Source organism: Cebidichthys violaceus, unplaced genomic scaffold (genome assembly GCF_023349555.1).
Source record: "Cebidichthys violaceus isolate CVI_PGR_0920_01 unplaced genomic scaffold, fCebVio1.0.p SCAF_16, whole genome shotgun sequence".
NCBI classification, from domain to species: Eukaryota; Metazoa; Chordata; class Actinopteri; order Perciformes; family Stichaeidae; genus Cebidichthys; species Cebidichthys violaceus.
The window spans coordinates 10,374,046-10,446,134 of record NW_027176329.1 but is presented as its reverse complement, the minus strand read 5'-3'; the positions used below and the strand labels follow the sequence as shown (position 1 = coordinate 10,446,134).

Sequence of the window (72,089 nt, the reverse complement as noted above, 5' to 3'; positions counted from 1 at the left end):
TTGAGTATTTGTATTTCTCCACTACATTTCAGGGGGGAATATTATGCTTTTATATTCTCTACATTTGATTGATAGCTCTGGTTACTAGTTACTTTTCCTATTAAGATTTTACATTAAAAAAAACACATTGGATGAAATAGAATTTTGTCACAGTTGGTGAGTATGAGGCAACAGGGATACGACCCAAATGCAGACAAAGCACATTAATGTATGAAATCCGGTCAAAAACCTGGAAAGGCAGTCTAAACAGGCAAACAATTCCAAAAGGGCTATAAGAAAATCTAAAGTTCATACAGATCAGGCAAGGTTCAAAAGTATATAATATATATATATATATATATATATATATATATATATATATGTGTACCAATAAATAAAATGTCTTATATATATATATATATATATATATATATATATATATATATATATATATATATATATATATATATATAATACATGTCAGTCACAAGGGCCATTTTGCAGAACGAGTATTTTTTTCGTTTGATAATTTAGGTGCATTTTGCTGCTAGTACTTTTGTGATTTTGCTTAAGTAGGATGTTGAATGCAGGACTTTTACTTGTCTTGGAGTATTTTTACATTGATGTATTGGTACTTATATTTAAGTAAAGAAACTGAACATTTTCATTGTCACTGTATGTATAACAGATAAAAGTAAATAAGCAGTTTAACATAAGTGGATGACTCATCCATAATAATTGTTTTCAAACTGCACTCTCTCTCCAGCTACGACCCGGACAGTGGTCATGACAGCGGAGCAGAGGATGCTCTGGACTCCGCCCCACCATTCTGCTTCCTCACTATGGGGATGGGTAAGATCTACCTGCCCCAGCACAACTACCACCACCACAGTAGCCATGGGAACGGTATCCGAGACCCCATCACTAACGGCAACGGCCCCTCCTCGTCCGCGGGCCTCACCTACCCGCTGCCCCCTCGGCTCGGCGTGTGCCTTGACTTTGAGAAGGGTCGCGTCACCTTCTATGATGCCCACTCCCTTCGGCCTCTGTGGGAAGGTCACGTGGATTGCTCCGGCCCCGTGTGCCCGGCTTTCTGTTTCATTGGTGGGGGGGCTCTGCAGCTGCAGGAGCTGGTAGCCAATCGCAATGCGGACCAGACTCCGGTCAGAAGGGTAACCATCCAACCCCGGGTCTCTAATTCAAAGAACAACTGACGGCTGATCTGAGGTCATATGGTTATTTGGAATGTAATTGGTAATTGTGAAGTATTTACTCAGCTAGAGCGAAAAGTTAGAAATCTCAGCGATTTTGTTTTGTATTTAATTTTCTTTGTACAAGAAAATGTTTCTATAGCAACAAATATGCAATGTAATTAAGTTTCTAACATTTTTGTTATATGCAGTTTTGCAAGAGGTATTGCTTAAGTAGTGTCTGGTATATCCAGCACTTAATATTATGTTATATCTTTGATGCTTGCACTTGTAGCCAGGCTATATTGCATACATTTATAAAGCTAATGTAGATACAGCGCCACACAATGTCGTCCTCCCTGTAGAAGCTTTTACTCTGTTATTTCATGCCCTTAATGTTTAAAGCTTAAGAACTTATATGTTTTAGAGATACGAGAGAAAAAAAAGGCCTTGACTATTGAATCTATAACTAAACTTGTGTTTAACCACACAGATTTCACCCGTTATGATCCCCAACCAAAGTTATTGTTTTTCTGGGATGTAAATGTGGTAAATTAGAGATAGAGAGGAACAATGAGGCAATACTGTAATTAGAAGCTCCAATTATACCTCTGCTGCACAGCTAATCACTAGTTCCCGCGATTCTGTTTGTGCATTGCTGTTTTGTGTTTCAAAGACATGAGTCTGATGTGTGTGTGTGTGTGTGTGTGTGTGTGTGTGTGTGTGTGTGTGTGTGTGTGTGTGTGTGTGTGTGTGTGTGTTGCTTGCCTATGCGCATGGGTGCGTGTGGTTTGACTGATAACAGCATTGATTCATTGGCTGACGGTAAAAAGTTGTTTTCTTGCAAACAATACTTTTTTTGGTGTTTTTGTTCAACCTTGCTTGATTGTAAGTTAATGAGCAGTGCTTCTTATGAAACAATTAGTAGATTAAATCCATGTGAACTTCACCTGCTGGCAGAATATTTGCAAAATAAAAATGGATTAAGTACATAAACACTGAATAAAAGCAAATTTGAATTACTAAAACACCTTTTGTTTTCTTTTTTGATGTTGTTTTTGTCTGACTTGAATTCTGCTCCATCCACATTTTCATAGTTGCAATCTTCTCTGAAAGGATGACGATCTCCTGTTTCACCACTAGAGTGCAGCAAGTCATTGTAGAAGACAGATATCGCCAACCTCATCTGAACACACTGCAGCTATTGTAATGGTCAGAATATTTATATTTGGAAAGAAAAATAATTGGACCCATTTTCCATACAAATGGTCCTTCTTTATAGGATTTTGGCAGGCTCACACTTTGAAATGTGCTGTTAAAAATTGGAAACTGGAAAAATTGGCATCGTTTTCCAAATCTCCTCCTAAAACTCTACATTTGCTTTTATGGATCTCTTACTTTTGTGGGAGTATATACTACCTGCCTTTTTTTGTTACGTTCTCATTTAACAGCACCGTTTCTGGCTTTACTTACAGTTCATTTGTTATTTATTCTTTCGAAAGGTACTGTGTATAATACAAGGTGCAATATGAGACAATGGTATGAAGAAAAGAGGGAGAATTTAAAGTCATTGACAAAATAAATATGTTTAACTATTACCATATATGCATTGCCACACTTTGATTGATTGTCACTGATAGCCATAATAATAAATGACTCTATACCAGCACACAAACCTTTACATTTGTTGGCCGATCTGGACAACCATCATAAAGTAAAACTAGACGATTCATGCCAAGTTTTGATATATACAGAATAGCATTTCCTCCCAAAAGGTATCTTGTATGAATGTACGAGTTCATGTGTAGGAATTACCATGAATCAAACTTTATTGTTTACACACATGCAATAAACAGCACTCAACAGCAGACGTAAAATACATGTCCTTGAGTCCTGCATGGCGTCTGATCTACTGAATATAACATCAGTTTAGTTTTGTAAATTGAAAAAGACGCCACCTATTGGCTAATCACAGTTTAAAACAGGAAACGGACTTGACGGAGAGATTCTGGCTCAATGAAACACCTTGGATAAGAATAATGAATAGTGATGACCATCTGCTTTTGATAGAGATATTAACACCTCACATGTGTAGGTACTTAGCATTCCTTATGTAAATGTAATGTAAATCGCTGGCGTTTACCTTTTATGAGCTTCAATATGAAAATCCACATGTGTGTTTAATTGGACCAACATTAAAGGGGAAACTGTTGGGGGATTTGGGTTTGCTTCGACCACAAAGGGAAAATAAAAACGTAGAAGAAGAAAAAAAAAAAAAAAAAAGAGTTGAATCGAGAAAAAATATATCTAAAGCGCACAGCCTTGACACAAGCCGAGGTTCTTTTTTAACGTCCTAATACACACAGATAAAAGTACTGCCTCCAAAGGGAGGTTTAGCTCTGATCCCCCATGATATAGAAGAAGTGGAATGTACAGTAAAGCATGAATACAGCACGGCACAGCCCTCCACCCACCCCCTTGAGCTTGCTGCACCTCTCTTCTTTAGTCCAAATCTGTAACAGATTGGGTTTAGTCTGACTGGAGGTATGCAGCCACAACACCACATGTAGGGGTCTGCATAATCCCTCCACTAAGTATTAAGCACACAGCATGGGCATTCTTTTAAAGAGCTGGCAGGACTTACCAATACATAATCTCCATGATCATCATTTAACATAGTTCAGTGGGAGAGCATGGGGGGAGGGAATCGTCGGAATATATGAAGGATCTAAGAGCTGTATGCAATCTGTGAGAGACAGTGTGCGGTGCCATCTGGAGAACACGTAGACAAAGTCTGTCGGAATCCTCTAACCCAACTGTTTTAAACAACATGAAGCTACACCACATGTTCAAGACCTGATTTGTTTGTTGAATCCGCTGTGTGGTTTCTATAGCCTGAAGAGGAATACATCGTTTATGGGGAACCTGCTTGAAACTATTCTGCTGAGTCGAGACCATTAACGTGGATCTCTGCGGTGGAGGGCTGCAGTAGGAATTAAGTAGGCAGGGGGTGAAATAAAATTTGGAAATGTGTTTCCGCTGCAAGCTCAGTTCATGACAGCTGCTCCCTGCACTTTATAGCCATGGAGTTTTCATTCCATTGAAGATTAATTATTCATCTTCATAAGCACAAACCTCCACATTACAATCACAAGAGGTGGCGTCTCTTAATTTCTGCCTCTCCATATGAAACAGGTTATTTCTGGAGCAATTTAATCACACTCACATCATTCATTTCTCTTACTCGGTTTTCTCTGCCTTAAAACTCAATAACGTTGCCTCGATATTATTCTTCCAGACGTGGCCACAGCTGAAACATTTATGTTTCTCTTTCTCATCCATCCATCCACCCATGAGACGGAGCGGCATGAATAATATACTACTTCCTGCTTTTATCTCATTGATAATCTGAATAGAGGTAGAAGGGGAAAAAAAAAATCAATCAGCTAAATGTTGGCTAAGAGGATTTGAGGAGCATGGCTGGGCCGTCTTCCCTCACTATAATAAATGAAGGGTGACAGTAATGCTACACTGAGCCCATATGGCCACATACTGTAACCTAGTGCACTGCAATTGTGAGAGAAGACACAGGGCTAATTCAGTTTAACATTTACGCTTCAGTGGCATATCCTCCTGTATTGGATTGCACTTGGTTTTTCTCTGCTTAATGATGCAATGAGTATTATGCAATGCTTGGTAGTTTACTGCATAAATCAAACTGCACACAGTGCACAATTGGACAATTAGAGTGCCCTCTGACATCAAAGGCTACATTACAGGAATAGTTCGACATCTCAGGAAATTCGCTTATTCGCCCGCTTGCTCAGAGTTAGATGAGAAGATCGATGCCACTCTTGTGTTTGTTCATTAAATATAAGTCGTTTGGCCTGCAGCTGGGTAGCTTAGCTTAGCATGAAGCCGTTGTGAAGCTCAAAGTGGGCGGACAAGAGAGAGACCTTTTTGGAAAGGACCTTACAGAGAAATAAAATGTGTTTCTTTACCTTTACCTTTTGCTTGATCCGGTCTGTTTGTTTTTGTATCTAACAAAGTCTCCTTTGGAGAGGTCTCGCTGTCGAAATCACCTAAATATTCAACCATGACATTGAAAATCTTTCAGATGAGACTAAGCTACGCTTTCTGTACTCCAACACAACAAATCCCGACAACACTTCTCTCTTCAACTCTCACTTTCCACTGTTCACATGACACAATAACAAACAGACCGGATCAAGCGAAACGTAATAGAAAAACTTTTTAGTTTGTTTTACTTTCCTTTCCATAACAGGGTCCAGGTTGAAAAATACCAAAGTTACCTTTTAAAAAGGTCATGATATGTTGAGGTTATGTTCCCGCTGCTTCCAAGTGACTAAAATTAAAGCTATCTCAGTTTTAATATGGTCTAAAATGTGGGGATGTTATCCTTTAGAAACGATTTCATTCTGAACCCAAAATAATGGTTCACTGGTTTGAACCATTAAAATCTGTCTTTTGGATCACGAGTGTGAAGTGGACCAAACTATATTACACAGCTTTTGGCCCTAAAGTGTAACTTTAAGGCTGGCGTAACTTCAGATATATATCCCTACAGTCTGCCTGTACCTAGGATATTATTGTTTCCATAAAACCAAGGTGTGGAATAACATTTTAGCGAGACTAATGGCTCAAAATTCTTTGTAAGAAATGGCGTGAGCAGGTGTGGGACCATTGCACGTGTGGTTAGAAACCATGATTTCTGGTTGAGCTTTACGTACTATGTGACAGATCCATTCAGGGAGTAAGTAAGTCAGGACGCAGCATATTTTGTGTGGCTCTCCACCGTGGTCAAAAACATGCTGAGTCGGACCTCAATAGCCCATGCACTGTTAAAATTCCAGGTCTCTGAAAAGTGAAAGGCAAGTCAAATCAGTGTGTCAACAGGGGATCTGTAAACCACACGTTTCCTGGACGGCTCTGTCAAGACCAGCTGTGCATACATCATAGCCTGCATGATCCATGTGTACAAAAAGAAAGAAATAAAAGACAGACAGGGGGGGAGAGACAGAAACAAAGACAGAAACAGACGTGAAACAACACATACCGACAGACGTACACAAAACATGAAGCGGAGGAGGGGGAGTTGGTACTTGATCTGTGAGAAAAGAAAAACAGTCTAACCATGCCTCTGAAGTCTGACAACTCCATAGTCCTCTCTGTTACCATGTCAATACTTCACAACAGCCCACCCCGGCCGCCTCGTCTGTCCCTCCTCACCTTCCAGATGCTCACGCAGTGAAGGGGTGAAAGGTTGGCAGGTGCCTGGGGGAGCAGCAAGGAGCCTCAGGGGTCAGATTTCTGAGAGGTCAAGCAGTCGCAGTCCTTGGAGTTGAACGAGCGGGGGGGGGGGGGGGGGGGGGGGTGGACAACAATATGGCTAGTGTCCAGAGCAGGAGATAGACGAGACCACAGAGCAATAGTCTCACCAAACCAACTTCATTTACGGGCATCGACAGACAGCCACGCCTGCCTGAGGCAGCCACAATCAGCTTTCAGGGTATTACCCACTGCCCACCACAAATCCATAATCCCTGACCTTTTGCATTCCCAACATAAAGTCGATGACAGTCACGAGGGCATCGACAAATGTACAGTGAATTTGTGTGATTCCGATTGCAAAACTGACCTGTAATCCTTTCAGTGGCGGTTATTGACATACTTCGCAATCATTAAACTCTGTGGCTTATTTAAATGCAAATTGCATTGTAATTAGTCTGTAGAATCAATCAACAGCATATCGATGTGTGCCCGGATCACTGAACCCCCATGATTCCTCTGATCATGCAAAGCAACATGACTTCAGCCCTGAACGCCAGGCCTCGTCTAGTGGAGCAGCAAAGGACATCGTCTGCATAATGAGAGACCAAAGGCAATTTATTGAATGCAGGCAGTGATGCTGACTGGACTTAATGAGTTTTTGTATGTAACTTCATGTTTAGCTTGCCGTGTTTGGCTATCTAACGCGTGGCCCATTTTCTCCAGAGCCCCTTCATTACATCAGTGAAATGAGGCGATAAAGTTCGCAATGTCTGCCCTGAAATCAATGTGGTATTGGCAAGAGATGTGTTACCCTGCTGATGGTATACAGCTGCATACGGCGAGCAGTCAGATTCACCCATACAGTAGCTACTTCTCCCCAACACCTGTGTGCAACGCATCTATCAAAGGAAAACAATATAGTGAGCAGATAAAACTACCAGACATCATTCCCCTCTTTCTCCCATTACCATCCGTTATGTAAACACAAGATAAAGTCAGTTTGTTCTAGTCTAGACATGCAGCCCTACATCATCCGCCCCCATGCCGAGCACACAGCACTGACCCACATTAATACATTTATAATCAATACCTCCCCAGGTCTCGTGCACAGACTCGCCCATCAGACGTCGAAGGAAATTGTGCAGTCCAATTTAAAATGGCCCAGGGGTAACTTCCATAACCATGTGCCAATTAGTTCCACTGTCAATAATGGTAATGCTAAAGGACATTGTGTTCCAGGGTGAGAGGGGAGGATGGATGGAGGGAGGAGGGAGACATCATCAAGCTTATGCCCGTTGTTCATTGTTAATGGCTGTTACACTGACAAGAAGCATTTGATCACACACACACTCATTGTGGTCCGTGGACGTGGTTGAGGGGGTTGTGTTAAGGGGCAGAATTACACAACCCATGAAGATAATAAGTAATGACGTCTTATAAAGGTCAACAAACAAAGCACTAGTAGGACAAACACAGGCCGTGTGATGTGATTCATTAGGACAGCGTGGAGAGAGAGAGAGAGAGAGAGAGAGAGAGAGAGAGAGGGTAGGGTAGGTGGGGGGGGGGGGGGGGGGGGGGCATTCCTCTGTTGTTTCACTGCGGCCGTCACAGCAGCAGCTGAAACAGGTGCGTGTCTTTACTCGGGGGGCACCGAGGGCAAGACAAGTGCTATTCTCACATGGTTCAGACTGGTCACACTTGACCACACTCTGACCTCGCACCCACTTGTGTAGCCCAGGACTTCATTAAGTAGGCCCTAAGTAGCGCAGGGGTCTCACAACTATTATCTCGGCAATTTAATACAGACTCTCCCTGTCCATAATATGAACTTGGCTCAAGGATATTCATGAGCGGTGTGCTTATCAACGTCAAGACTTTCGGCAGCCCTGTTTCAAATTTGGGACCCCTGATGAGCTGTATCACGGGGCCGCTCCAGGCCGATGCTTCTAGTTTGATTTGTGGTCACCTCACCTGTCTGAGGAGCCTCTTGTAAAGTCATCCCACAAACTCTGCTTCACTCAACATGGTCCATCCAGGCACAAAAGGAATCCACGAGGGCCAGGTGTTGTTTCAAGTTGGACGCACAAAAGAGTGTTGAGAAGTACTCTCGTTCAATGAGACAACACAAACCTAACCTTTGATTGGGAGAACAAAGGACTTGCTGGGCTATCAATAGTCAAAGCTTGAGACATGAGACTGTCAAGTTTTTGCATTCTAAGTTTGACAATCAAGTCTGAAGTTTTGATGTCATGAAAGGAAACTTTTAACACAGCTTTGAAGGGAAAATCTTCAAATGCTGTGTTTAGCATTGACAGACCTGATAATCGTTTGCATGATATTGGTATTTAATATCAGTGTTATAGCTGTTTTGTCTTTATTTGTTGGGCATTTCATTATGTGATGGAATCATGTTTATTTCTGGTGTATTTTCTATTAAAGAAGTACTTTATTAATCCCTCATTGGGGAAATTCATTTTTTACACTTTGTTATAATTCATTACACAATAGGTCTGAAATACACACAGGCACACACATGACCTAAAGACGTGCATTACTAAGGGAGCCGGCCACTAGTTGAGTTTTGGTCTTCGTAAAGAATTATGCCCGACAAAATAATGGCTATTAACATTACTTTTCTCTTTTCTCAGCCCAAGACCGACTGAAAAAGATTTTGCTAACTTGAGACTTTTGGCCCCAAAAGACTTAAAAAGAGCTACATGTATATTACTGCTCAATTCTTCTGATTATGGGATTTCTTGGGTTGCATTGTAAAGTTTAGAACTTTACAACCAGGAACTGGTTCAGGAACTTGAACCAGTTCCTGATCAAGTTTGAGATGAGAAATGCGGTTGTAAAATAATGCTTTTCTAATGTCTAGTTTAAACTAATTTTGTAAAGGTCTAAGAAGCCGAGAGGTTGCCTATTCACTTTAATCAGCCCTCATAGTTCACCGATTGGACTGACATTTAGCTGCCAGGCTCAGTCTGTTTAATTTCGTCCCAGACCAAAATTTCCCAGAAGAACCTTTTAAAGAGTTCGGCTGGTTTTGCCAGGCTCACGTCTCCTTCCTGTGCTTTGGGCACCAGACGAGTATCAATTCTCTCTCTTCCACCAGCGACAAAACCCCTGGAACGTGGACATTGTGACGCACTTTTAGTCACTCTTTCCTTTTCCCAAACACATCCACACACACACATCTAATGACAACACAACACACAGCTATGGTCTCCAGCTCAGGAAACAGAGGGTTCCTGTTTTTGAGTCCAAGCTCCATTGTTATCTTAAACAGCGTTTTGACAGCACATGTTCTCTCTCGCTCTCTCCTTCTGTTGGGTTTTCTCTGCCTCCCCAGCTCTTGCTTCACACCCTTAAGATATTACCCAGTTATTATCCAGCTAAATCTTGATCCCCATACAGCCCTTTAGTAGCACACATTCTTATCTGGACCTTTCACTCTACTAATATTGACAAAGCCATGAGATAGAGTCAACACAACCCTCCATTACCACTTTTCCTGTTTTATCTATGCGCCTTATCTTTGCTCTGTGGATGGAGTCACACAGTCACACAGTCACTCGTATTTCTGCGCTTGAGTATCTCCTCGGCCACCGCTCCATCGCTGCCGATCCCTCACTGTCTTCATGCTCTTTTCTCATTCCTTCAGCCTTCGCTGCCATACTCGCTCCCCATTGTGGGAACCGAAGTGCTGCAAACAGTCTATTGCGCAGTCGAAGGTGTTAGGGGGATTGAGGAAAAGTCTGGATAAGCAACAGCTGGATTTAATGCACCATTAAGGTCATTGGTTGTTCAAGCTGCACCTGCAAATCCCCTGATCCCCCCCCCCCCACCCCCCCCCCCCCCCCCCCCCCCCCCCCCCCCCCCCCCCCCCCACCCCCCCCCCCCACCCCCTGTCTAAACCTCTCTCCCCTGTCTGCTCCCTCCTCTCCTCTTTTCTCTGTTGCCCTCTCCTCTTTCGTCCAAATACTCAGCTCTCCCTTTCTTTTTCATTTCTGGCCCTCTCAGCTTTCTCGCTCTTGCCCTGTCAACTATGAAATCCCCCCCTCCTTTGGTTCTTTATCGGGAGTAACCGCTGCCTCTGCTTCACCTCTCTCTCTCATTCTGCCTCCCTACATCCCGGTCTCCTTTTCTGTCTCACTCTGCATGTCCCCCTGTCTGTCTCTCCCTTCTTCTCTATCTGTATGTCTCTCTCTCTCTCATTCTCTCTGTTTCAATGCCCCTCCCGCTCGCAGGCTGTTGTGTTGTGTCTGCCAGGCCTTCTCGGCTGGAGCGCAGGTTTCCTGAGTACTGGAACGGAACAGGAGCTGGCAGGGAGATACACTGAGAAACGCCAGCTCGACTGTTCCCACTGAGCGTCTCATAGCAATGCAACACAGGCAGGACACAGCACACGCAATGATGTATGTCATGATGCAGCATGTCATGGTAATCCCACCTGAACTCAGTTTATTCTATCGATGCAGTGGAGTAACCTGACCTTCACAGGATGATATGTATCATATCACTTCATATCAACTTATTAAGTCTCCACCTTTTAATTTACCAATATATTTCTAATCAACACAAATTAGCATTTATGCATTAGGTTATTATAGAATTCACAAAAGAAGTGACCACAATTCTAATAATTAATTAATAATTAATTAATAATTTATGTCATTTATCCAGCAAAAGTACAACGTTGATAACGTCAATATGAGACGTTGAACATTTATTGAGTTCAACGTCTCATATTTTGGGAACTCTTTTCCCAGGTTTAATTTCTTTCAGTGTTGGATTTTTAGGAATGATGTTTCCTTCCTTATTTTCTGAAATGTTACTGATTAAATGGGGAAGTTATTGAAAGCTTACTAAACACTTGCAACATATCGATCAATAATGGAAGTAATCATTAGCTGCAGCTTCTTGTGTCGCAGCTGCTTGTGAGGAATATCAAACGCAGTAAACGAGGGCAAACATTTTGGCCGCAGCATATATCATGGCTGTTACACAAAGCCACAAAGCCATTCACAAGATAAAGCATCTTAGAACAACATTGCAGACTTGGAAAGATAATTGTTGATTTCGGGATTTCAAGATTTATGTTTCAGCAAATAGACATAAACCCTGACTATCTTCCAGTCTTGCATATAACAGTGTCCATAAACAGAAGCAACAGGCTTCACCCCTCTGGCAGACGCACAAATCGTCACTCACACCATTAACACTGGTGCAGACAAACATAAACACCACCGTCCTAAGAATAACTCTCCATTTTTCCCCAAAGAATGATGTTTATTTCTCAGTGGCTCTTTAGTGCGTCCCTGTCCCCAGCTAACTGAATGATGTTTACGTCTCCCGCTCCTCTTGATTTCACCCTGGAGAGGTCTGTACCCTCTGCACCTGGACAGTTCACCTCCCTGAATGGACGGACGTGGCCCATAGCACCTAAAGAGACACAGAGATCAAACAACAGCGTGCTCCCCGAGGCCCCTAATGAAATTGTTGTTGGATTCCTCGCTTTGGAATAACATTAGTATTTATGGATAGCTTTCAGCAAGCGCTAATGGTAAACTCATTTCCAAAATGGCTTTTCTAAATTAAGAGGATGGCACAGAGAAACAGTTAAAGGTCTAATGTGAGTTAAAAGCCTGACTGGGGGCCTCATTATAGACTCAGTTGAAACAAATTGTTTTCTGTCTCTCAGCTGACAGGGTGCTAGTGTTGTTTATACATCCGCCAACAGTCTAGGGCAGCGTTTTAATGAAAAACATAAACAGCGACAACATTGAGATTTACCGAGAAGTATAATGAGGGAATGTAGTGATTTATTTTTTTGACCACTGTCTTCTCACTCCACTTACAGAGAGGACAATAATATCTAACAAAACAGGACACATTCAATGAAGTATGAATTTAGTAGTACAATAGTAACAGAAACACAGTAATATATATGTATATAGATAGATAAAAAAAAGTTCAGGCTTTACATGTAAACATTATTATCGAAACATTTAAAAACTTTAAAAAAATATCTTTATTTATGTTTTTATTAGATCTCATAGATTGTATTTGAGGTCTACAAATTAATATTTATAACCATTTAAGCTTCAAATAAAATTATTGTGAATAATGACTTTTGCGAAAGGTATGACCTTCATTAATCAAAATTCAGTCGAATTGTTCGAATATCTGGAGCAACACAGCACTGACTACATTTCCCATAAGGCGTCACGGCTTACGTCATAAAACTGCGCTGAGCTGAGGTGGCTTTAGAGAGGTAAACACATCGGATACCTTCTTCTGAATGCATCTATCGAACGAAATGCTGTTTAAACGAATGAATCGTTCCCTTTAGTATCCGTCGTACGACTTTTTATTCCTGCCGCCTCATGTTATTCCGTTTGTCTTTCTCGTGTGTTGTATCCAACGATGACGCTCAACAGCTAACACGGTGCTACCTTGGTGTGCTAAAGCTAAGCTAATTGAGTTTACAGCTTTTATAACCGGTCGTTTCCGTTTCAGGTTGTTTTGCGGACGCTCACCTGAAATCCCCGCGGCAGCTCTCATCATGACCAAACTTCTGGAGTGGCTGTTCGGTGTGTCGGTGGTGGGCGCAGTCTGGGCTTTGGTCTCCTTCGACCTGTTGGACCTGAGCCTGCCTCAGACCTACAGAGAGGTCGCCTGGCCGATGCCTCTGTACCTGCTGGTTTCATTCGGCTGCTACTCCCTGGCCACGGTGGGATACAGGGTGGCCACCTTCAATGACTGTGAGGACGCGGCAAAGGAGCTGCAGGGTCAGATAAAGGAAGCCAAAGAGGACTTGAGGAAAAGGGGCCTAAAGATGTAGAACTTGAGAGAAGGATGTAGAAACTTATGAGAGACTGAACGGGATGCACGGACTAGTTTTACACACAACCAAGTGTCCAATAGTTCTTGTTTGGTATGTGTGAAATGTGTTGGGTGAAACACTTCTCAGAACTGGCACCTTTTTTGTTTTCTTTTGTTTCCAGCAGACATGATCAGAACATCAATCATAATGACCCATTGAGCAGCAGTGTTATCCAGTGTCACCTCTTTCGGATTAGATATTGATCAAATGTGCTTCAGGAAATTAGAAATGAACGGCCTGATGGATGTTCTCTGGGCTACTTATAAGTGACAACACAGCAGTTTGCACCATGAAGATAAATATTTAATATTCTTGCCATTGAAAGACCTTTTATGAAGTGAAAGAGTTTGTTCGAATCAGTTTATAGCACGTTTTTTTTTTACTGATTAACCCCAAACCAGATTCTGTAAAAATAATGAAAACTGTTAACACTCACACGGTGATGTCTTTTGTTGCTAACTGCACACAGTTAAATACCCCAGAGAGTCACTGGTCAGCTAAAATATCATCTGTAACAAGTTGTCGATCAATGAAATGCCAACAAATGAAACCAAAAGGTCACACTGGAACAATCTCACTAAATACTGTCTGGAGGCTGCTGCTCGTCTGTATGGACTAGATTTTATCTGTAGAAAAGTGTACGTTACATTGTCCAATGTCATACTTGTGCCCTGCGGCTATTGCTGGAACTTAATTAAATTGGACTATTTTTCTTCAGTTTTTCTGCTTACAGATGTGGGTTGGGGGTTCGCAAAGGCCCAGGAGGTATGCGAGTATGTGCATGAGTGCTTGCATATATGATGCATTCCTTCTCCGAGCATAACCCACTTGACCCGAGGGCTTTATATCAACTTCTCAATGCCTCCTTCTGTGCAAGAGACAGATCTCTCTTGTCCCATTTTGTAGTTGACGACATGAGATATACTTTATACAGCATTTCTGTTGCTTCCCTCGCAGAGGTTTGCTCCAATCAGACAATGTAAGCTAAGTGTGTAGTCCTGAACTAATCTGATGTTGGCGAGTACAGTTCTTTTGTGTGCGCTTTAAAATGCTGCCTATGCTCATTTTCAGTGAGTTCCCGCTGAGCATAAACAAAGCGTAGCCTGGCCAAAGGCATCATTACAGGGTTTCAAAAGCTCCCATAACTTAAGAACAAATGCAAAAGAGTTGGCGATTCTCTGTGTGCAAGCGCTGCCTGTTGTGTCGTTTGGCTGCAGCCCCATCATTCCTCGTAACGTCAGCCCCCCCCGTGAACGTCTGCAAGCTGTTGCAAGAACTGACTGGATGAAAGGCAACCTGTTATTTACCAGCAAATCTTCTACTTTTGGCAATTACACCAAAGGCTTCCCTTGGTAGGCAGTTATGTTCTCACTCATAACCACATGTGAAGTAGTCAAATCGCCTTTCTTTGTCATCATTCTGCCCATATCGAACTTTGAAGACATCCATCTGTTTATATCCTGCAGGCTATCAGACAAAAGTATAAATGAGAATGGGCCAAACATTTTACAAAGCATATACAGTGCGTGTGTATCTGTAGCTACGGCATAAGTAGTTTTGTGTCTTTTCCTCTTAATCCTTTGTTTCAAACATACAGTAAGCTTCATTCCAGACTTATCTCTTTACATGCTAGCAAATGTAATTTAGTATAATCTGATGCACAGACAGAGATGTATCAAAAGCCATCTCATCAGAAACAACCTCAAATGCTCAAGCTTTTGTTTCTTTTTCTTCTTTTTTTTTAAATCTCCATGCATTTCATTTGCAGCAAATGTGAGACGACGAGCATCACCACTGCTGTTTTTGCGAGTGAGCGGCAGTATTTACAAGAGAGACTGCACCTTATAGAGTACAGTGACTTGAAGCACTGAGCAAAATCCATAATAATTGCATAGCCATTTTGAATCTTTTTTTCTTTTCATGACGATAATGATCTTTCATATGTTCCTGTAGGAATCAAACCTTCACACAGTCCTTCATACTTTATATCATTACTTTTATCACTTTGAGCTAAAAGCTTACCTAAACCTGACCTGAAATAATAGAGATTTAATTTTTTTTTCCTATTGAAAATATGAAGCTTTGTTATGAATGACATACATTATTTATCCGTTCTTGTACCCCAAAGTGGTAAGTTCTGTCGACTTGACTCATGTCAAAGTCATCTAAAATCTCTTGGTGATGTAACATGTCTAAGTGGCAACTTCGAAATCCTCTCGCTTCAATTTTCCTTTTTTTTCTGGTTTTGGAGTATGAGAGCCACTTAGCCACACTATTTTTTTTTCATAATTGCTCTGTCTGCCTTCGACTGGCTGAGAAAGATGGCAAACGTGCACAGAATGTTTTTTGTGTTCTGTTGCGAAGTGGTGAGGTGAGAGGCATCAGATAAATTGTGAGAGGAGCTGAAAAACAGGAGGAAACCTAATGCTGATAGAGTCAGTGAGAGCGGCAGTCCATGGGGTTGTGCCCGCAGGATGGCCTCACTGAGACCTTAAGACACTATAAAAAACATTTGGAGAGACACTCAGTGACACTGCTAGGAGCAAATCCATCTCGACAGGCTGAGAACCAAAAACTGAAAAATGATAACCTATCATTTTTCTGCACAGAAAAGACTTCTTTTTTTTCCCCCACCCACACATTTCACAGCAAAACCTCAAACCCATCTAGAGACGCACAGAAAGAGAGATGGAGTTAGTAATCGAGGCCCAGAGCTGAAAGAGATGGAGATTTGATACAGAAAAGGGTGAGCAGTAATGACAAGATGAGAGAGTGACAAAAGAGGGGGGGAAATCAAAACAGGAGACGGATACAGAGAGAGTGAATGGTTTAAAAGGGGCAGAACAAAAGAAGTGTGGAAGTGAGAATAAATGTAAAAAAAAGAAAAGGAAAGTGACCGAGTGACACGGACAGGAAACCAAATCATGAGCTGGAACAAGACAAATGACCGTAGCAGAGAGTGTGTGACAGGACTTTTTCGGGAAGAACAGACCACACCCTGACCGCCAGAGATGGCATGGGTCCAAAATGTGTTCTGATTGGCCCAGAGGCTGAGTCCTACTCTGTGTAACCAAGGTGTTTCCTTCCAATGAGCCCCGTCTGACCCGTCTGTCATCTAAAGCTTTTACAGGCTCAAGCAAAAGAGGGAATAAAAGGAGCTTCCAAATATGCTGCTATAATAAAAACGGCATGTAATCCGAGCATGCATCATCGCTGAATAAAAATGTGAACGAGGTTAGAAAGTCACTCATGGGTTAGTCTATTCTTCTTTTGCTGCCCATAGACAGCTGCTTTGATACTTACAGGACACCGGGTTCCTGTTGTAGGGCAGCATGGAGGCTTATAAATGCTACAAATAGCTACAATAACATTAGGTAATGTCCCAGAGGCCCTGTGAGGCAGATAGTCCTAGCTCTTCCGAGTAGTAACACATGCTAGCAGGCAGACAGGGGCTGCCCATCAGAATTAGAAACTATTTATTGCCAAGTACGTTACACATACAAGGAACTTGGCTAGGTGATTGGCGCGTAACAATAAACACAGTGCAATAGTAAAAGACATTTAAAAAAAGAAAATATGAAAAATTAAAATAATATATGGTAAATAAACAAACAAATACGAGTACAAAACAAGTATATTATTAAAGTGGCAAGTGTATATTAATAGATAAAATATGGGTGTGTAACTGTAAGAAATTGCCCTGGAGATTTAAATGTATGAGTCAGTGGGGGTCCCAGGCTTTATTGATGAACCAAACTGCAAATGGGAAAAAAACTGTTTTTGTGGCACGAGGTCTTGGTCCTGATGGACCTCAGCCTCCTTCCAGAGGGATGTGACTCAAACAGTTTGTGTCCAGGGTGAGAGCGGATGGCTACAATCTTTCTTGCCCGCTTCAGGGTCCTTGAGGCGAACAAGTTGTGGTTGCAGCCAATCACCTTCTCAGCAGGGTGAATGATATGTTGCAGTCTGCCCTTGTCCTTGGCAGTGGCTGCAGCATACCAGACGGTGATGAAGGAGCAGAGGATGGACTCAATGATGGCAGTGTTGAAGTCATTGTCTTTGGCAGGTTGAACTTCTTCAGCTGCCTCAGGAAGTAAATCCTCTGCTGATTCTTCTATGTGATGGAGCTGATGTTAAGCGCCCACTGGGTTATGGTGGAGCCCAGGAAGCGGAAGGACTCCACAGCGTCGACAGGGGAGTCACACAGGGTGATGGGAGCAGGTGGGGCTGCGTTCTTCTGGAAATCCACAACCATCTCCGCTGTCTTTAGAATTGTTAAGTCCGCAGCAGTTCACCAGATGGTCAACCTCCCACCTGTAGGCGGATTCATCCCCACCAGAGATGAGTCTAATGAGGGCGGTGTCATCCGCGAACTTCAGGAGCTTGATGGACTGGAGGTGCAGCTGTTGGTGTACAGGGAGAAGAGCAGAGGGGAAAGAACGCAGCCTTGGGGGGAACCGGTGCTGATGGTCAGAGAGACTGGCTCAATCCCAATGTGCCCCCTAAAGCCATGGTTGAGTATGAGAGACTGTGAGGGCTTGAAATGGTGTAAATACGGACAGCACTTTGCTGCAACATATCACATTACCATGACAACGTAAAAAAATATGATGTACAATTGTGTGTATTTATTTTATACTCCCTGATTTGAACGTCTTCCAGGCTCTTTCCTCACAAGATGAGAGGTAATTTTAGATAATCTATTTACTTGTTTTTGTCAAAACAGCTTAAATGCCAAAATTAAATATTTAATGAATAAATAAATACATATACTCTGATTTCCGTTTCAGTTTTTTTTGTTCCATCTTTAATCCGTAATGTTTCTGTGTAAATTTAATATGACAGGCCATCCTCTTTGTTTGCCTTTTTTTTTACGTCTCCATGCTTCCACTGGTTACCCCGTGTTTAACGTCCCACTGCAATGAATTGAGGGTAATTTCCTTGGGAAAAGTCTGCATCTCATGCTGACTTACAAAAAGGGTTCATAAAGGGCTGAAAATGTCTGCGAGAGAGCCCTCAAACACTCGACGATTTGACAGTGGGACAGCTCTAAACCCTCATCCACACCTCACCTGATCCTGATCCACTTGCAGGTGGAGTCGGGTTAACCTGCAGCTGAGAGAGCTTGTCCTGCAGCAGAGACGGGATGATGGTATTGCAGGCAGAGCTGAAGTCTACAAACAGCATTCTGGCGTAGGGTCCTGAGGAGTCCAGATGCTGGAGGATGAAGTGAAGGGCCATGTTGACTGCATCGCCTTCAGACCTGTTGGCTCTGTAGGCAAACTGCAGGGGGTCCAGGAGTGGGTCGACACTCAAAAGACTTCATAACCTCAGAGGTCAGGTAAGGAAGTCTTTTGAGCGCCTTGTCCTGTGGCTCATTGATCATGTGTCCTGCTGATAGTGAGGCATGAACCAGTCCAGAGATGCAGAGATAGACCAGCTGGTCATGCCAAACATAAACTCTGAATTATGAATTTTCTTGCTGCGCCTCCTCACACTATTTAGTTACACATAATGTTGGCGCAGCTCTCGCTCGATTAAACGCTGATGTGCAATAAATTGATAAAAGCCTTGTTTGTCTGCTTGGTGGGAAATGTTTAATTTTATACAGCCCCAATTTGTGCCGCTCATGTTTTGTTATTATATTCAAGTCCCATGGCAAAGCATTCCTTCTACAGAAACTTTGATACTGTGGTCTTTGATCAAGACTACGAATTGACAGCCAGTCTAGCGGCTATGTGAGGCTTTATTTAGGCACAGTAGTGCTTTTCACTAAATGCTAACATCCGCATACAAACATTTAATAACATGCTGATGTTTAGCAGGTATGTTTACCATGTACACAATCTTAATGAACATCATAAGTTGTGGAGGGATTTGGTTTTACCAAAATATTGGTCACATTTATTGCAATTCATCCTCAGGAGTGTATGAATGTCTGCACAAAATTTCATAGCAATGCACCCAACACATTCCACTCAAAAACACTAATGTCAAACTCACAGTAGCCCTAGAAGAAGAGTCATAGAATTTATCTTCTGGTGACCATGAATTTGGCACCAATCCATCCAGTGGATGTTACGCTCACATGCCCTAACAATACACACAGAGGGAGAACAACTTAATTCTCTGCTCAGGTAGACATTACTCCACTATATCTTTACATAGAACATAGTTGTTTGCTGCTATATTAATGTTCACAATGTTAAATACAGCTCTGAAAGACAGCGTCTGCTGCACGATAAAACTTTTGTTTTTTACTCGTTTCTCAAGTTGGCCTGCTGTTTATTAAGGGACATTGTTTGTAACGATCACTGGTACTTGCAGACTAGAACCCAAAAGCAAGACAATGAAACAGTCTGAGTTGCAAGGAAAGTTCAGCTTACCATCAGTTCAGGAAAGGTCAAAATCAGAAGATCAGTCTCTCAGGCTAACAGATCCAAAAGAGCCAAGAGGAAAATCCAAGGTCCAAGAAACGGGAATGTAGGGTCAGAACAGGCAGATCAAATTAAATGGTCCAGGAAATGCTGGAGAGATTGGAAGACACCCGCAAGACAATCTGACCAGGTGGAAGTGGACTGGTTTAAATTCTGAGGGATTAATGACAGAACGAGCTGCAGGTGAGGAAGACCAAGTGAGGGAAAGGAGTTGATGGCATGGTCTGAGAAAGTGGCAAGACCTGAAATTACAGGAGAGTTAGTGATAGAGCAGAAGCAAATCACAACAAACTAAGAGGTGGTGGAGCTTGTGACAGTGTTTAGGATCTAGTGGTGAGCTTGCAGATTGCAACCAACTGAATACCCCTCCGCTCACTATTCCCTTTCCAAGTGCAAAACTGTGGTAACATCGTTCGGCTCGCTCAGAGGCCATCCATACCATATTGACACTACTTCAGGAGCAACAGAAGTCCGATGGCAGCTGCCAGTACCACGGTTTTGCGCTCTGCGGCTCACATTTTACTGCAATTTCACAAGCATATTGGAGAACTACGGTGGCCTTCAGGTGCCGTAAAAACGCAAAAGGCCCTCTCTAGAGCCAGTGTTTGGTTTGTCCGTTCTGGGCTACTGTAGAAACAACACGGCTGACTCCATGGAGAGGACCCCTATGTAGATATAAGTTGCTCATTGTTAGCTGACAAAAACACAACGATTCCTAGTTTCAGGTGTTGATACACTTGTGAAAACATAGTTATGAATATTACATTCCATTTCTGCTAATAAATCCAGTCAAAGGCAGCTGGAAATTATATACTTTAACACCATGCTCAAATTGTACAGAGTGAAATAATCACAGTTATATTTCTTAATATTGATGTTACACTGTATCATTGTATACTTTAATGCAAAACATGTTTATGTTTTTCTTTTATTGTACAAAGGGAGAAGAAAGCAAAGAGATAAGTCATTTCTGGCTACCTGAATTGGAAATATAACAACAGCTAGAGCAATGACAGAACAATATTTTCCATGATGCTGCCGGTGTAATTTCCTTTTCATTAAGATGATTGAAAGAGTCTTTGAGGATTCTAGAAATACTTTCTGAACAGCTCTTCTATGCATGAATATAATGTAATGGTAATACATGAGAGGCAAAAAGGGAGGCTTGGTTTAATATACATTAAACTAAGTACACAGTACTATACTCAAAGCATATTCTTTGATCATATTCCCAATATTCAGAGATTTTGATTCATGCTCTCCTTGCTACCGCTTGCAATGCGTCTGATCTATGAATTTGGGCTTTTAAATCTTATGTGAACATCATATGGAGATTTTTCTTCTTTCCGGCCTGTGAAAACGTTGCCCTCAGGAGGTTTTCTGCGCTCCACGTTTGTTCCGGTTATCTGCTGACTGCCCTTAACATTTACTACAGCGTTAAAGGTTTCACACTTGCTGTTCACATTTACTCAAGCTGGTACGAAGAACGAGCAAGTAAATAAAAAGAATTGTCTGCTCTTGACGAGCTACCACTCAGTGGAGCCTCTTCTCGGGGTTAAGGGGCCTGTCCGCCGGCCTTAATTTATGACCATCCTTTTGAAAACATCGGGGAGTTGTCAGGCAGGGGCACCAGTTTTTTGGTGCAACAGCTGTTTTCACTGTCACGGCCGTAAAGCTCCCCTGGGAAAGGAGACACAAGAGGAGAGAGGGGAACAATCGCTTGTCATGCAACTTGTACACGAGCAAAGTATCACGGCTGGAGAAAAGAGGAGCTGTGGGTGTGCATGTATGTTGGGATGGGGGTGTTGTAGCTCAGGGTGGAGGCTCGACAGAAGGTTGAGATAAAGACAGTAGAGGGATCACACCTGTGTGCTTAGTCTTCATGGCTAAAGGCAACCTCAACGGTAATGATAGTCTTATCGTTTTGCCTTTATCTCTCTGTTGTAGCTGGTCTCCAGCCACCTTGGCCATGATTATATTCACCTCCTGTCACATTGGCGTGTGTGTGATTCATTATCTGAGCTATTGGCTCCTTCTGTGGATATCTTTCGAGTGTAATCATAAGTAGAAATGGGCTGGGTTTCCTGAAAGCTTTTCAGCATCAAAATTCCTTACTTCAAGAGGGAAGTGTGATCTTTAATTTAAGATGATGCTGGGGAAACTGGATCATTTTTTCTAAGGGTAGATAATTAAATCATGTGCATACAAGACTCCTAGTCCTTTTACCTGTTACGGCTATACTTTGGTGTAGCATTAAGTCAATGCCACCGTGTCAACATATTTACAATGGCAGTTTTAACATGCTGATGTTTAGCAGTTTAGAGGTTTACCATGTTCCACATCTTAGCTTGCTTACATTTGCTAGTTAGTACTAGACAAATTTACATTTTGACCTGATGATGGAGCTAGATGTTAAATCAAGGCATAATCAGAGTTATTACAATTCATCCTGAGGTGGATATGAATGTCTGAACCAAACATAATAGCAGTCCATCAAGCATATTTCACTTAAAAAGCACAAAAAGGCTTAAAAACAGACCAATATTACCAAATAAATAGTGTACAAGTTGGAGAGATGACTACCTTGATGCAAAGGTGGCTAAAAAATAAACACAACAAAGCAGTTCGGGTTTCCCAAAAATATCTTTTTTTTATTTCACATGAAATTTTCACATTTAGCATATTTATCAAACATTTTTTATATAATCTTCTATATATATATATATATATAAATATATACATATATACACTTTTCTTACTTACACATGTACAAAATTAGGTAACAAGAATTCAGATAAAAAAAAAGACTGACTTCAATGGTAGTCATACACCATTGTGCTTTGTTGGTCAAGCCAGCCTGTCAGGTCTGGGCAACTTGGTTTGATGCCGTGTCTCATCTCTTGTGAACTGGTGACTATAATGTTTCCAAATCGTCCTAAACTGTGGGAATTATTAGGTTGAAATAACTGAACTTTGTGTTGAAAACATGAGACCAAAGCACCATGATACACAGGGTTGTGTCCTGTAGTAATAAAAAGATACCAGCACTCCATGTCAGACAGCTTAACCAATACAGAGGCAAGATCCAACAAACAGAGAAGTCCAGCCTCTCCACAACACACAACATCTCAGTGTTCGCTTTTGGCAGAAAAACATTTTGTCTTGTCACTCTTCCAATCAATCGCTCCCTTTTTTCTTACTCTCACTTCAAACTCACACGTTTGAGAGAAGCTCTCCCGTAGCCAACAGTAAACATTTGTCTTCGTGAGCACATGGTATATACAGTAAAACTTCTCAGCTGCAAATGATATAAATTATCTTCACAGAATGTACACGAAACACAGTTCGATGTTGTGTGTTTTCATGTCTCATGTCATCTGATGTCAATGTATGTGTGTGTGTGTGTGTGTGTGTGTGTGTGTGTGTAACACTGTAATGGGGTGTATGTTGTTGTGTCTGTACTGTGCAGTGGTAGTGCTACAGTATATAAGCACATGGTCGAGTTCGCAGAGGATTGGTAGTCATGAGAACGGCCCCTCCAAGTCTGTCAATGCTACATTTAGAGAAAGTAATCACTTGGGACACCAAATGCCACTCGATACCATTACGATGACAATACAACAAGTAATACACAATACACAACGGTGGAATAGTGTACAAGTTGGAGAGATGACTGATCTTTGGCTCAAACAGGTGAGAGATTACTTTTCCACAGAATGTGGATTCATCCCATCTAAATTTATAGAATTCAAACAGAGTTGGTGTCTTTGCTCCCGATTGTTCTTCGGCCACTTTAGGTCCCTCTTTATCTTCTTCATATTGTCTTCTAGGGTTGTCCTCCAAACAAGTTTATGGGGTTTTTTTGGAGAGAGCCCTAAAAAAATACAAATTAAGGAGAGCTTGGTCTTTCCAAGGAAAAAAAACTTTTGAAAAATAAGACGAAGCACACATACTTCGTCTCAAATGCTCAGGAGCTACTCAGCACGTTCAGGGCGAGCGAGTCCATCTGCACTTTACAAGCTTCAAAAGCCTCTCCCGGTGGCCAGCACTGGGCAGGGAAAACTGTCTTTTTGAGTCAGTGGTCTCATCCCCACAGACTGTCTTCATTGTAGTCCCTGAAAAGAAAGTCTGCTGACAGCAGTCCTTTCGTGTACTCTCAGTGCAACAATAGCAGTAATGAAGATGGGACCAGTAGTGAGAGAATTGAGAGGGATGCAGCCGCCGCCACAGAGTTTGACCGTACACTCTTCTGGACGTCTGGCAGAATCACCACTGGGTCATCTGCTTGAGGATGGGAGATAAAGAAGTCACATTAGCATCACATATTTATACCCAGACGTAATACTGAATGTGCCTGGACTGTTTTAAGATCAGGGATAATTAGAAAGGACGCAGGGTTGGTAAACATACCTGCAGGCAGTCTATTGGACGGGTTGTGAACCCCACCCCCGGCTCCGGCTCCGGCTCCGGCTCCGGCCCCACTTGTGCCTCCTTTAGCCACTCTGGCCTCTTGAGAGCCTGAAAGAAAAACAAAAATGCCATCAATTACTCTGCTTGGGTCTCACTAAAGCCTAACACGACTATCAGAACTGTGCTGCTCTCCTTACAGCCGGGAGGGCGGTTAAACTCACCATCAGCAGCTACGACGTCCACCCTGAGCCTAACGCACTCCTGTCCATGGTGGTGCAAAGGTTTGGCTGCCGGGAAGAAACAACACAGACGTTAACATTCTAACTAATGCACTTAGCCTCCACTGGCCCCTTAATTCACCTTCATGCATGCGCCAACACACACACACACACAAACACTTGGCAACAGAGACAAGGGGACAAAGCTTAGCAGGCCATCTGTGACCAGGCGAAGTGTGTCTTGTCCTGCAGTTTATCTAATTACAGCCGTGGTCAGGGCAACAACACTGCTGGCTCTTTGTGGTTACATTCTAGCAGGGGAAGTATAAACTTGGCAAACTGAGCCAACACCCCAGTTAATGTCCACGTTGAGTGTAAATGAGCAGGCCACCGAGCTCGGTTAGTAGAAGAACTAAACTAAACTGCAGAAGTTTGCCCTCACTTCCTTCAGTCGGACAGTCTGACACCAGACTGAAATATCTCAACAAATATTAGATTGATTGCCATGAAATCTTCCTATATGGTTCACATATGTTGAATCTTAACTTTTGGATGGTTTACCTCTCAAGATGAATTGTAATAATTTTGAAGGTCACTTATCTTTTCATTTAGTCATCATCTGGTCAAAATATGAATTTGTGCACTTTGGTCTTAAACACTTTTTTTCCATTGAGAGCATGCTAATGTGCTGATGTTAGCGACTTTTTCGCCTGTCCGTTCATGTTCAACATTTTCTAACTACGCAGATGGCCGGAGAAAATGGAGAACATTAGGAGCTTTGAAAATGTTATAAATACACAATAATACAAAATTGGTTGTGCGACCGTCCTTGCGGAAAGTATAACTAGGCTTCAAAGTTCTCCACTTTCTCCACGTTGTTGGAAAATGTTGGATGTACACGGATTGAACCCTTGCGAAGTGCTGTGTCAGACTACCAATGAAAATATTATTATAAATTGGAAAATACAAGATTGACGAACAAAGAAAACACTCTGAAAGAAAGTTATATTGACACTCACAGATATAATAGTAGCTTTCTCCCTGACGAAACTCTTTTCCCAGAGTGAACGGAGTAAACCGCTGGAACTTCTCGGAGAACTTCTCGGGGGCGTGAGGAGCAAACGGATGGCCACACTCCCAACGCATCTGATCGTACGACTGGGGCTTGCAGGAGTCGTAGTCCTCGCGCTCCACCATGTAGAGCACGTATCGCTCGGCATCCAGCAGTGGCACCTCACCCTGAGGGTAATGGGGGCAGACAATGTCCAGGTAGTCGTTGAGCTTCACCTCCACGGTGTAGTCATCCCATAGAAACCTGTAGGGAGGAGGCAGAGGAGGACGGTTATTCAAGTGGCAGGAGACTGATAACCGTGCTTATAGCATCGGAGCGGTAATAAATATAAGCCTCAAAACCTCTGATTATATATTGATCGGCTACACGCCACAGTACAACAGGGAAATCAGAGAAAAGTCTGAGAGGCCTGGGAATGAGACATATAGAGCAGGAGAAAGAGAGAGAGAGTGTTTGTGAGTGACGAAATATGTGTGTGTTGGAGTGGAATGAAGAGGGAAAACGCAATAAGGGGAAGAATGATGTGCAGAGAACATGTGCATAAATATGGAGGAACGCGAGGCCAGCGTATCGGCCTCTACTCGCTGCACTGAGTGCACATTGATCCCACGTTCCTCGGGAGTTGAGTGATGTTTACAGAGAAACATTAGCAGTCAGTTAGCCCGTCAAGACAGGAGATGAGTATCGACATCTGCAGGGCTACACACAAAACACCCACACAGATAAAGAGGCAGAATGCATTATGGCGAGTTGACACGCGCACACACACACACACACACACACACACACACACACACACACACACACACACACACACACACACACACACACACACACACACACACACACACACACACACACACACACACACACACACACACACACACACGAGTCGACTAGCGATATGGATTCAAATGAAGGTCACATGTGTTTTAAGCCATTCATTAGGGTGAGAGAGACGGGCGGACGCGTAGAAAATGAGCCTGGTGACGGCCTGTAACCGTCTCCCACCACACTCCCTCTCATTACAAATACAGAGACACAGTCAGACTGTCTGCCTCCCCTGCATCCCCCCCGTCACTCCTCCACCCTCTTTACGAGGGTCCTCAAGTAAACTGAACTCCCTCCCTTCCCCTTGGACATAGGTCAAAGGAGCAATCGCAGAAAACTTTTTAGCATTTCAACCTGCTTCCAATGGCCCCATAAACACAATTTAACGATTACAGAAACACTTAAAAACAACAATTTAGCAGCCGTTTGAATTGGCCTCATCTCAACTGTCCATGGTTACTTCCCCTTCATGGATTTTTTTTTTATCAGAGATATTATGAGTTTATCTCCAGGGAATTGACATTAAAGGTATTTCAGCTTTGTCCCCTACCCCCTGACTGAGTGGCTGCTCAGGGGGGCGGCTCACAGCTAATGCTCTCTTCTCAGCCAAAGCCATCCATCACCGGCCTGGAGCAGTAGCTGGCCGCTAGCAACACACACTCACAAACTCACACACACTTCCCAGTAATTCCCATCTATCAACAACCTAAAGCAGTAGCTACCTACCATTTGCACCCACCAAAACACACCCACACACCCACACACCCACCCACACACACACACACCCCCTCCCCCGGTACTAATCTCCAAAGCGATATCAGTTTACTGTCTCCTACTGTTCTAGATCACCAGGGGTTCTCTGAGAATGGATGAAATTTGTCAGACTTCAATATTTTCACAACACACAAGGAGAATGTGTGTCTAATATAGGGTTTTGTTGCTTTTGCAATGAATACATGGCTGGTTCATGAGGCTTTCACCGACCCCAAAGACAGAGGCAGGCAGCCAGTGTGAGTTTCTGACTGCTATTTAATCAGATCTGCAGATCTCAAAGAGTTAAGAGTTCCCAAAAGCCTACAGGGAGCCAATCGGACACCTTTAGCACAGAAAAAAGACCTCACCACTGGAGGAGGTTTTTCTTTGAGAATTCTGTCATTTTCTCATAAAACACCTAAATGTAACAAGCAGCATTTGGGGATTTTGTGTTTGTGTGACAAGGTCCATATGTGTGACGAACGATCAAAGTGCAAAGGCTCCCGCCGCTCGTTAGCTGCTGTTGTTGTTTTTGGCCAGTGGTCTCTCTGGTGCCGCCTGGTAAAAAGGACAGACGCTGTGGCTCCAAACACCGGGTCCTGACTCCTGCTCCCCCTCTGCCTCCCTCCCTCCCCCACCACCACCCCTTTACCTCTCCCCGCCTGACTGCATTCCCTCAATGCTGATGACCAGATTAGCCGGCAACACCATTATAACAGCAACACAGGCACATTAGAAAACAAGCACCTTTTTTAGTATACTGATGAAACTTCCATCCAACTGTGCTGATAATAGTGTGCCCCTGCCAACTTTTGGTGGTGGGGGGGCAATAATTATCATTTTGCCATGGTCCAGACAGCTTTGTGCTTATCTGCAGTTTGCCCGCCACGCTCTGTTTACCAGATTGGCGCTAAAGTGTTTTTTCCCCCTGCCACTTTCAATTCCAGTCGAATCGATAACACTATTGAACAAACACTGTTGTCTGCTTTTGCCTGACAGAGTTATCATCCCGCTGCAAACACAGAAAACACACACAAACAAACTCCCTAAAGCCAATCCCCCCCCTCACGCAGAGCCCGGATAACAAACCAGTTGTGGTATGCTCCCAATGTGTTCATCAAAAGGGGGTCGAAGGGGGGTGCAATTAAAACACAAAAAGGGTATTAAAGTTGCCCCGGAGGGGGGTAATTATGCCCTCCCGCTCCCCACTTCCCAGCCCCTTAAGGCTGAGAGTTTGGGGAGGGGGAGTCAGAGGGCATGAATAGGCATGGGCTTGGGGAAATGGCTTTTGAAGTTTCTTTCAGTCAGAGTAAGAATCTATGAGACTGCTACAGTTGCTTTATCAACGCCACCATTCCATACAGTGTGTCTATTCACAACGCGCCCGCGCTGATGGAATACCTCACTTAGCAGAGAAAACAGTGGTTGAATACGCACACCGGGGAGGCTGGCTAGCCCCTTTTACTAATAGCAAATAGTTTTAATTATCCTGCTGCCTTTTGTTCCCCTCCAACGCCTCTGCATTGAAACGTTCCACATCATCTGCTTAATTAACTGATCGGAGTAACACACTTCAAAGGGAGCTTAGGCCTCTGTGTGAAAAGGTTTAGCTAACAAAGTCAAATCATGCCACCTTCACTTTAGCAGACAAAGTCCCGCTCCGTCTCCCCCAGTGTGTGTCCCTTGTCATTTCCCTCCTCCAGACTGTTCCCCTCTCTCTGTCAATAGGCTGTCTTGATTTATTCCCATTGTTCTTCCGTAGATGCTTTCTCTTTATGACAGTGCCACTTGGAGCTTCAGCCGAGGCAACAGCATGGAAGAGTTGTATTCTGTACTTAAGGATGATTTGTGGAGCAATGGCAGATATGCAGTGGGCATCGTGTGCATGCGTGTCCATTTCAGCCAGAGACTTTGAAATGTGTGATTGTTTGTGTTGGACTATATGCGTGTGTGTTGCGTCTGAAGAGCTCTGGAGGAATCTGGGAGTGTGTTTCAGTCGGGATATGGTGGATGATAAATGCCAATAACGGACAGCGATGATAGCAGTGAGGGAATGTGTAAATGTGTATGTACAATCGGGCAAAAAATAGACTACAGGTTGTTCCCGGCTGCTCTTCCTCCTTTCCGAAGAAGGAATTTCTGATTTATTGGAGCCTCTTCAGCAGCAGAAGTCTAATCTCTCTTCTTTAATCTCTCTGGCCAGCGTTTTGCTTTCTTCTCCACCTCTACCCCCTCCTCTCACCCATCCATCACCCTCTCATCTCTGCACTCTATCGCCCTGTGGAATGCTGGACCTCTGAGGCGAAGAGGCCGCAATGTGGATCAAAGGTCAGACAATCTCCAAGTCAGCACCGGAGGGGCCTTGTGCAATTTAAAATTCTAGCGACGTCTGCTCAGATGGGAATCGCACACTTTAAAGATCGATGCAGGACTACTTTAAAAAGGTCCATAAAGGCCACGTCTAAAAACAGGAGCTCTGGTCTACTTGACCTGTGCGGTCACCCAAACCACATAAACATGATTATTTTCCTCCCGGGTTTTTGTGCATGACAGTAATGTGACCCAAAAGGTGACTGGCCTGCGTCACAGATGAGTGAACCGGAATGTGGGGACCACCTAATCGGCTCATCCAATCCTGGATTATATGGTGGAGCAGAGGCTGAGCTCTGGTCCATTCATCAGCACCAGACCCTGTTTAATACGAGGGCTTAGAGTGGACAGCGAGGCCCAGAGCCACGGCAGAGGGGCTGGGGACAGAGTACGAGTTGAGATAGGCAGGGTAGGGCTTTTTTTCTGTCCCACTACTATTGTTCTCACACAGAGGAGGGGTATTATTCCTCTACACTGGAGTTTTGGAGTTCAGAAGACACACAGTGACTGTGTGTGCGCGTGCGTGCGTGTGCGTGCGTGTGTGTGTCCCTGGTTGCAGAGGGGAAAGTGAGATGTGTTAACAGAGTAATGAAAGACACTGGACACAAGGGAGCCATTTCTTTCAAGATATATCTGAAGCTACGTGACTCCACGAGGGAGGTGGCACTTCAGAGAGAGGTGAAAGCCTTTCGGAGGTGCATCATGAGTTAAGTTAAGCGGGAGGGTTTAACGTTATTGCTCAAACTCTTTCTGTTTCATCCGTCTATCTATTCATCCATCAATGTCAGCCGTCCCCTCCCACTCTCTGTCCGTCTTTCATCACTCAATAAGCAAACCAGATCCTCATGTCAACTCTGTCCCTCCCCCCCAACCCCAGACTTGCTGAACCAATCACAAAGATGGTATTCCAAATATGCAACTTCCTGACCTGCCGTTCGCAGAGCACAATGCCGCGTGGGTACGCTGGGGTCGTCATAGAAACGAATATGGTTCTACTCATGTGACTCCTCCTTTTTAAACATAATATTCAAACCCTCATTCTTTGCACCATTTGACTTTTAGTCATCCATCTCAATCAGCTTTCTCCCGTCCATCATTCAACCTTTGTCCGTCTGGATCATTGGTCATTCCACCGGTGTTCCCGGCTGAACTTGCCAAGCTCCTTTTTGCCACCCAGCAAAGTGACAAAGCTTTAAGTCCAGCAGAGAAATAATTGGCTGATTCCACCGCCCTAAGAAGGCTTAGATGAATACATATGCTCTTTCCAACTGTCTCACGCTAACCCTGAGCCATTTGTATCTTATAAAGGGCCAGAACACAAAGGTCACGACCGACATAACATTTCTCAGGAGGCCAATATCTGTACAAGAAAATTGATTTTTCTGGATTGATTTCCACAAGGCAAAACGTTCATGCTCATGTTCTTTTTTCTGAGCCGGTGGCTTAATGAATTCCACGGGGAAACAATGTGAGCTCAACCCACAGTTATTTTTAATGCAGTACTAGTAGTAGTAGTAGTAGTAGTAGTAGTAGTAGTAGTAGGAGGAGGAGCAGCAGCTTATAGCTACAATGGTAATAATACAACTGACCTCTAGGGGGTGGCAGTATTTGCTGTGTGGACATGTTCACACACTGAACCCAGACATCCAACAAACAGGAGAAAAAAGGCCAGAGAAAAACAAAAGTTTTACACAATGAGCCTTATTTACACAACAAAACAAACACAATGCTTCATTTTCAGAGATAATATCTGACTCCTGCTGACTAATTATTCTTCATCCAAACACACATACCCTGTCGGTGCATTGAGTGTCACCAAGACTTGACAAACAAGTCTGGAGGAGGACACACACGCTCTTTATCTCTGCCTCACACACACACACACACACACACACACACTTTGAGAAAAAAAGTACAGGCTCCACTCATAAATCTACGTATTAATGTTTTTTTCATCCTCTGTGATTTTTGTGTGGGTTGAGAAGAGGAGGAGCAGGGGAAGTCTGCTGCGAAGATAAGGAAGAGGCACAAGGATGGGCATGGGGCAGAGAAACACTGGCGGGGTTGACTGGGCTGACTTTGATCAGAAGAGAATCCAAAATAGAGACGCAGGGATTTGACAGCAGCGCAGGCGGGGAGGCGGATCCCAAATCATCTTCACGGCTCAACAGTTGAGCACATACCCTCATGGTAACAATCAATCAAACTAATATACTTATTCTCTTTGGTCAAACATACTCATCCCACAAAAAAGCCTGGGAAATTCAAGCAACTCCCAGAGTCCAGACCTTTAAAGTCTTGCGTGTGCTGGTGTGAGAACTGTATTGTTTATTGTGCAGACAGGATACGCTGTTTTCCCGGGAAAAGACGTAGCCAGGAAGTGCAGCACTTCACAGGGAAACACACAGACAGCACGCCTGCAGGAAGGTAAAACCTTTGGCCCAATTCTCTATCTGGTGCAGTCAATAAAACAAGCTATTGACATTGGCAACAACAAGTGGGAATATTGAACAGGATGAAAATCATCTTTTTTTTGGGGGGGGGGGGGGGGGGGGGGGGGGGGCTCTTGGAAATGTGGTCAATGGGGTAAAGTCTTCTTACAGACGATTACAGACTGTAAAGATAGGGAACGTCAACACACGTCAATGAGCATTGAGCCCATAAGAGGCGATTACCATCGGTTTGACAATCTCTGAGTATTTTCCCCAGATTGAATTCACCAGACAGATTACAAGGTCAGATTATGGGTGGTGGGAGGGGACAGACAATGAGAGTAAAAGATGGGGATAGACGTAGGAATTTACTGAAGAGAAGGGGTGGGGCGTTTGGAGCGAAGGCTGGATTAGGAAGTGAAGTGGGAAAAGGAGATGTTTTTCAAGGAAACTAGCTTTGGTTCAGAATACTTGGAAATGGCAGAAATCCCTTATCTATTGCTTCCATGTAATCACACCCGCTCACTACCAAATCTTATCTTTCATCTCTCAAACATGTACGCGCTCACATGCACAGAAGTCAAACACGTTAACCTACTCCTACACCTTTGTTTTTCTTCTTTATTTAAAGTCCTGTCCTTTCACGGTTTGAGTTCTCAGACTGGCTCTACCACTTCCATATCCACCACTTCAGCAAGACACTCAAGAGGGGAGAAGCACATCCGGACAGACAAGTGAATAAAGAAAAAAAAGAGTAAAAGAATAAACCCGTTTGCTGGGAAGACTAGAGTGGCTTTTCATAGTGAGGTAGAAGAAGGAAGCTTTAAGAAAGAGGGCTGATGGGAGGGGGGGTGTGTGAAGGAAAGGGCAAAGTGCCTTGTGTCGGATCGCCATGGATGCCAAGAACGATAAAAAAAATTCCACACCTCTTAGCATGCTCCCCTCCTTCCCCCCCTTCTCCCAGAGACAGAGTTGGAGGTGAGGAAATAAACGACTGAAAAGGGACAGCTTGTAAAGTTGAGATAAAAGCTGGTTGAAGGAGCGAAGGGGACCGAAAAGACAGGAGGGGGGAAAAGAATGAGAGTTTCCCAGAGGCAGAGCCACGGCCGTGTGAAGAGGGGCCGGCCTGAGTGGCAGCCAGTATTCAGGGACCACCGCCGTGACAGAATGACTGACAGATTGATAGAGGCTGTGCCACTTCATCACATAGCGAACTCTGACCCCCGATCGGTCACACCAGTTACTATTCTCTTTCTGTGGCTCACCGTTAAGACCGTTCCCCAATTTGTATGGGAAGCATCACAAAACACCCTTATGGACTGGCTAAATGCCACACAAAAAAAAACATTCACATGGATGAAACACACCTTGAATAACTCCTTGAATAACAAGCATATTCAATTAAAGGAATTAAACCAGCGATGGTCTGCAAAATACAATTTTAAAGCGTATTTTGCCATTTTAACTAAATACAAAAAGGTTAGAAAGGCATAGCAACACCAAGACTTCAGAGTCAGAACAGATTAGCTGAAAAATGTGTCATTATGATGAGGATGATGTCAAAATAAACATGTGCACGAGAGAGCCACGAAACGGTTAACAGACTCACAGGACTGGAGACCACAGAACCAAGTTGAAAAGGGAACCTGGCCAAGAAGAGGGGGAGGGAGGTGCTGGAGAGAGGGAGAGACAGGTACAAAGCAGAGGAGGAGGAGGAGGTGTGTGTGTGTGTGTGTGTGGGGGGGGGGGGGGTCTACTCATGCTCTGTCAGCAGGGAAAAGAGGGGAAAGGAGCAGATTATTGGAGTCCAGAGGGCTCCTGGGACGATGTTAACATCAATCACAACTGTGTGGCACATGTGTGTGAGTGGATGACTGAGGTTAATGTGTATAAGAGTGTGTGAGTCACACAAATCTGGTGATGTTGTGAGTGCTCACAAACACACAGGCTTCTGCACAGACACTCCCTTTACAAGAGACACGTACACACACTGGCATGCAGGGGCCCGAACTGACTGGGCACACTGGTGAGCCTCTTTCTGGGAATGATCCGGTGCTGGTGATTAAGCTGTTGCTAATCACACACAAAAGGTTACAAATATGCTAACAAGTAAAAAGGTCAGAGAGTGCTGAAAGACACGCAGTCAGGAATGGAGTTCACTCCAGCTGGAACAAAGTGGTCGTTAAAGTACAGGCAGGGATGACCTTGGAAGTCAGACACACACATACACACACTAGTGCATGTATAGACCCATGTGTGTGTGAGTGTGTGTTGCTAAATCCCTCAACAAACCCACGGAGAAAAAGGAAATGAGCCTGCACCACATGCCCCCCAGCGATCAATCTGAGATCAATTTAATTAACGACAGCTTTCTAACCAACAAGGTGGAACAATAAAAAGAGAAAAAGAAAGAAGGGAAAACACATCTCATGAGAGAAAAGATGGACGTCAAAACGCTCTATCAAGTGACGGGTCAAAGGGGAGAGCAGATTGCTGGGAATGATGAAAAGCACCAAATGAAAACATCTCAGAGGCTCGATGCTTTTTCCGCGAATACAGGATTAAGAGTAGCCGAAGGGGGAGATGTAGCACAGTGATCCGGAGAAAAAATAGCAAGTGCAAAAGGACGGATTACTAGTATACACACACAAACACACACACACACACACACACACACACACACACACACACACACACACACACACACACACACACACACACACACACACACACACACACACACACACACACGATCACTGTCGTTCCACAGCGGGGGGAAAACAACAAAACGCCTTTCCATCTGGGACTTGATTCTGATTTTCAGTGCTTTTGACGCTGTAATTGTGACCTTTCCGACAACAGTGAATGCTGTAGTTTCAACCACAGGGGAGATCAGGAGGATAACAGCGGTTGAATGTAAGCTTGTGGGAGAATTATTGAATATATGCTTGTTTGCAACCAAGACAAGACATGTGTTCTTGGAGAGAGGGAAAGAGAGCGAGAGAGAGCCCAAACACTGATTGATTTAGATGGTGTTGTCAGTTGGTGTGATTGAGTGTCCTGGTTTGGGATTGTATGCCAGGAGTCCCTGTTAGTGCTTGCCCGTCCCGAGTGGGTGTGTTTGTATGTGGGTGCATGTAGAAGTTTGTTTGTGGCGTGTAAACTTAACTCTCCCCGTACACCCGGCCACCATCAAACATAATTCTAATTGACCCCCACTTATTCTGAATGGCCCCTAACCCCGACAATTTGAGCTCCAATTTCTCCTCCCCTGAGCAATCCATCTCTCTCCCCCACAGCGTGACCTACTGGGCAGGCCTCAAGTTACCTCCTCCGTCTCTGTCACACACCATTATTACTCGTCTTACCACCTGAAATATGAACACCCCTATGTCTCCCTGACAGCCGCGTAAACCCCATGTGATATCTCTTGATTTAGGAGACACCGCAACCTCCCACTCCACACAGAAGGTTAGGACTCTCCATCAGATGGGGGAGGATATGATATTTCAACACGTTGTGCTGTGAGTCAGACCAGGAAAAAAAACAAACAAAAAAAATATAACCCCTTGAAAGGAAAAAAACCCTCCCCTATAGGATTTCAGCTCGTTGGATGAAGATACAACAGCATCAAACAGAAGAAGAATTCACTCACTTTTTAATTGTGTTATCAAAATGATACACAGTTGCTTCCTTCCATACAATGAATAAACTCATAAACATGTGTGCATAAAGAGTCCAAATAAGGAAATGTATTTTAGTGTTCATAGATCATAGTTTAATAAAGTCCTGAAATAAAGAAAAAAATCTCTGTTCGTGAAACACGCTCACCCATTTAAAAAAGGAGCCATTCTCCCTCAGAGGTACGAGCTGTTTACTCTGTCACTTCACAAAGATAAATAGATGGTGTAACTAATCCCGCAGCACAGGTACACAGATTGCGAAACGGATTAAATCTCAACAGGTTAGACAAAGTATTACAGGTAAACAGCACCGTAATAACAGGTCTGAATCCTGAAAGGGAGGGAGGGGGAGGGAGAGAGACTCCCAACTGTCCTACATTATCATGACAACAGCAGCCAGTTGTCCTCCATCACAGATTCATCACAAGTAGCTCACTGAATATGCATGAGTTGCAACTATTCAAAAGCATCTGAGTGTGGATCACACTGATGTAATCTGCACTGAGACATAGGTTTAACGTTATTTTATGTCCAAGATGCCAAACCAATCTGTTTGTTTGCGTTGGCAAATAAAATAAGTGAGCGCAAAGGTGGGTTCAACAGCGCTGCATGAGCATGTGGAAAACCCAAAGGAAAAGAGATACTTACTTGGGGTTAGTGCTGTTCCAGTAGACGCTGTGCCGCTCCGCTGAAGCAAACCAGGCGCAGACGCTCACGACGAAGCCCACAATCCAGATCAAATCCATGGTGGAGAGGAGTGGAGGCGTGCAGAAGAGGAAACGCAACTCAGGTAGGTTGTGCAAAAAAAAAAAAAAAAACACAACAAAAAAGTTCACCGAGAGGAGCTCGTCCGCGCACCTCGAGACTGCACGATTAACAAAACACTTTACGCATGTAGTGAATCTAAAAGAAAAACAAAACGCAAGTGGATACGTGCAGCAATAAAAAAAAAACGTAGAGAGGTCAGGTTAACTCGACAGATCCGTAGTCAATGAAAGCCCGAGCGGCGTGGTGGATGATTTTGTGAAATGCCCACAGCCGCGAGCCCCGCCTTCGTACCAGCGGGGACCAATCAGAGGGCTGTCCGAGAGACGCGAGCTTTCGCTACATGTAGGCCTGCTGTATGTTTACGTGTTGAACACAATATTACAACTCCATCATGTACAGTATATCCGAGTAGGTCTACAACACAACATTCAGAAATATCTGACTGGGATTTTTACACTAGATGTTTGCAGTTTAATATTTGCAAGCAGTCACATGTCTGCTTACAGAAACCGTATCATACTTCATGGTAGTTTATAATGTAGCTAATAAAATGTCACTTTTTTGCAGATTTGATAGTATACCTACAATTCTATAGTACCCTACGTTCAAAACAAATAAACAATGTCATTGCAGTTGCAACATATAAATGAACACCTAACATTAAGCAGCTTTCACACACACACACACACACACACACACACACACACACACACACACACACACACACACACACACACACACACACAGACGACACATTGTAAATGAAACCTGAACATTAAAAGCTGCCACACACTGTTTTCTTGTATCTGTTGCAAGGCTAATGCATTACGTTGCACCCTTGTTGCACCCAAGTTATTATGTCCAATGTCGAAAGCAGTCAAACTGTTTTTTCCTGAGCTCTTATCTATCACTGAAGTGCACCACCCTTGCTTGAGTACTGGTTGAGCAACATCTGGTTTGTTTGTACAGTGATTTCTTGGAGGGAAGTTTTTTTTTTTTTTTAATCTTACAGGGCTCTTTTTCACATGTGTGAATCTTTTTTTAAGGGTGTTCATTTGTAACATCAACATTGAAGTAATTCCACCTTAACTTTGACTACGATGAGTTTTTGAGCCTTTGAAATGATAGGCCACATGAAACGTAAAACAGAGATAGTCAAATACGAAGACTCTACCTTCAGCTGGAAGCTCATAACCTCCATGCTGTCAAATACATTGCAAATCCCGATTCTCATTTTCTGTTCCATTGACATGGATAATCTGCACCGCGAGCTGCTTGTTCAATCTAGTGAGCCATATTGCCAGAGGGGGTTTTCAAGCCTGCTTCTGCTCGACATGGCACTTTATTAGTTATGTCTGCTTAGCAAAACAGCAGCTTTCAAAAGTATCACAGCAAACAACAACAAAATGAAAAAGAGGGTGCAACCATTGTGGATAATAAATTCAAACAGCTGAGAGTTTGGAGCATTGACTCAATTTCAGGACATAGATATGATTCATTGATGTGATCAGATAAACTCAGCAGGTATTTGGTCCATATTCAAGAAAGCAGTGAAGGAAGGCAGAGAGAGCAGTATACTCTCCTGATGTAAGCACTTAAACTGAAATCGAGCATTCTTACAGTACAAGAGGCTCTGTGCAGCCCAGAGCCTTTACGATGTTATGTTTTGTTAAAGTCTTCTCAGATCAGGTTAGCCAGAGGAGATGGTGCATGAAATTTTAGACGGTGGCAGCTGTCACAGAGGGTCTGACAGTTTCACAAGACGATTAAACTGTCAGGTACACTACTGATTGCAAATCAACAGTTTATCTGACAGTTTAATTGTCACAGCGCAATTACATACCATTCACCTGGTGCTCCAAGCAGATTAGATAGACTAATATCTATTTCCATCTCCTGTTAACCCCGGTCCGACTCTGTGCTGTGTTAATAATCACCTCAAACAGACACCCACACTATTTCGTCAAGTGTTTTACATAAGGCCTTTACTTTTACTGTTTACTTTATGCAGACTCAAGTGGAGTCCTCTGTATCTTACAGGCAATATATTCTATGTTCAGTGGTTCTGAGTAGTCACAGTTCAAGCAATCTGCATTTAAAAATTCAGTCCAAACTGACAAACCATTTCAGATCTAATAGTACAAACGCAGAAAGGCACATATATATGGTAATTTTGTGCTACTCAGTGTCAAGCAGGTCGTCCAAAATAATGTGTTTTGTATTCATGAAGAGCGCTCATCCCGGTGGATACATTTTTTAGAGTCCAATTGTTTTTTCTGGCTCGGTGGGAAGATAAAAAGGTGCGAGGGACTGCCAACATAATTGTCATTTGCATTGCAATGGAAAATTTGTTGCGGAAAAGCTTTCGCCGGGCCGCAGACATTTATGTCAAAACTCTATCAGGAGCCAAATGAGTAGACCTTTCATTTCAAACCAACCTGAAATACTGAATGAGTAAATAGAAAGATGAAGTGGGACAAAACTGCAGCTCAGCCCTGATATATATATTTTCTTCGACAGACAGACACACAAACACGCGTGCATTGGTTCTCTGCAGACTTGCACGTCCACATAGACACAAACACAGTCGCACAAACACACATAAACACAACCCTATCCACCTCAAATCCTGACAGAATTTGCACTGAGCCTGTTCTGTGGCACGAAAATAAGATATAGGAAAATGATAGGGAAAACGGTTTCAAGTAGGCATGGGAACTGACTGTCCATAATTTGTTTTTTTCCATCCATTTTAACCAGAGTAATTAGATGATGTCATAGAGTTGCACTTTCTGTGATCCTGAAAAGAGAAATCAAAACACGGAGAACCTTTCTCTCGAAAAAGTAGAAAGAACATCCTCCTCTGTATGGGAACAACCTACATGCATGTTTTCTTTTACCTACATGCATGTTTTCTTTTAATTGTATCTTCTGCCGTAGGAAGATCATGTGTTTTTGTTTGTGTATGTGTGTGTGTGTGTGTGTGTGTGTGTGTGTGTGTGTGTGTGTGTGTGTGTGTGATTGCCTCTGTCCACAGTTAATATTGCATACTACTGGTATCATCAGCCTAACATTCTGTGCTCATTTATGACTGTATGTTTAAAGACCTCTTGTGGTTGCGGTGATTCACAGTTTTTGAAAAACGTACTTGACTGTTTTGTACCTTCACTGACTGCTCACTACTCTTAAAGAGCTGGTAGGGGCAGCATGTATCCAACAAATGTTTCAGAAGCAAAAGACACAATCGCCTATATAAAAACAAGCCTTATCTAGTCTGTTGCAGTCAACATTTTGGCCATTGTCGTGGCTAAAAAACTGACATCCATAGAAACATTTTGTTTAATTTTGAACTGGAGTATCTGCAGGTTAATTTCATACTCGATATGTTATGATCCACGATACAAGATAAATAAATCCCAGTTTTTGTTGTCCTCATCACCATCTTGGCTGTAAGGGAACGGGGAAGGACAATTCAGTGACATTCAACTCTTCTTTTGTTTGGGAGGGGAGAGGGAGACACACCTGGCAGAGATGAGTTCTCAAACCATATCTAATGTGCAGAGAGTCGTCTTGAGTCAGCTTGTTGCCACTACCCTCCTTCTGGCTCTCCAGCATGGCCATTAAAGGAGAAGTGTGTGGCCCCTTCACTGTGAATACAAATGATAGGTTTAATGACAGACTATCATCATGTTCCCATCCCCAAACAACACCCCGCCATCTATTTACATAAGAGAACTGTGTTGGTGTGAACTGAGCAGCAGCCCAGCAATGCTCGGTCCGGTGTGTGTCTCATCTCATTGGCCTCCATTGGTTTGAGTCCGCCATTGTTCGTCAAGATAGCTCCTCTGCAGGAGTTGTTCCTGAACCTGTGAGCTCTTTCTTAGCAAACAATGGAAGACAAGTGTTTCCTGTAATTAGCATTGCATAGGTCTACCTCCTCTTATGAAATACTGGCGCTGTAAAGATAGCATCACCATCCTTCCCTAAATGGTTTGCCTGCAAAGAACAAGTTTGTTCATGGTCTTGTTTTTGCTTTCTCTGACACAATTGTTGATTTTCCTTTGGCTTTCCTGAGGCAATGGAAGCAAAGTTAATGATTAGGTGGAGCAATTTTAAAGGTAATCAGTGAGTAACCCTAGCGTTACAGCAAAGTGATGAAGTGGTAAATGCCAGTTCTTAATTAGCTGTAGTTAATTACCAGAGGTAAACAAAGAGGTGGTTGATTATCCGTAGCCGTATCCAATGATCGGTGTGTCGGCTGAGAGATTTGGAGTTCAGGTAAGACTATTAAGACGACATCGTAGCGAGGGGCCCTGCTGATGACCAGGCAGTCGCTGTGCTTAGATATTGAGGGAAGACACCCACACACACAGACACACAAATATGCACGCCTGCATACCCACCATGCAAGCCAAACTGAGAGACAAAGAGCAGCTGAGAAGGAGGCGGATGAGGAGGAGGAGGATCGAGGAGAAATGCAAACACAATGTTAGATAACGAGAGTGTAAGACCAAGAATGAAAGCAAAAGTGAGGAGGCGTGCGAGATGAGAGTGAAGAGCTTAAAAAAAGATGCTCTTAAGGAGGACAATATGCAAAGTAAATAAGATGCAGGAGAAAAAGTGCAAATGAGGGATATACCATAAAGCAACAATGAACATGTTTTCATTTATTAAATTAATGATGCAGGGAAACCTTTGGGCCTGTTATTAGCAAACATGTTACCTTTACCGACCTGCAATTATGTCTCCCTCCCTTGGGCAAATTGAATTTTTAGAGGTGCGATGCATCATTTCCCTTACACTGTCAAAATCTAGTAAGTGGTGTGTGAGATATTGCAGGCGACTCAGAGACAAACAAATGAACAATGCCGGGCCATCTCTTGGGAAACGCGGATTCATTTGGATAGCAGCAACAAATCGAGGGAGTCCGCCTCATCCGTCCAGTGCAGCTTCAAGCAGCGCAAAAAAAACACCAAAATTTCTCCATGTGAGACGGAAATCTGCAGGAAGTTTAATAACGCGGAGAAGATAAGAAGGAGGAAGGTTTGAAATAAAGGTGAAAAGGGACTTAATGTGTAAACATAAATATATTTGAGGCGAAAGTGAGTGCAGAGGAGAAGCGGAAGCAGGGACGGATGCCAAATGAATGAGAGGGGGCCGGCGAGAGAGTGATAAAGATAGGAATAGACAGGAAACAAACAAGGACAGAGAGAGAGAGAGAGAGAGAGAGAGAGAGAGAGAGAGAGAGAGAGAGAGAGAGAGAGAGAGCGAGAGAGAGAGGAGAGGCACAAGATGTAATAAGATGTTCAGATGAGGACTAACAGAAATATATGGACGCAGGATACAAGAGTGATGCTGGAGAGATGGAACAAGATAATAGAGAGGACTATGTAGTGGTAGCAGTAAGGAGTATGACTTAGCTAAGCAGAAATAGATTATTACTGTATTTACCGGAGGAAATTTGAAGCAGAGGAGAGACAGTCTAAGAAAAATAGCTGATAGATGAGAAAGAAAGATGGATAAAAGGTAAAGTTTTTTAAGGAGACGTTGAGAAAGACAGAGATATAGTGAAATAAACATTTGGAGTGTGGAGAGACATTTAGAGAGAAAAAAGATGGAGCGCAGTGTGAGTTACGGTAGGGAGGCTTTGAGAGATGCACACAAGAGTTTTCATCTACAAAACAAAAGCCAGCAAACAAAATGTAGGCAGAGAGAAATTTGGAGCTAAGTGGTGTGAGAAAGTGAGGGGGGGCTTGCATCGAAGTGGGCAGGTGGAAGAGAGTGAGAAAAACAGAAATTGAATAGTGGAATGCAAAAGTACTTTTTTTTGGAAAAATACAGACAGACACAGGGAGAAAAAAAAGAGGGTGAGACTGACACTCAAATGTAAATAGGGGAGAGGAGGGTAGGCTGGATGAAAAAAGACGCACACTGGTGGATTCCTCAAAAGCCCCTTCAATATGTATGAGGGCAGCTCCATAGACTGCGGCAGCCACAAACAAGCGACAGAACAGAAAGGAGAGGAGAGCGGCAGAGCAGGTTGTGTTGAAAAGAAAGAGCTCCTCTCCTGTCAGCAGACTTTACAGTGTGTCCAGGGAGTCCAGAGAAAGGGGACCACCCAGAGGCTCTGTTTACCATCCCCTGCTTTCCCTCGACACAACAACACAACAGCCTGGCATTGCACAGGAGGCTCGGCGTGAATATCCGGCCCGCCGAATTACAAGGACTGACCAAAGCACTATTACATCATTACAATACATACAAGACTGGGGGGGGGGGGGGCACCAAAATCATATCAGCAACCCAGCATCACATTACACTTATACAATGAAGTTTTGAACAGAAAAGCTCTAACAATCTCACAGGGGCCAGCTGAGCACCTTTCTCTAGAGGAAATAGGTGGAAGGGAAGCTGAATAGTAATGACTCTGTTTGCAGGGCCATGCTTTTTGTTGTTGTTGTTGGAAGAAGCTGGAGGCTAGATGCACCTGATCCCGCAGAAGAGTCCAGATTTGAGGAAAGAACAGCATGTACTCTCACGCTGTCAATCCCGAGGATGCTGAAGCCGACCACGTTCGCTCATTACCCTCTGAAATATGTCCAAATGACAGTGACATGCTCTGCGGTCCCCCCAAAGAGCAGCGGTCTGTCCAGAGAGCCCAGACCTCCCCGGCTCTGATAGGCCCTGGGGAGCCTTGGGGGAGACAGGAGACATGGGCAGTTGGCAGGCCCAGAATAGCGCCATCCTGACCGTCACACTGACAGCAAGTGACACTGTTGCTAACAAGAGGTTATAGTTAACATGCACGTTCGCTCAACGGCTTTGCAGTGGCATTGCTGCTGACTCCTGCTGACAGATGGGAAGTAGTATTCGTGCAACTTTCAGAAGTTGCCTTTCGCGACTTGCTTTGCAGAGAAAGAAAAAATCATGTGCGTTATATATTCAAAGCTGGTTTGGGGCTTTGCAGCTGAACCATAGCAAGAGATGATGTGAAAAAGATGCAGTGAAGAGGTCTGGGTGTATACACACTGAGACACAGTGTGGTAAATAGATGGCTAGGGGCTTTTCAGCAGAAACAAGATAGTGTGAAGAAGAAAAAAATGCTGCCGCTCCGATGTCTGGAGAAGCACAGAGATAGCGGTAAATCCTACTGACACGAATGCAGTGCCTGTGTGCATGTTGAAGATGTGTTTACATAAGACTGTTTATGAATGAGCCAAGAGTAGGCACATGTGGTCTAGGGCTCCAAAGGGAGGAATTGTCTCTGTTGCCATGTGTGCCATGCTAAAAAAAAAATCAGCTTAATCGCAATTACTCCACCCTCCATTCAAGCTGGCACATGCTACCACTCTGCCTTATTACTCGAGGAAACAAGTGACTTTTACAGCCTCTGACCTCCCTTCCTTTTTTCCATATGAACAGCCGCCCCTCTGCCACGGCACACTCCGCCAGCCAAACCTCTCTCTTTCTTAAGAAAATACGGAATGAGAGGAAATGAATTTTATTACCCCATTTCCCTCCCTCTGCTTATTGACAAAGGCACCGCACTCACCCTCAGCGACTTCTGCTCTCCCATTACTTAAAGAGAGGAAGGGAAAATGAATTTTACAGCCTTTGGTCCTATCTGTCTCCTCACTCTGTCCGTCCCCCCCCCCCCCCCCCCCGCCTCCCATCTGAAGTGGCACACTCCGCCACTCTCCCTCTTTCTCATTACTTAACACAAAGATTGGAAATGAATTTTACTGCCCATGCCCTTTCTTCTCTCCTCAGCACCGTCCTATAGTCGCTCATCCACATTTCTCTTATTGTCTCTCTCCTTTGCAGCCTTAAAGAAGGAGAAAATCAATTTTACAGCCCCCTCTCCCCCATAAAGTGGCACACTTCAGATTTTTCTTGTTTCTTCCCTTTCTACTTGCTGAAAAAAAAGAGGGTCCAAAATCAATTTTTTGGCCTCTGCTTCCATTTTATAGCCCCGGGCCTTCTCCAGAGAAGCGGCACACTTCATCCTTCTTCATTCTCTCTGAAAGCCTCACAATGTATTAGCATACAGGTGGTGTCTTTTGTCTCCTTCAGAGGCACACTTCTGCTCTGTATATTGCCCATGTGTCCACTTTTAACGCCCGCCAGTGGAGGTATTGTGAAAGAGCAGAGGGTATTAAAGGGTCACTTAGGATAGCCGGCCCTTCTGCTGCCACACCTCCTCCAACACCTCCCATAGATAAGGTGCAGTCATTAGTCTGGAGCTGAGCTGCCCTTTCCCTGCAGCCCCACTTCTGCGTGAACCCATTCAGCAATACGGAAGAGTGCGCAGGGTTACTGAGTTTATCTGGATTCTTGATCTTGTTAATACAACGTTAAACGTCTCAGCTTAAAATGTGAGCACTCACGTTTGACCTTCCGCAGAATTTATTTTTACAAAAAAAACCCCATTATTTTGATTTTGGGTATTATTTGCATTTGCTACACTCACAGAGAGCGTTCTCCACCAGGCAGGTCACAGAGAGCACTGGCTTCAAAACACATCTTTTGATTCCTCTCCTCCCCCAAGACGTGCAATGTTACCGCAAGCCCTTTTTTTTACATGACTACACACATATCTGCTGCCCAGATGCTACCCAGCCCCCCCATCCTCCCTGCCTCCACCACACCTCCCTCCTCCAGCTGCCTTGCTCCACTTGTGGCTGCTGCTCCAGCACCCTATTCATTAACAGCTTCTTAATGCTCCCAGATGGGATGACTGTAATTTACGGTGGCCTCAGTGTGTTTGTGTGTATGTGGGAGTGTGTGTATGAGTCGGTGTGTTTGTCCATAAAAGCTATGCATAGCAGGCAGATTTGTTTATATGTGCAACTGTTTAGAACCGATGGAGATAATAAAAAAAGCGTTATCATAATTAGACTGCATCAATGATTGTTTGGAACCATTCTCCATGCAACATTTGCACGCGCTCAAGAGTAAACTGTGAGCATATGCAAATATGTTTGTGTCGATTTCCCTCTTCGTCCTTTGTGTGACTCCAGCAGAAGCACGTATTGCTGGAGGGCAGAGTTAGGACAACGATTAAAGCACATAGTTCAGGTTTTTACTTTGCTCGATCATCAAGGGGTTTGTCTCCAGAACTGACCTCAGCTGGAGCAATACAGTTTTTCCATCCCAGTTCCCCTCGGCTGAGCACCACTTTGTGCTTGGCACTGCTGAATTAAGATGTCATGATGAGCTTGTGTGGGAAGTCCCCACGTCCACGCAAACATCAGCATTCATGTGTGTGTGTGTGTGTTTACGTGCGATTGTTAGGATGCTGATGTGCACGCGTATCTGACTGATGTTCCATGCCCGAAAACCTCAGCTTACGGATGCTGGCATGCTCACTCCCTCAGATTGCGGAGTATCGATTCCCAGCTTCTCTCCTGGAGGGTGAGGAAGGGTGGAGGTGGTGGTGATGGTTGCGGTGGGTGGAGGTTACAGAGGTTACAGCAGATCTGCTGGCTTTGCCAAGGAAAGCCTGTTTCCTAGAAATGGGGAGACAAACACACACACAAACACACACACACACACACAACACTCGTACAAACAAACACACGGGCAGTTCTCCTTGTCTAAACCCAGCGCACACATACTGTAAAAGCCCACCCGCATTTGGTTACAGTGAATGTACACACACACAGCCGCAGATGCACAGAAACATAACCATGTGCACGACACGCAGACATGACAAACTGCTGTGTTAAGAGGGAACTTTCCCCTCCTTGACTCTTTGACCACGCTGCATTTCCTGCACCTCTCTCCGCTGCCAGTCCTGCAGAGCTCCACACATACAGTAAAAATAACCCCTCCGAGGGCCAGTCAGCACTCACTGGGGCCCGCTCTGAAAACACAGGGTGCCCACATCGCCTGTTAGCAGCACCATTTCTATTTGCAGAGACGTGCGCGTTGGGTAACAGTCAGGCTCCAGTGGTGGGAACGGCTGCCTGCGAATGCAGCAAAGGATTGTGGGAAGAGATATTTGGGGAGGGGGGGTTGCGTGGTCTAACTGTGGCACCTTTGAGCACTTATTCCTAATTACTCCGTTTGTGCTCGACATCGCTAATGGTTCGCAGACGCGACACACATGTGGAGACACAATGAAGAGGCTGAGATGATGGAGTGGTACATGGGGACACTCTACACACCAATATCCTGCCCGCTCAGGCTGCCGAGCAAGAAAAACAGATGGAAATGAGCACCAGCACACTCCAGCAGACGTGTAAATATATGTGTGCACACACACACACAGATGTGCATACAGGTTCAGGGACATGAGCACAGAGGCTGGAGGGAAAACAAACACAGACTGGAGGATTTTTTGGTAGCGTCCACACTCTCTTTAGCATGCATGGATAGGCTGTCACATCCAAACACACACATGCATTCAGGCCAAGTATGTCCTCATCGCCAGCATGCGTAGATAAGTATATGTGTGCACGAGTGTGTCCTCTCCGAATCGACCACAATGCACAGCTGGCGGGGAGAGAGGGACCCGAGTGTGTCAGTATGTGGTCAGGTCAGGGGGCCCCGTCTCTCTCCACTTTCTCCAGTGTCCAAGTCCTCTCTGCCTCCTCTTCCTCTTGTCCTCCCTTGTTTTTTAACATCGCCTTCCTCTCTCTTGGTCACATTTTGGCATGTTCATATGTCTGTCTGCCCGGTTTGTCCAGACACTGGCCCTACCCAGGTTTCTTCTCCCCATGCACATATACAAACACATGCGGATGGAAATTTTTGAGAAAGAAAAAGAGAGAGACAGAGAGAAGGAGCAGGCTTTCCTAGAACTGCAGAGACACATGCATTTAGAAACATAGAGACACATTGATTTTGGACAAACCTAAACACAAAAATGCAGATATTTTCACTCGGTTGTTCAGTAGCATCCAGCTCAGTTCACACGGTCGCAAACATCACCCATCCACCCTCTACTGGACATGTCTCGTGTGAGTGCTGACCACATTACAAATGCTTTAGTACCAAACATAAAAGACCACAACACACTGGAAACCAACTTATCTAAATACAGTTATGGGTCAGGACTAAATGACTTTCATCCGAAACAACAAAGACATGAGAGTGTCACTAGGAGACAAAACAAAAACGGAATCTCCTGGAATATCAGTCCATGTCCAGTCTTCCTAGAAAACAGGACCAGTATGCTTTAATGGATGAGGCATCATTAAAATACTTTTAGAATCTCTTGTTGTTTTGGCACAGAAGACCCCCCAGGCATGCTGGGATTTATTCTTAAAACCCAATAAAAACTTTATTGACACAACAGAGACTGTACCTATCCCATTAAAGGTACTCAGCATCGCCGGTGGCAGGGAGTCAGCAGAAGTAAAATGGATGGAAATGAGTACCGGTTCAATTCATCTGTCAATTTTGATTCTGTGAGAGTGTTGGGTGTGACCGTAGCCAACGGTTTCATGCAGCAGGACTTGACCAAACACAGGCAACTGGCAAGACCTTTGACAACGGGTTAGACGTGATGCTGTGGTGTGTGCTTTGTGGGAAAAAATAGGTTTTGTTCCTTTGCCAAGAATAATCGTCTTTTGTTTTTGGTGACGGTGTAGGTATTCACCAAGCTAAACAGTTTGCGGCAAAAGGGATATTTGAAAGTGAAAAGTATATTTATCGATATATTAATCATGAGCGTTGATGATAAATCATGTGCCTCTGTGTAACGTAGACAAAGTTCGTACAGGCATGTGTATGAACATGTATGCATCTCGCGTGATTAGATTTAGCTGTGCCTGCATGCGTGCGCGTTTGATGGGCTTGTTAATTAATGGCCCGCAGCATGAAGAACAAACACACCTGGTGATAACAATCTTTCATCAAGCCCTATTCACTTTTTATTCAAAAGAGAAAGAGTGTGATGAGGAGATCCCTGGATTGAGTATAATTAGCCTGGACATTTGGCTCAAAGCTGCAGGAAAGCCGTTAAAAGATCCCGACCGTCAGTGCGCACTATTACAATGATTTATTAACATCGAAGCGTGGTTCAGGGCTTGCCAAAAATGTCTTCATTTCTGGACTGGAGAATGAAATGACCTTGGGAACTGAAATAATTGGTTGTGTATGGGGCACTTGTACTATTAGCTGGAATACAAAATGTCACAGCGTTCACAGACAGCAAAATTATGTGGTCAAATCTACATGAGGAAAATGATGTCCCACATGAAAACAAAGACTCCTCACCAACAATTAGGGTGTATGTTGCCCTCATTAAATGTACCATGTTGCATAAAACAAAAGTGATCGAGCTCATCCGCTGCACCCCCTCACTGATTCTGGCATCACGGCCAAGGAGCAATCATCGCAGAAATGTAGAACCAAGCGGAAGAAAACAATGCCATGAAGCTGATCTCCATGACTTGTCATGACAACCAAAGTTTTTATTTTTCCACCCTGATGTCAATTGTGCCCTCCAGCTTGTTTACTGCTGGTAAGAAATTAAATCTTGCATCTAATCACAACCAAGCCAGTGAAGCCATATCTTTGCGGTTTAACTCTGGTGCTCTAAGTTATTTGCTTTTTTTTTTTTGCCTAACGAAGGATGGAAATCACAGATGTGTTAAATGTCTTTCAAAATCTGGAAACACCATGAAGGACAGCCGTGGAGCTATGAGAGGAAGTTTAGGGAATACATAATGACAAAAGGCTGGTGGTGATCCTGGTATTCTCTGATGGGCTGACTCATCTCAGCAGTGACTAGCACTCCGAGCTGCTTTTTTCAGAAACCATAGAGAAGAAGAACATTGCGGTAATAACACACACTCCGAGCCAAAAAAAATCACAAATGTGTTTAAGCAAGTGAATACTATCCCACAGGAAGGAAGGCTTTCCTCAGTGGTTGAAGTCACTAATGAAGTAAGACATCTGAACTGCAAAGAAAACACTCTGTATCTTCACTGATCAGAGCTTGGGGCAGAAAGATAATTATTCTAAATATTCCTTTGACATTTGTCTTAATATTATCGTAGCTAGGGAAATGAGTTCATTTGTTTTCTTGGTGAGAGTTAGATGAGAAGATTGATACCAATCGCATGTTTGAATAGCAAATATAAGGATTCTGGCAGCAGCATGACAGTTTAGGTTAGCATAAAGAGTGAAAACTGGGAAACAGTTAAATCAGTCTACAAACACCTCTAAAGCTCACTTACATGCATCTCTCATTTGTTTAATCTGTACAAAAACATTGTTGCTACCTGTGGACAGAGCCATGCTAGTCATTTTCCCTATTTCTAGTCATTGTGCTAAGCTAAGCAAAGCTAACTGACTGTAGCTTCATATGAAAATGTACAGACATGAACGTGGTATAAATCTACACAACTTTTCAGGACCAGGTGAGATATTTATGCCTATTAAATAGTCGTTCATTCATATGATCCCTGCTAATAATAGAAAAATATATATATATATATATATATATATATATATATATATATATATATATATATATATATATATTATAAATACAACTCAGCCAAGAATATTGTGAGGAAATACTAATTTCTGCATGTCATTATGCTGATTTAGGAATTGAAGCTTATTCTACTGATGCACTTTAGAGCTTCTGCTACATGCTTAAAATCTAAAAATGTAAATGAGCCTTAATCTCCTTCCATCCTCGAGAGAGTCTCTAATTCTAGAAGTCAAAATGACACAGTCATCAAGTAGGATCACAGGGTGATAATCCTGGAGTGAACATTATTGTTTGTTAATGAGGACAGCGTTCACTTAATACCCACGTTGGCTGGCCCAAGGGCCATCAGCAATAGACCAACCTGACCCAGTTTCAATCATCAGCTGACCTACTTCTTCCGCTTGACCTGCTGTAACAGAACATGGTGCGGAGGGCTGACGGCATCGCCACAGCCTTCGTCAGCTTTGTTCACTGTCTTCATCCTCCGTCCAAACTAGTGATTAACTGTGAATGCACAGTAAATCAGACAAGGTGGAAATAAATAAAGAGGTTGTACTGCAGAGAGAGAGAGAGAGAGAGAGAGAGAGAGAGAGAGAGAGAGAGAGAGAGAGAGCGAGCACAGCAGTCACTGTGTACATATTTCTGCTGGTATGAGAACATTGAACATAGATAAGCAGGCTTCATCTTAATGAATGTGGGTCATCACATTTATGGCACGGACGTGGAGATACCAATCAGGAATACATAAAATCTCAGGTTAACCTTAGACTCAAGGTTATGAATCTCAAAGATTGGCAGGGTGAGGTTTATAGTAACCTTCTGTTACTATGATTATTGGTTGTTTTGTTTTGTTTTGAAAAAATCTTCTGCTTACTATTTTTTTTTTTGCTTACTAATTAAACTAAATGTATATGTGTAGTCTGCCATTTTAAAGACATATTTACATGACTATGTATCAAGAAATTGTACTTAATGTACATTATGCTAGTTTATATTGGTTTTGACGTTGAGAGAAACAGATTCATTGAATAGAATAGAATGTCGCTTTCCGATGTACAGCCTTGAAGAGTCATCGTGGAAGAAAGCAAAAAGAGAATTAACAATGCTGAGTCTAACACTAAAGCTTTCTTTTAGTTTTACTCCTTTGTCAGTGGCCACAAAGCTTGCTACTTCTGTGCTGCCTTGCTTCAAGTACACAGCTGCCTCATTCACACACAGCATACCGCTGTTAATACATTGCTCAAGGGAACTTAAGCAGCAGTTACTGAAATTAAAGTGAGCAGTTTTTATTCTTCCCCATTACGATTTTCCCAGCAGTGCCAGAATTGAAACCAGCTATCTTCCAGTAAGAATCGTGCTATCATATCATCCCCTCCCTACATGATAATGAAATAAAGCTGCGTGAAAAACCATTATGGAACGGCTTGACATATTAGAAGTGATTTTTCATCTTATTTCAGTGCTGTGTGGTGAATGACACTTTGTTTATACTTCTCTGCAATCCACGATGTTAGTGTTTTAGACAGCTTGTCAGGTCCTGTAGAGTTTTTTACAACATCTGTGTCCAGTTATGCTGAATGCATGTGTATTGAAAGCTATTGGTAAGTTTGATAGACGGCATGTCTGTGCATTGTCTGCATAAGTGACGTGCAGCTGAAAGGGTCTGGACGAGCACATAACCTCCACAGAGATGGATATCTTAAGCTCACTGTGTGCGGCGCTTTGCAGGCCAGTGTGGAAGTGTTAAACGCGGAGTCATAAATCAGCCATGACACTACTGCTGCTGATGAGATTATTGCTTTCAGCTGTTTCAGGACGTACTAGATGTATTAATTACTTGTTGGAGAGGCATGATCGCTTACAGAGACATTTGTGACAGTAAAGAACAACAGACCCCAGCAAGAAAAAACTACGAAAACAGTAAAAAAAAACACAATTAATCAGTTGTGTTGTTAGCTTTACAGCAACCGCCATTGGAATGTCTAAGGCTGGAATTATGGTGGAGGAGAGGAGCTGAGCATTTTGTTTGGTTGTTCCAACTCCTGATGGGAGTTCGGAACAGAAAAGAGAAAACGCCTTAACATTAAAGAATTAGTTTCATATTTTTGGAAATATGTGTATTCACTTTCGTGGCAAATGTTAGACGAAAAGATTGATACCAGACATGTGTGCACACTAAAACCACAGGCGACCCCGCAGCCGCTTAGCTTAGCTTTGCTTAGCATAAAGACTAGAAACAGGGGAAACAGGTAGCCTGATTCTTTCCAAAGGTAAAAAATTGAAAAAGCATCACTATTTTACAAGGTATATCTCATTTGTTTAAATTATTTTACAAATGCATCATTAACTTGTTTTGTACAATATCACACTAGCTGACTACAAACTGCATGCTTGGTCCCAAAAACTGTTTCCTAAATAATTACATCACTTCCCCTTCCGGGGCTTAGTGCGGAGGAATTTTGTTGAGCTGAAGGCTAATGTAGCGGTACATTTATGTATACTCCATATAATCCTGTTCAAAGTCACATTGGAGTTGCACAAATGATTAAAGCAATAGTTTGAAGTTTGGGGTTCATACTCGTTTTCTTATAGAGTCTGCAAGGCGAGAAGAAAGAGCTTTAGAGGTGCTGCTAGGCGGATTCTGAGCCATGTTAGCCATTTCAAAGTTTTCAGTCTCTGTGATATGCTACGCTAACTGGCTTCTGGCTGTAGCTCCATATTTAAGAGCATGGCATCAATCGTCTTATCTAACTCTCTACAAGAAAGCAAATAAGCAAATTTCTCTGAATTTCAGAAGAGAGAGGAAGTTCCACCATCTACACATATATTTTTGCATTTGTGCATGTACAGTAAATGTTACTCTGTAATCCTACAGGGTTGTAGATAAATACAGTTGTTTGTATGTATGCCTCTATACATGAGTGTGTGTGTGTGTGTGTGTGTGTGTGTGTGAGATATGATGGCCGTCCCTGGGAGTGTGTTGTTGTTGTGCGTGTTGCGTGCTGCTAAAGAGTTTATGTTATTCCGTCCCTCCTCTCTCCCTCGTTTACTGGCTATTCTGGGAAAATTCAAATTACAGTCTTTCAGCGTGTGGTTGGCTTGTGTGGTTCCAAATTTGTACTTAACCTCCCCTCCTGCTCCGTCCCTCTCCCTCCGCCTTCATTGACTTCCCCCCCATCACCCGATACCTCCCATTGCTCAAATGACATTAATCTTTCTGTCTCTCTACTTTGCATTCCTCATTCTGCTTTTTCTTAATTGAATCTAAATGTCCTTTGAATGAGTCTTATTTGTTTAATGTGATTCAATTTAAATCCAAGTAGTGCACAGCACCACAACTGTCAGGATGACATATCGAAGTCATAAGACACAAGTTCTTCCATGCTCCTCTCTGTCTTCCCTTCTCACACTCCATCTCCTCATCCTTTTCCTCTCCTCCCGCCACATTTCTTGTTTTTGTCCTCTTGTTGATTTGTCCCAGTGCCTGTTGCTGTGCGAATGGAAGTCCTGAACACATCCACGTCTTCTCCGAAAAACATATCCTCCCTGTGGCTTTACTCGCCACTCAGTTTCAGCGCTTCCTGTCTCCCCCCTCCAGACCGCCTGTAATTACCATTGTAACCTATGGATTTGCATCCCCCTCTCCATTCACAAAACGGCTATTTTTATCTGAGTTGGAGCGACAGCGATGTATTTTAGTTTTTTTCAGAGGATGTCTATTTGTGTAGGGATTTATGCAAATGCTCATTTAGCGGCCTCTTTGCTGACATAATTGCTCAGCTCCATTCGGATACCTGTTAAATCTATTCTGGCCCCTTCAATGACCCCTGCACACACACACACACACACACGAGTCTGTGAGATATCAGACATGGTGCAGTCACTGGATTAAAACGACAGAATGAAAATAAATTCAAACTCTACGGACACTGCACCTCTGAAATGGCTTTTGGCAGTCCTTTGTAATCATCACTGAATATTTTTAACATTTCAGAAAGTTCACTTTTTATTTTGCCCTTAAATGCCATGATGTACCAGGCTGGCTTTGAACTCCCTCTGATGAGGATAGGCAAAAGCAATTTGTTAGTTTTCTCTCACAGATGTGGGTGAACATTGAAGCTTTAAAAAGCCCAAATGAGAGTGCTCGACTTGTCAAAATGAGTCACCACCTTTGATTTATTTTTTTCTTCTGTGTCTGGAAGGGCATCTTCATCTTGTGTGTTGACACAGACCAGCTTGCTCTCAGAGGACTCTTCTACTTCTCCTACTTTACATTATACGTAAAGAGTGTGTTTATATGGCCGGAGATGAGCATCAAAACGTGACGATTCAGTTCAAGCTATTACACTTTGACTCAGAGCAATGTGGACGGGCTCAGTACAGATTATGTTATGATGACCACCTTCGCTGCAATGCATCACGTCACGAGGATTTAACCAAAAATAGTACGCAGAATCCGTCTGACACATTCTCATCATTATGGCAACTATTTTTAGATGATTACTTTTCAGGGCAGATTAATGGACTTCTTTGTATAAAAGATCTCGGTAAATCTTTGGGGCAAATCTGCTTTTACATCTCTCGAGTCTGTTATTTCTGCTTTTTAGTCAGAGTGAAAGGCGACTGGATCGTTAACCATCTGAAGTGACCAGCTGCCTCCCTCTTTCCTTGTCCTTCTGTGGCCCCAATCCATGTCTTCCTGTGGTACTTGGCCACTGTTTACTACCTCTGCCTGCTGTCTGCGTGTGCGTTTTCTCCCGTGCGTGCCTGTGTAGCAAGCTGGTGAAAAACGCATGACCACGATGAGTGCTCACCGCTCACCCCTCTAATCCTGTGGAGGAGAAAGGGGAGAGGCTGCCTCAAGGCCAAGCCCTGCTGGTATGACCGAACGCTGTGTGACATTCTCAGCAGCATCCCCTCTGGCTCCGCATGACAGCGACAGCGGCCACTTTTCTGCCTCCTCTTCCTCGTCCTTCCCCGCCTTTCCGAGCAAAAATAAGCCCGTGTTTGGTTCGGTCGCATGGTTACACGCAATAAATAAACAAATTTGCATAATTACGTAATCGGTGTTTTGCTGAACTGCAGCCAAGAGAATTGCGAGTCAAGCGCTGATGTTAGCTCTCATTAGGGGTGGTACAAAGCTCTCCTCAAAGTTCAGGAAAAAAAAATAAAAAATCTGTGATGGAAAAACATTCAGGGTCATGCAATGCTTACTGGATATGTGCTGGGTTTTGACTGCACAGTGTGTGATCTAACAGGCTGGAAACAACTGGAGAGACAAGAGCTTCTGTTCGCCTGATGGCTAATCTCAGATCAGCAGATGAGGAGCCAGTTTTCATCCACCTTCAAATACTCCACTCCAATCCAGTTATCCTTTTTGTTCTTTTCTTTTTCTAACTCTATCCTCTAAAAATCTCAGCAGTCCTGCTCACCCTTCCAGAACTCTCTCCTCCATCACTATCCTTTCTTTCCTGCCTTTGACCCTCTGTGCTTCTCGCTGCATTCCTCCTTCCCATCTCCTTTGCCTTTCCACACTTCCATCACTGCCTTTCTCTCCCCTTTCTCCCCCTTTCCCTCCTTGTTCCCTTGCTTCGGTTTTGTGAAAGGGGGCTTTATCAGCAGGCCTGAATGGTGCAGGTCCACTGGAGGCACGGACAATGGGCCCATCATCAGAGGGAAGCAGAGCCCATGAAAGAGGAACAAAGACCCTTCTGCCCAAGAGGGGCCCCACTCTGCACCTCACACCGACGCAGCAGCAGCCTCCACTGGCCCTGCATGCTGTGTCTGTGTGTGTGTGTGTGTGTGTGTGTGTGTGTGTGTGTGTGTGTGTGCTTAGGAAAGTAACGTGTGTGTGTTCTTGCCTGTACAAGCAGGCAGGTGCTGCCTCTCGGGATTTCTGCATTATGGATCCGCCCCCCTAAAATGGCTTGGCTTTCAGCTATCATTCTTAAACAGGCTGCATTCTGCTCCTGACACCACCACATTCATTATTGAGGAAATCTATCTTTCTGCATGGCCTCCATGTGCATCGTGAAGTTATGTTTGTTAGCACATATAAAACCCTTAGTCGTTTGACCGGGCAAGGGTTAGAAGGTACATGGTTTCCTGTCTTTGGCTAACTTGACATTACATGGCTCCGTCATGAATATGCATGCTCACTCACTGCCTCCTCTGGGGAGTAGGAGACTCTTTAAAAAGAAACATGTTTGTGCAGGGAAAGCTGTTTGTGTGAGCGGAGTGTGAGGCGAGTCCTGTCTGTTTAACAGGTTTTTCAGTAGAAAATGACTGGACGTGACAGAGTTGACAAAGAGATCATCTGTTCCTCTGTTCGTCATCACTGTCGAGGAGGTGTACTGTGATATGTTGTACACCTTTTGAAAACAAACATGACCTGAATTTGATAATTTATTAACTCATATTGTTTATATAGGATTAACATTCAATTCTGCAAATGCAATTGCTAATCTTCCTGAGGTCCATAAACGTGGGACATAAATGTAGCAAACAGACAGTAACAGATAGAAAAAAAATGATTGAACAAGATTAAGAGTCAAAAGATTGATCGAGAGAAAAATCGGCAGATTAGTCAATAAAAAAATATTTTTATATGGCCTACTTATTTTTGCCATTATTAATATTTGTTATACAAACAGTTTTATTTATTGTATTTTTGATTAATTTCCTATTTATATTGTTATAATTATTATTATTTGTTAATTATTTTTCCTTTTTCTGTAGGTGTTTGTATTTTCTTCTGTGATTTGTATGAGTGGGAGGGTGACGGGGAGGAGAGATGGTGCTACCATGCTAACATGGTAGTAAGATGCTAATAGCTGATGTTAAGCAGGTAAAATGTACAAACACAAAGTCGTTAGTTTTTAGGTCATAGACTGCAAACATAAAAGTGTTAATACTATTTTTGATTTTGTTTTTGACCATGATGGAGATGATCAGGAGGTGAATGGATTTTTGTCATACTGTTCCCAGGGTCAAAAAATGAAGTTTGATGTTTGACTTTTAAGCAACAAGGATAAAGTGATATTGATGAAATCATGACAACCATCAAGCTAGCATGACAACACATCCGTCTCCATGACAACCAGGGACACTCCATCCAGAAAAGGAAAAAGCCAGTAAGTGGACCTTGAGTTGGGATTGTTTCAGTTTCAGGAAGAGATAATTGACCCTTCTTAGCATTCTAGAGGTGCTCAGAACATAAACAAACCAATCATTGAATCCTTAAGCTGAGCAAAGTGTACTAAATTAGTAGCTTTCTGCATTGAAGCACCTCACCGGCGAGAAAAGCAACAAGATGTCCAATTCACAGAAACAATCAAACGTGGTTGATGAGCTAACGCAGGGACAGATTGCAGTGAATTGTGTCAGTGATGATGTTAAATGGGTAATGCAGCACTAATCTAACAGCTCTATTTATAACCCCTCACTGCAGATACAATCATTATACTATCTGGATGTGAAAAGTCAACAGTTCCTTTTGTACACAAGTGATAATATGAAAGAAGGTGTGCCATTGAAGGTGGACATGAACATCACCAACAGTTGCTGTAGCCTTTCACACTTTGAACCCCAAAGGTACATTACAGCCCTGTTTAAACTCACGACCAGAAGAATTTTACTACAGCTGCTTCTGCGGGGAGAGATTATTCTCTTCGCTCTGTTGATATTGTGCAATAGTATTTAATATTTGAGGAGAGCTAAGGTCATATTCATCAGTCGACCTTAATGGGCTGTGCTCTACTTATACATTAGACCACTCATTAACCTTCATTATGGCAGTGAAGACCTCTTATGACCCGGTGAAAATGATAAACTTTATCCTGAGGTTTAGAGTGCCTGTAAGGTCACTCTCTGCTTTTATTGCTCATCAACAGGGAGAAAAGGTACAAATTATGTTCTGTATATTGTACATATGTAAGTTTGTGTGTGTGATCTGCACCATAGGTATTAGTTTATCATCTGTGTGCTTCCTAAGTGTCCATCGGTGAGCCTGGCAGGTGCGGTGTGACGGCGGATGCTCGGGGTGTCGACCCGGACCAGAAGTCTTTCTATTTCTGAATGCAGACAGGATACAGGGAGCATATTGGGCTGCCCATAGAACAGGACACATGCAATCGACCTTTGACCGTGGGCCATTTTGAATCATTATCTCCAAGCTTTAGAGCAGGGGCTAATCCTTGCTGTGTTTACCACACAACTGGCACAACAGCTGGATGGTCTGTTTGCAGCCTCTCCTGGACCTCTTGGTCGGCTGATACATATGGATACTATCTGGGGTGATGTGCCCTCATTTGAATTTCCACCAATGGGCTTCAAGGAGGCATTAGTGCATGCACAGTAAGCTATGTTCATCTCAGGAGATATGAGGGGCTCAGCCCAGTCGGGTGCTCTAAATCATCCCGCTGCTATTGGCAAATTTCACTATTCCAGTGAAAGAAATCGTATTAGTGAAGGATTAATTGGAGTGTTCATGTTGGCCAGTGGGGTAGTGGGTACTATGAAGCTTTGATAGACCTTCCTTGCTGGTGATCCGCTATAAATGGATTGGTGATCTCGCTGAAGCACAGCCTGTTGTCTGGAGCAGCAGGGTGCAGAGAAAGTGCCAAGTACCATCTGAGAGTGGCATAGCAGAATGAATTTATGTGTGCTTGTGAAAAAAAATAGGTGTTGCAGGAGGCTTAGTTATGTAGTGACTACTTGTGGGAGACAGAAAAATGTCTTATCTTCTTCCATTTTGGCCTTACATTCACTGTGTTGCCTATAAGGGCAGTAATAAAGATATTTTGCAGTTGGTCAACTTGTATTAAGTCATGTGTAAATGTTCACTAAAGTTAAAGGAGTAGTTCAACATTTTGGGGAACTACTCCATTTAGCTTCAACTTAGCATCAAAACTGTTATAAATGTTGGTGTGACTGAGCTCTGAGGACACTGAACCAAAGCATCTGGTCTAAAGCAACAATCACAGCAAGTCTCCTGCCACTAAAATGCCTTTTTACAAGACATTGAACTCCTACCAGTTGTTGGTAATGTTGTTTTGTAGCTAAATCTGTTGTCTTGCTGCCTTCCAAGTGAACGGATCCCACTTTACATGGGTGGTCATGTTCGCATTTGTCATTTATTCACTAAAGCTGTAGGAGAATAAAAAGAAATTTAAAAAAAGTAAATGATTCGGTGTTCTTTGCTTTTCATCACCAACTTTAGGAAAAACAAAGTCATTAACAACACAAAAGAAGATTTAAGAAAATAACTACCATTGGCTCTGACACTAGTGTGTGTCACAAATTGGAATCAGAAAATTTCCACTTACGAAATTGTGAATACCACGTCAGTGAGTCGTTTACAGTAAATGTAGGTCTTTGCATTATAACAATAAACACGCCTAAAGGCATCATCTGCTCCCTCTGTGCGCGAGGGAAATGTATGACAAATTAACCTCAAAACGATAAAACAATCTATGACAGAGTACAATGCAAGGAGGGTCATCTGTTACGTGAGGCTAAAACTAAATTTCCAATCACCACTGCCAATAGGGACCATAATAGTGGAAATTATATTATATGAATAAACCCAGTAACTTATGGAGAAAATCAGCAGAAAGCCTGTGTCATTGTTATTCTGCTTCACTGTGATGTGTTTTTAACTGAACAGGGATTGTGTAACAGCTCTGCCAGGACAGGTGAACCATGTAACCATGTTCTGACTTGTTTTCATTCTCTTGAATAAGTACTGCCTTCAGCATGTATCCACATGCACATCCACATTTGCACTCAACTCACTCAAACGAGCCCTCGCTGACACAGACACACGTCACACACGTCGTTCTTCTTTACTCATCCTGCATCAACTTCATTTGCTCTTTCAATATCCATTTATAGATTTAAACACGGATGCTGCAGATGTGTGTGTGTGTCTGTGTGTGTGTGTAAGTTTCCACTCCATTTGAACCCACTCAGTGAAATCAACGGGACTTCATAACACATCGTGATGGCCTAAGAGGGCTTAGTCCCATGCGTGTCCAGGCAGAGGTCACTTCCCTCATATGGACTGGTTGATAATGGTTAAAAGGGCAGCTGAGGTCTTTTAATCTCTCTCTCTCTCTCTCTCTCTCTCTCTCTACATCTAGGGTTCCATTCAAACAACAAAATAAAAACTGCTCTAAAGTTCTTGCTAAAAGGGTGTCGTTGGGTATAACAGCATTAAACTGAGGCTGTGCCTGGAAGTCATCAGTGTCTGTCAGCACTTGACTCTTGTTCCCATTCTGGGACCTCGATGCCACAGCGGGAGTGAGGTTTGTTCCGGGTCATTTAAGGGGAAATGAACTGGGATGTCTGTTTTATGTAAATCGCACAGAAATATAATGGATAAGAATTACTTGAAAATTGTTATCATTCTTCATAAAATTGAAGTAAGATATGTTAAGACGAAGAAAAGTTTGAGTCCTTAGAGATTGCCAGCCACAGATTGCCAGAAGAGCAAACTGACAATTTAATATTCATTAATGTTTAAAATTATTTTTTTGTAAATCAGTGTTCAGAGATCTCAATTGTCTACGGGGAAGTGAAAGGGAACAAAAACACACGTGCAAAAGTATCAACAAAGGTGTTTATGGGAAAGTGTTGCCTTCATTTTGTATGTAAGGTACATGCTGTTAATCACATCTTTCATGATCCAATTTGTCTGATTAAGAAATTAAAATAAAAGATAGGTTATCAGTTAAGGAGCTGATTCGTGGGGAGTGATTGCTAAATGTTTGCTTTGAATTTATTGGTTTGCATGAAGCCTCATGGTAACAGTCCAATGTGGCTGAGTGTGGAGGGGTTGAACCATGTGAAACATACAACACGTGCCAAAGTTTTACATGTAGTGTGTGTTTAAAGTAGAAGTCGTTCTTCATTTCAGTCCCAGCCTCCCTCAGTGTTTACTGACACTCGCAGATATAAAGGCGAGGGGTTTGATTAGGCACAGGTGCCTCTTGTTAAAGGCTGGACCTCAGCTGGCTTCCAACTAACAGTCATGCTGCGTTCATGTGATGTTGGGTTTCCCATAAAACATGGGCTGCCAGCTGGGAAAAAAAAAATGTAAGTAGGACATGCGATGTCTGCAAACACGATATCTACATATGTTGCCAGTCCTTTAATTAAAAACTTTAAAATAGCTGTTATACCTACTGAAAAAACTCATGAAAATGCTTTTATTTTTAGACTATACGGTTAATTAATAAAAAATATGAATTCTCAATGAGCATTTACAAAACCTTCAAGTACTAGCGCGGGATGTCACTCTATTCCTTCACTTCATTTGATTGCTTCACCACTCTGTGTTAACATCTCATCTATCATTATGGCCATTAACACTCTGCAGCTTGCTGGTGTACTGTGGCGCTCACATGAGTCTTATGTGCTGTGAACGGGTATTTGGCTTCAGCCTCAAAGATTATTTATGCTCCAGAATAAGAAACAGTTCACTGTTGAGGCCAATGCAGTTCTGTCGATGAAAGACGACGAAAACACCGACAACTCATGAACAAAGGTTGTTTGTGAAATCACGAATGTTTTCATGAGTTCGGTTTCCGTATTTCAGTTTCTTTTCTAAATGCATATTTTTAAGTCACACAGCATGTCGGTCTCAGTTTGCATCAATGTCTGCAAAAAATAGAAGGAATACTGAAACTGAAAGGCAGTTGCAAAATTAGTTTGTCAATATGACATTTTGGGGAAACATTCCCCCGAGCGAAGTGAGCTAAGATACCTTGTGACATCTGACGCAGTCAGTTGAAGTGAGTGGATCTGACACATGTTCACACAAGGTACAAAATATAGCTATGAAGTGCAACACATTATACCTTTTAATAAATTGCATTTTGGACCTTACTCAATATAATTCATATCTGTACACTTGTAAAACATTATGCTTGTATTGGACATCCGAGTAGACGTATTTCTAGTGGCTGTACTGGATTAGCGTGACATTTTGTACAAACATTCATGGTCCCCAGAGGAACTGGCACCCCCTGGTTTATGGCCATAGAGAGACTCTATGGATGGCTCTGTATTTGTCGGCCTACCACTGGTCTACACTTAAGTAGCTAAGCTGTTGAATGGATTCTCGTGACATTTTGTTCATGTTTTCCAGAGGATGAAACTTTGGTGATCCCCAGACTTTTCATCTGTCACTATCATCAGAGAGAATTTCTAATTTGTTCAATACTACTTATCGGTAACAACAAATATTTGCAAAACTAATTATCCCACATTCCCATCATCCTCAGCTGTGCTTTGGTTTTGGTGCTAAATAGCAATTATTAGCATGCTAACACACAAAACTAAGATGGTTAATATGGTAAATATTATACCTGCTAAGCATCAGCATGTTAGCAATGTCATTGTGAGCATTTTAGCATGCTAAAGTTAGCATTTAGCGCAAAGTAGAGATTACAGCTTCACAGAGCTGCTAGCATGCAGCCGTCTCGTAGTCTTGCTACGCCTGATGCTGGCATCAGTCTAGAAAAGAATTGTCATCATTTAATAATAAATCAATACTAAATAATTTAACAACTTGCATTAACTCTATAAAGAAGGTCTCTCATTGTGTGTAAGAGAAGAAGCTCCAGATTTTGGCTCAACGGCTTTATGAAGTGAATCACAGTGAGAGATCCAGCTTCCTGGTTGTCATCTCTAGGCTGGTTTTCCTTCTTTAGATTTGTTTACAAACCAGACTAGATGTACTCTATTTGCAGCTTTCTGTAAATTATAAACAGTATCATCTTTCCTTTGATACCGAATACTCCGTCACAACATATTTTTTGGAGACAAGCATTTAGCTATTCCTGGGCTTAAGATTTGACCAGATGTCCAAAGTGTGGGCACATGTACATATCTGCCCACACACACACACACACACACACACACACACACTGCACTAGGTCTTTGGCTGTTTGTGTGAGTGGGTCCCCAGCTGTTGAGTGCTGTGCAGATGTAACAACCAGAAATGAGGGATTACAGCTAAATCTGAAGGCAGAGGGGAAGAGGAGGGTGGGGTGATTAGGGAACAATGTGGTGACTGGAGGTTCGGTACGGCAGTCTGAAATGAAGACAAGGGTTAAGAGGGGTCAGAGGAAATGCAAGCTGATGATAGAGAGATTAGACACAAATGATAAGAGGCCAGAGGGCGAGATGTACAGTAGTGAAAATTTAAGGAAAAGAAAGAACACAGGAAGGACAAAAGAGATGAGAATTTTAACAAGTGAAAGCTGGAGGGCGTAAAAAACAGAAATAGAAAAAAAAACTATTCCATGGAGGGAATCTGTGAAGCTGGAGCACAGTCCATTTTTTTCATTTGATTACAAATTCATTGATTTCTTCAACTTTCTCCACTATCTACAGAGGCTGTGTTAATGCAGGCAAGAATAAGCTGCAGTTAAAGCATCTTAAATCTCACATCCATTAATATACTCACACATGGGAGACTTTGGGATGTTTTTGCGAACATAGTTTCTGCTTTGGAACAGTGCAGCTTTCAGCAGAGATCAGATGTGTTTTCTATAATTCATAAGACGCTTTAGCTTCTTAAATGGAAAAACAGATAACGTTTTTTGTCTGACTTCACTGATATGTTTATGAATGTAAATACATTGTGAAGACCTCAACTCAGGGCATACAATCTTTGTCCTTGTACAGCCTGATATCTACCTCTATTTTCTTTTACAGCCCAGGGTTACAGTCAACTCCTGCCCTGTTTAATATTCAACACATTTTCACACGCGCGACTGCATCTCGTACTAGAGGCTGCTGCAGACGGCGAACGTGGTCTGTTTGATATTCTGCGATAACTTTCCTCCACTTGTCAACACATTAGTCAACTGATCTGGAGAGGATTGGCAAGAGCCCAAATTAATGTGCGCAAAAGCAAAGCCCTCTAGGAAGCTTAAAGCTGCTCTAATTAAGATGCACATTCACATTTTCCTGCCTCTCTTCACAACATGTCCAAGAAAGTCTGCCTCATAAAATCCAGAATCAATGTGCTGTCATTGTAAAATTGGAGGTTTTCATTTCATTTAGGCCCATTATGACGATTCAATAAATGCAAGCTTGTGCCTATTTCTAGCAAGCCGAGTTGTTCCTGCTTGCAGATTTCACATTTTTGACTATAACGTGACCCTTGATCCACCGAGGGCCATTTATAGGCTCAAAAGGGACTATTAACGAGATTGAATGCCGACCCCACAGATCCTTCTGTGTTAGTTCATTAGCTGTGAAATATAATAAAATGAAGACCGATTTATCACGTGTCTTACCGGCCTTGAAAGCTTTCTTATACGTCACCAGTGGACTGTCACATCATCCTCCCTATCCTGCCAAGTATCTCAGTCACAAGAGCCAGCATCATATTTCCCAGGGGACTAGATGATGCCATTTTGGATCCCAAAATGTCTCCTCACCTAATCTCAGCTCAGCTTAAACCCCCCCACCTGGGGTTGTCTCCATCCGCAGAGGAGGAGAGTTGACTCACAGTGACCTGAAGCTGGAGGAGTGTCAAGTCACATCCAGAATCCTGGGAAGATTTGAGGAGATCCCATCAGGATACTTTCAGACCAGCGGAGACGCATCTGAGATACCACCTGGGATCAAGTGAACGGATTCATACTGCAGCTATGGAACTGAGATCATCGTCATTTATTAGGGTTGACTCAGTGATGACATTAATAGTACAGTGTGCTTAATTAGCAGAAACAGAGGGAAACAAGTCGCCCACAGTCTGTCTCACGGTAAAATAATCTAGCACCTCTAAAGCTCAATCATTTCTACGTTACATTGTGTTTCTTTAATCTGTACACAAAGTGAAGTGTGGGGGATTACGTGCCAGACAACAACCAACAAACCTGTCCTCAGGATGCACAGATTAAATCATTAACAAACTTAGATTTCCATGTTAAAACAGAAATAGCTCTTTCACATGAAAATGTAGGTTATTCTCATGTCAATCTGTGATGACTCACCTCTGGACTAATATAATCCTGAAGGTTGAAATAAATGGTCAGTACAGTAGGTCAGCTCATCCTTTTAACAGTTACATAAGAGACGTGTTTAGCAAATGTTGCCTTTGATGGCCTTTCTTCACTGATTCATCATTCATCAACACTGGATGTCCCTGAGCAGCCTCACTGGCAGCCTTGAGCGACGGCACACTATACATTTTGAGTTTGAGAAGATATTATTCTTTTGTTCCCACTGGATTTCAGCAGTTTAACATGTATTCAGACCAGCTTAGAATAAAGATAGCAAAATCTGTTCAGGGTACACAAGTCACCTTATACATAAACCAACTCATCATTGTTGGTCTAAATTAATATTTCATCCTATAGGCAAACATACTTAATGTAAATCTGTTGCATAATGTTTTTCAAATGTCCTGTAGTCCATCTCACCGGCAGTTTCCCCAGCAGCGACATGGGCTGAAAGAAAGCTTTGGCGACACCTGTAGGTGGAAAGTAGATTAGATGGCTAAGTAGAATATCCTCATAAAAACCTGTTGTCTGGCAACAAGATACCTGGTTGAGATGTTTCCCATGTCATCATATTGTTGTCTTGAAAGTGTAGCTGGAAAACCAGTGTGTGCGTCTGACACAAGAGAGCACATGAAACTGAACCTCCCTTGTTATATACAATAAACGCATGGTTGCACATGCAGTATACAAAATACTGTCAAGAAGCAGGAATCCACAACGAAAAGGGAAAAAAAGGCTTCTCAAATGTGTCAGTGAGTGAATGCACTGAACGGCAGTAAGATCACAGAAAGAGGGTAAACATTTCCAGTGAAAGTAAATATCACTCATACAAGCTGAGCACTGAAGAAAGTAGACCGTGAAGTGAGTAAATAGCTGGCATTGACACACGTCTAGCATGTGCACTCTGTTTAATGTGTAGCTGCAAACCATGTTAAAGTGATCACTATGCCTACAAGCGTTACGCATTTCATACATTTCCTGCTGGTTGCTCAGGCTGGCAATGAGTTGTAGAGTTGGTGTTTGATTTCCGCCTCCTTCTATTAATTTAGCAACCCCCCGATATGTGCGTTGGACGAGGAAAATGTGTTGCTTTGGACAAAACCTTCTGCCAAATTTATATTCTTGTGCTGCACGATTCCCAAAATAAAACCTTCATTATGTCAATGACATAATTTTTTTGGCCCGAGGCATCTTGAACGAAACACAAGTAATTTTCTTACGACTTCCAACCTTTGAAAACAGGTGTTTCCAAAAAGCACTTGAAGGCAGCACCAGTCCCCGTGATTGTCTCGCTGATGGCCTGAGCTGTAACAGGTTCTCTGAGGAAGAGGCATCCGTTTCATTGTTTGGGCCAGACGGTGCAGCTCATCAGGGGAATTCTTCTCGACGGCACGGGGCCTGCCCGTGCTACAGATGGCTTATCTCACAGTAAATGATTCAGAAAACGATAACATGCATCCAAACGGAGACGAGGTCGTGTCCTTTTGCAAATGGAACGTCTTTCGTAGTTAGAGTATGGACAGAGCACCTTTTTTTTTGGGGATCTCTATTTCACGCTAAAAATGTGAGGCTCTGTGTCAGCTGCTCAGGGAAAGGTGGGCATTTTAAATTCACTCGCAACACTCCTGATTCTCTCATTTAAATAGTAAGCGCATCAATTAATGTTTGATTTAGGCACAAGCAAAACATAAGCCATTCCAGGCAGGAAATTAAGGTGTAAATATGACAGCGTTAATTCCCTTATATAACTAACCAGTGACAGCCTCACTGCCAAAAACCAAGCAGGCCAATTTCCTGCAAAAACGATGGTTTAAGTTGTCAACTCGGGGCCTGGAGCAGAAGCTAAAGCCCTTCCCCTGTTCTCCCACTGTCCAAACACTGAAACATGTATGTGCAAGTCCAAACCTATAAGTAGGCGAGGGACTGGAAGCCAAGTCCCACAGTAATATTCAACAATTATCAATCTGTCAGCTAAATGCACAAACGTCAGGCCAAATCAGAAGCTGCTCCCTCACAGGAGAGTCAAGCAGCTGTGAAACATTTATTAACAGACGCGATCACTTCGTCGTAACCTGCTTGGTTAAGTACGGTTCACATGTTGTCAAGAAAATTGTCAATCACATAAAGAACATTAAATTAACGCAAATAGTTTGTTGGCACTAGCCCAATACACATACGCACACACACACACACACACACACACACACACTTGCATATAGTCTTTGACACAGGACTGGAGGTGACAAGTTGACAGCCGAGAGCAGAATGCGCTCCACTTTTTTCTCTCTAATGTGATTTTAGGCCTGATGTGTAACATCAAAGACAAAAATCTTATCCGGCCCCCTCTGTCCCTTTTGACATGGACATTGGTGCATTTGGGAGAGATGTCCCTCCCCATTGTCAGCTCCTTTCTGTTCTGCGTACAAAGATTAGAAAGAAGCTGACAGGAGCGAAGGGAAAGGAGAGCGACGTGGAGAGACGGAGGGAGACAGATTTGTGGAGACATGAATGGCTTGCAGGTGGTTTTTTTTCTCTTTTCCAGAGAGAGATGGATAGAGTGGGAGATGTGGAGCCGTGACTACTCCCCCCCCCCCCATGCTGTCATTATGTTTTATGGCAGAAGAAGTGTTTGCAGAACCGCAGCGAGGTGCTGCACGGATGGGCCATGTGAGAAAGGGTGATAATTTCACACCAAGACTATGTGCTGTCTGTTCACGTGTCTGCTCACAACCAACGTATCTACGAGCGGAGTGTGAGGGAAGGAGGGAGAGCATTGCTTCCAAGTGGTGCTCAAGAAAAACAAACAGAGGTGAGTGCAGCGGGAGTGAAGGTGAAGGAGTCACTGCTGAGATAAGGAAAGGGCAGAGGCGAGGAAGAAGGCTGCATATTATCTCTGTGCAAAGAAACAGTTATAAATTAATACACACAAGTAAATTTGCAAAAAGATTTTAATAGGCATTATTTTAATCATTCTTGGATCAATTTACAGTTTTTTTTGTTTTTTTAATCATTCTTGTCAAAGGTAAACACATTTCTTGTGGTTGTCTTCAACACCAGTAAATGCTTTTCGCCCCGCTTCCCAAACCCCGTAACGTAAACCAACATTACAGAAGAGCACGTTCTCTCATACACACTTGCATATTCAGATCCTACAAACGACTCCTTAACAGGTACGGAATTTCTAAATGCAACATACTCGAGAAGCGCGGACAAACACATTCTACATACACACGCACACAGATGTGCACACGTTTTTTTTTTCTCTTGCCCACTCCCCCCCCCCCCCCCCCCCCCCCCCCACACACACACACACACACACACACACACACACACACGCACACGCACAAAGGAAAGAAGGCAGATAAAGCCACATTCACACACACTCATACACACTTGTCCACACGCACGCACATTCAATAACCGGCATGTATTATAAATATACATTACAATGCAGACTCCTTCGTTTTCGCAAATGAGGAATGCTGCCCTTCATCAACTCCGTCTGTGCATTCACAGTTGGTTTATGACGAGCGCTTCAGCAACATAATCTGGTTATCAGTGTCTGTTACATTGGTGTAGGGTTACTGAGTGTATGTCCCTACTGATCAGTCAGAACCAATAACCCCCTCTTTTTGTCAGGCTGAATTACATCTGCCTATCTATCTATACAAGCAAAATGCTGCAGTAAAAATTCCACTGTTTTAAAAAAAAGAATAAAAAAATGGCACAATAGCTTATTGAGCAAATGCCTACAAATGCACATTAATAAATTAGATAAATAAATAATATACTTTAATGTTAAAATAAATACATTTGAAAAGTAAATAAATTCAAAAAGCACAACATTGTAATCTGATTAATGCCATCCTACGTTGTCCTGTATTACAATATAAAAAAGTGAACTTCTCTTTATTTGCACATTCACACGTTGTTTTTTTTTTCTCCTTTTAAACAAAATGGCGGCAGCGTTACTTTGAGACTCAAAGCACAATTTCTCCTCAGGCACCTGCCGCACTCTGGCGGCTGTTTAGGGTCGTTTCCATGGTTACCGTGACTGCTGTAATGGCCATCAGCACTGATTGGCTGGGAACCTCTGAAGTGGAAAAGGAATTGATGGCGTTCTCTAGGATTAAATGAGAACTTGCTGCGGAGAGAGCTTTTTAAGAATTGTAAATTAGTGGTATTCTGAATGACTGCTGATTGCTGCGAGGAAAAAGGTTTGACATCCGGAAAATCTACGCCAAGTGCTGAAGGTAAACGCATTGGAACAAAACACACATCTAGCACGCCTAAGTGCCGTCAAATTACTAGTCCGGGGTCTGTATTTTTCTAGGGTTGTTAAAGTGTGAAGGCAGGAAATGCAGACAAAGGACTAGTTCTAAGAGGGCACTCGCTGTCCTCTAAGAAACGCGGGCTTTGCATCTGTATCTCACAAAAGCCAGGGGTATTTTTGATGTCTGCTGAAAATGGATTCTTGAAAAGGCCCGTGGATATCCTCCCAAAGTCTTTCCATTTCATGAGAAACACATTGGGCTCTTATAAGCAGCAGCTCCAACGCACCAGTGTGAAAACATTCTTCAATGTCCAGGATAATGGCAGCAGTTCTCATCGCTGACTGATTACATAAATATCCTGTATAGCCCAGGTGAGATCAGTACAGTTCCAGAGTCCAGCTTGCTCTTTACTACATCTAAATTGAGTTCTATCCATCAGCATACTTGGTCCAAGGCCTAAAAATCCACTGCAAAGTCCACAATTCTTCAAAGCGTATAGTCAAAAGACAGTGCGGCTTAAATTCCTCAGGTGTTTTTTACATCCATGCTACAATATCCAACTCATTATAAGTCCACTTTCTCACTCGCCTGTCGGCTGACAGGCATGACAGCGGCACAGAAGTCTGATTCTGAATATTGGTTGTGGTCTCCATGTTGCGGCAAACGCACCTGCATGAAATGACAATGACGATCAAACAACACATGGAGTGTCAAAATACACTGGTGTAAATATGACAGCAAAAAGGCCTCTCCTTCTTTTAAAAGTCTAGTTAAGTGAAGTTCAAGGTTTTTTTTTTATTTCCGTGTCCTTTTGATTGTGGTTCTGTTGCACCCCTATTTTACCGTCTGTGTTTCTGCCAACTCTCACAACAACAACTTGGTGGACACAAAGCCCTTCGGACAAGGCGGTCCCAGCTTTGCATGAAGTGTCACTCGCGGTGACAAGTCGCTAGGACAAAAGGACGGCAGACACGAGCAGCATCGCCACGGTGAGAAGAAGGCGGTCCCGTGAGGGGCTGCTGCCACTGACGCTTTTCTCCAGTTTGGGAACTTCGGGGTTAAATTCATCTGGAGAAAAAGTCACAGAAAGAGAAAATGAGAAAGTGAGAAAAGAGGAACGCGACTGTGAAAGAGCGAGAGAGATGGTGTGCGCCAAACAGAGGGAAACGAACCATTACCACATTATTAATTCATCAATCTAAAGGCAATGTGTGATGCATGCTAATTGTGCTTTAACATATGCAGAGAAAAAGACATGACGCAATTATCAAACCACCAATTATCATCAGCACTGCTACATATAGCTATTTCTCCCGTGGGATGAAAAATTAAAAACACTTTTATTTCTGATCTGGCTTCTTTTTTTTTTGTCACGTACTCTTCTTTTCACACTAATGATGTTTTTATCCTAGCGGGATTTCAATCAAACCAAATTACTATGGCCATGCCATTGATTAGACACAACAGAACATTAGCTGGAGGGGGAAAACGGAGAAAGAATTGGGAGAACACATTTTCTAATATTCTGTAAAAAGTGGATTAAACTGAGCCATTATGCTCTGTCTCGACGTAATGTTTCCCATTATATCTAGAGGGTTATTACATGCCAAAATAAAGCAAAAGGAACCAAACAGAGCTCTGTTGCTTACACAACTATAGGAACAGTGCTGGCTGCATTGAGATGTGTTTTTCAATAAAGTAATCCAACTAAGTGCAGAAGAAAGCTGCACTTTGACAAATTGTGCCCAAACACCGACAACAATCTTGTGTTTGTCTATCAAAACCCCATCACTTTCACTTTATTATGTTGTCATCATAATGTCCCGGTGTGTAAAAGTTGCAGCCGGCATGTCGTTTTCCAACCAATCAAAGTGTCTTTCAACAGGAAATACATCAAATTGAGGAGGCTACGTGTCTTCAAAAAGCTGTTTCGCCGTGATGTTGAAGCCTTGCCTGGGGTTTCCTAAATATAATAGAGACAGTAATTGGCTACAAGTGAAAAACATGGGGTATGATAAGAGATAACAGATAGAGACAACAATCACATGACAGCTTGATGTTTGATGAATGTACGGAATTTTGTTGTGGCTGTCTCTGTCTGAGAGTCAACCATCCGACCGCTCTGGTTTGTCCTGGTCATGTGCGACTCTTGCAAACACGAGGCATCTGTCTGTGCCGATGACACACACCTCTGACATTCACACCGCGGCGCACCGGGGTGAACTCAAACGGAACACAGTCGGTGAAGAGGGAAATTATGAAGCAGCATTGCCTCAGGTGGAGCCACAGGTCACCTGTCACCCAGTCTGTCTCTCCAAAAAATAGATTTCACCAGAGATAATAAAATGTAAACTCAATGACCAGAAGAGGAGACACCCCGTGCCGGCAGGATAAGTGAGCTCTCCTATTATTTTTCACGAGTACATGCAGCCACGACTCCCTTTCCACAGTTGCTTCGCGTTCGAACCAATTCATTTCGTGTGATGGTGCAGACTTTATTTGTGGGCGCCAAGAGCTTCGACAATCAGAAAGCTGCATAGGATGCACCTCTTCAAAACCCTTGCTATTCAAGGAGGCCGCCCTTGGAAGATGAATGTGGGGGACGTCGGGCGCCTCGGGCCATAACAAGTTATCAAAGGTCCACAGTATGACACCGAACATCACAGTACAATTGTGGGATGCAGCAATCAATTTCTGAGAGCGCAATCTTGTGCAGTCTCGTCTGTATGGGGTATAACAACACGCGGGGCAGCTCTCCTGTCCACGGTGAACCGCCCAAGGCATTTACAGTGAGATAAGAAGCATTGGCTCTCAGACGGTCGATGAGTGGAGGGAGGCTGTCTGGTCTGATAAGTCCTCTTGCCAGCTACGCCGCGACGATGGTAGACTCGCAGCGACGCGTGAACTGCATAAGGCGATGGACCCATCGAGTACGGTTACAACTCTACAGGTCGGTGGGGGAGGTGTGATAGTGTGGAGGCCATTCAACTGGCTAACACATGCCTTAAAGCCATC

At 43.1% G+C, this 72,089-nt stretch overlaps 4 protein-coding genes across 9 annotated transcripts in view; 2 read left to right on the top strand and 2 right to left on the bottom strand.

The window, feature by feature from the left end:
* trim46b (tripartite motif containing 46b) overlaps window positions 1-2,756 on the top strand; it is a 15,291-nt gene extending 12,535 nt beyond the window's left edge. For all 4 annotated transcript variants that reach the window (XM_068711181.1, XM_068711186.1, XM_068711183.1 and 1 more), the window contains exon 12: window positions 746-2,756. In XM_068711181.1, coding sequence (XP_068567282.1) covers window positions 746-1,193 — 448 coding nt within the window. In that variant the 3' untranslated portion in view covers window positions 1,194-2,756. The remainder of the gene's footprint in view (window positions 1-745) is intronic.
* Window positions 2,757-12,700: 9,944 nt separating this feature from the next.
* On the top strand, window positions 12,701-14,067 carry dpm3 (dolichyl-phosphate mannosyltransferase subunit 3, regulatory). The gene is made up of 2 exons (XM_068710616.1): window positions 12,701-12,738; window positions 12,984-14,067. The coding sequence occupies exon 2, from the start codon at window positions 13,030-13,032 to the stop codon at window positions 13,306-13,308; it is 279 nt and encodes a 92-aa protein (XP_068566717.1). The 5' UTR covers window positions 12,701-12,738; window positions 12,984-13,029; the 3' UTR covers window positions 13,309-14,067.
* An 8,360-nt stretch (window positions 14,068-22,427) lies between these two features.
* On the bottom strand, window positions 22,428-36,528 carry LOC137872763 (ephrin-A1-like). 2 transcript variants are annotated; one of them, XM_068711179.1, is made up of 5 exons: window positions 36,205-36,528; window positions 25,435-25,730; window positions 24,419-24,484; window positions 24,198-24,305; window positions 22,428-24,071 (listed from the first exon to the last, which is right to left on the bottom strand). In XM_068711179.1, exons 1-5 carry the CDS (start codon window positions 36,300-36,302, stop codon window positions 23,944-23,946), a joined length of 696 nt encoding a protein of 231 aa, XP_068567280.1. In that variant the 5' UTR covers window positions 36,303-36,528; the 3' UTR covers window positions 22,428-23,943. The 2 variants fall into 2 exon arrangements, with proteins under 2 accessions (XP_068567280.1, XP_068567281.1); XM_068711180.1 differs by having other exon boundaries at window positions 22,428-24,068.
* A 31,552-nt stretch (window positions 36,529-68,080) lies between these two features.
* efna3a (ephrin-A3a) overlaps window positions 68,081-72,089 on the bottom strand; it is a 60,234-nt gene continuing 56,225 nt past the window's right edge. For both annotated transcript variants that reach the window (XM_068711177.1, XM_068711178.1), the window contains one exon: window positions 68,081-70,142. In XM_068711177.1, coding sequence (XP_068567278.1) covers window positions 70,024-70,142 — 119 coding nt within the window. In that variant the 3' untranslated portion in view covers window positions 68,081-70,023. The remainder of the gene's footprint in view (window positions 70,143-72,089) is intronic.

Bases quoted from the DNA above. Each gene is read 5' to 3' on its own strand.
- dpm3 (XM_068710616.1), top strand. From the start codon at position 13,030: ATGACCAAACTTCTGGAGTGGCTGTTCGGTGTGTCGGTGGTGGGCGCA.
- LOC137872763 (XM_068711179.1), bottom strand. From the start codon at position 36,302: ATGGATTTGATCTGGATTGTGGGCTTCGTCGTGAGCGTCTGCGCCTGG. The intron at 25,731-36,204 runs GTAAGTATCTCT...TCCTCCCTACAG, and splicing joins TGGAACAGCACTAACCCCAA to GTTTCTATGGGATGACTACA. The intron at 24,485-25,434 runs GTGAGTGTCAAT...TCTTCCCGGCAG, and splicing joins AGAAAGCTACTATTATATCT to CCAAACCTTTGCACCACCAT.